Here is a 72,089-nt window from a genome sequence, read left to right as displayed (position 1 = left end):
TACATCTTGACCCAAAATTTTGTAATTAATAAAAAAATCATCTCTTTAAAATGTTTCAAAGTCTTCCCTTTTCATCCCCTCTTCACTATGTAAAATTCCATATAGATTGATAGGGAACGGAAACAGGACATTAGCTAGTGACTTAAGAGGAATCAGTGAAAAAAATATTCTTGAGTAACCACGGGTGTATATGTATGGTCTGGATCTTCTTTGATTTCCAGCATTGCGAGATCAGTTGAGTACCAAAATTATGGAGATCTTTAATATCACCTAGAGGAAAGATGAAATGCTTTATAAAAAAATAAGGGAAACCAGATTATCACTGGATAATCCAGTTTGCAAAGAAAAGACTGCTGGCTATAACATTGCGTAGTACAAAACGTGGAGATTGAAAACCTTTTCCTGAATAGCAATAGGAAATAAAATTTTAGTCAGATTAGTTTGACAGTTTTGACCCAATGGATAAATCTGCCTTCAAAGCCTTTGTACCATAATGAAATGTAATTATAGGGAAGAAAGAAATAGATACAAATACTTTATCCTTGTCCCAAATAGCCTAGATCAAAACAACAGCCTGAAACTGTGAGCCTGGCAGGCACCTAAATGGCTTCTCCGGTGAGGAGAGCCTATATGATACCTCCATCAGAGTGACTCTGCCTTCTTCAGAGAAAACATATATTCTTCACTTAGAATTTTTTTTTGCCACTTACACTTCTTGAGACTTAATCAGGCTGCTGCTTCTGACAGCCAGAAAGGCAGAGTTCTCAGGCCAAAACTATGCAGAAATAATTACTCCTAATTATGGGAACATTAAAGGGCAGTTCTGATCCACTATTAGGATTTTCCCAAGAGCCTCATTTTACTCAATTTTTTTTCCCTTTGGAGAAAGAGCAATCAGGGAGTCAGCCATCAGCAAACCATGAAGAACATATAGTCCCCAAAGAAGTGCTAGTCACACTGGAGTAGAGGAAAAAAATTCTTATTCTGTACTCCTCGCAAAATGAGGCATGTATTGTCAGGATATTTTACTTAATTAGGAGAGTGAAACCATCCAGAGTATAGTTCTCTGCCCTCGCTCCCTTTGTCTTTTATTCTTTTCACCTTCTCACAGATTGAGATGAAAGGTCACCTTTCTCTTCTCAGAGGAGCCCCCACTGGCCTGCACCTTGGATTTCACCATTCCTCAGCTATATGGCTATTTGGTGGTCATGCTTTTCTGTGCTGCCTTCATTATTTTCATATTGCCTAACTTTCATTTCTGTGTTTATTCTTGCATATGTCTTCATCTTGAAGAAAACAGGTTTTCTGACTCTGTGGTTTCCTTTCTTGTCTTCCATTAGTACAGTTTTCCAGTGACCATGTTGCTGGACCCTGCTGCCACCAACCTGGCAGGAAAGTCTAATCACCGCCTACTTTTGATGAATGGGGGATGGGAAGTCAGTTCCCGGCTCAGACCACCAATACTTCCCTGAGAGAGAGTCAGAGTTGCCTGCGTTCACCAAGCAGGGCATGGGTGAGCTCTGTCCTCTGTCCTCAGCTCTCTCCTCAGCTCTGTCCTCTTTACTCAGGTTGTGGACACCATCCAGGCAGAGAACTGGAGCACAGACTGGTTCTTCCAGACAGAGGATGGAAGCTTAGCTCTCTGCTCAGACACTGGGCTGGGGAATCAGGGCATGTTGCTTGCTTCTGTGGGTCAGGAGGATGGAGTGGAAGCTAAGTTCCCTGATCACAGCACTGGGACAGCATGATTTTTTCCATTGTGTTGGCTGGATTTGGGCAAGAATTTCCAAGAAGTTCTTCTGTTGTTAGGTTCATCCTTTCCCAGGTCCTTTAGCTAGGGAAGCAGGCTTTTCTTGAAGTTTGGTTGGTTTGTTTGTTTCGTTTTGATTTGTGCCTGGTACTCTGTCACAGATATATGGGACGTAATAAGGAAACCAAGAGGCTCACTGCCATGTTGATTCTTCACATCCTGAGGTTACTAGGCTGTTTGTCTTCTTTCTGCCTTTCAGAGTCTTTCTATGTTTGTTTGGTCTGTTGTATCTATGGGCTTTTGGTTTTAAGAGAGAATACCTAGGAGAAGTGGAACTATTCTATCTTTGCAGGAAACAGAAGTGTCCATCCACTTTAATTCTACTGAAGTTAGAATTACTGTATGTCCCAGTTTTTCAGGGACACTCTGATTTATTTCTGTTTTCCTGGTATAGTTTTTGAGAGCCTCACTTTACCTTCAAAAGTACCCTAGTTTGAAAATAAATTATGCTATAACCCTATTATACTGCTCATCTCTCTCCACATTTCCTGCCAGGAATATAAACATAATCTTTGCTTCAAACATCACTTCAAATATACCCTTCATAAATGACTTTTAACAAAGCTGCAGTGCTACACGTATATCTTTCATGTAGATGTTTCCAATCAGACATTTTATTTTCCTATCATACTTTACCTTTTCCCCTAATATGTCTTCCTTTTTGACCTCCCTGTTTCTGTGAATGCTGTACTATTCTCTCTGTCATTAAAGTTTGGAATCATCTTTGAGTCCTCCCTCTCCACCACCTCCAGTTACAATCAGCCGGCAAAGTAACTGTTGATTCCTTCCTGAATATAGCTTAAGCATCCTTGTTGATTTCTTCCTCTTCAATTATTTTTACACACTGTTATTAGGCTGTGTTATTAAAATGATCCTTTAATTCTGTTAAATTTTCAGTGGGTCCAAACTCTTTAAGGATAATTTCTTAATACCTCTGTTTGCTGTCTGCCTTTCCAAGGTTAATTTCCTTTTTTCTCTAACACAAACCTGTTCCAGCCAGACCCATTTCCTTCTCTTCCTTAGACTAATATGATAGTAAGTTATCAGAACTTTTCAGTATCAAAAACCAGACTTTCCAATTTAAATTTTACATAGGGGAAAACAAGGAACTGTAATAGATCATATGATGAAAAAAAATCAAGGGTAGATTTTCAGGCACAGATGGATCTAGGTCTTCAAGTGATATAAAAAATCTTCTGTTGTGTTTTGGCTCTGCTTTTTTCTTTGTAGGCTTTGTTTATAGGCCAATTCCCTCTTCACATAGGAAAACTGGCCACCAGGAATTTATATCCTCCCAACTGAGCAATTCCTGTAGGAGAGTTCTTTCTTTTCAATGTTTTAACAACAATCCCATGATTTATAATGAAAATTCTTGACTTGGTCATGGTTATCCCAGGAATTAGAGGTGAAGGGATCTCAAACCAGCTTGAATCACATGATCTGAAAGCAGCAGAAAATGGATCCTTCCCCAAAACTGAGGTTCTATACTCAGAAAAGGCAGAAGGTAAAAATATCAGATTTTCACTACTAATAGATTATAGGTTCCTAAGGAGCAAGAACTTTGTCTTAATGATTCCTGTTTTTCTGCCTTGTAAGTACAGTGCTTGTCACATAATAGGTTCTCAATAGATGTTTGATGATGGACAGTTTTTTCCGTACCCAGGCTTTTATTTTTGTGCTTCTCTCTTAGAATGCTTCTCCACTTGTCTCTATTTCAAATCTACACTTGAGTCTTTTCTTTCTTATGTTACATTTTCTAATCACTGTAGCTATCGTCAAACTCTTAAGACTTTTTTCTGTTTTAACACTCTTGTAATTTTGTACTATTTTTATATGTTTCACATATATGCATCTATTTATGGCAATTAACTTTAAAAACTTAAAGGTAGAAAATGATCTTATAGTCAAATGATATTTTGCATGGTATTTAGTGTTTTATTTTTCAATTTGGATGAAATCAAACATTATGAAAAGTGAAGTCATTACATGAAGTCGACAAAATGAAGTTTATTTTAGAGTGATAAAAGATAAAGAAATATTGCATTGCTGTTAAACTATTTATACAATTATTATAACATCAAAATCATAAAGCAAAATCAATATAAGACTATTAGAAGTGGACAAGTGCAAAATTGCTGTTGGAAGTTTTGACACTTCTGTTAAAATCCCAAGTAAATTTCTGTATTACAATAAAGTTGATTAGTTGATAAATTCCTAATATTTGCCCTGCGTAGAATATATTTCTTTTCATACTCTGTGGAATAGCTATCATATCTTTGACTCTGATGTATTTATCAGACATCGTTTTAGGAACACATCTGAATGTTGTATCACCATACTCTGACTTCCATATCTGTTGTCTTTCATGCCATAATTTTTTGGAAATGTATTCTGAATGCAAAATAGTTCTTTTTCTACACCCTGAGCACTATGTCCTCTGTTATTTACTGTGTAGGTCCTTTTTTTCTTGTTCCCCCTCCCCCCCAAAATAAGAATATGGATATTCATGCAAACATTTGAACTGTATAGATGATGTCCCTTACAACGAATAAAATAGGAATAAATCCACAATAAAGCAATTAGTAAATATGTTTTTATAATGAAAATTCTTGAAGTATAGCTTTGAACATATATACAAGAGTAGCACACTGTAAAACAAATTGAGATTATGTATTTTTTCCCTTTAAATCTTAGAATTGCTGTTTTGGTATATGAATATTTCATTATAAACATTTATATTGTATGTTAAATATTTAAAAATTCATATTCACACGCAGTGTTGCTGTAGTGTCTACTACCTTAGTGCTTCATGCTGGCCAATCATGAATTTTAGAGTTGGCTAAATTATTGAAACAAGTGGCATTTTCTACTGGTAGTTGATAACAGAGAAAAGGGCGCAGATGAAAAGACCCATAAGAAGGGACCTCTAGGAGTCATTGTGTTCCTCAAAGAGTATATGGTATGTTACACATACATCTTCTTGTATAGTGGATTTATTCTCCTTAAGTGTAAATATTCATGTGATTTTGTGAGAAGAGTAGTCATTGTAATGAGCAGAGTATTCAAATATACTTTCACAGTCTCAGAATTTGTCTTCAGAAACTTAAATCTTGCTTCAGTAAAAGAGTGCTAAATTGGGCCTATTTCTTATGATAAAACTTACTTACCTTTTAATTAGCTGTGCTTCAATCCATGATGTGTATTCATGTCCACAGGGAATTAACAAAATCTAGAATAATGTTTTGTTCTTCTGGTTCTCCAATTCTAATTAGAATGTCCTCATCCTTCAAGGAAATTTTTTTTCTCTTCACTTTTCTTTCAGAATGTAGCATATAAACTTGAAGCTACAGACTATTAATAACTTACTGCTGTTATTCTCACAGCCCATATGCATCAAACTGGGAGTAAATCAGGAGCTTTGCTGAACTTAGATTTTTCTTTATTAGTTTTCTCTTCACTCTATTGGTCTGTTTTAAAACTGCAAGTTGACTCAGGTCTCTGCTCCATTGCTCAAAAGCTGCTTTTAGTTCTTTAAGTTTATGGAGCAGCCTTGACCATGTAACTGGGAGCTGAGATAGCTCTATAGTGTTTCCAGCTTGGTTCTGATATGTTTCTCAGAGACCACTTTAAAAGTGCTTTCTTAAAGTGAGATCTCCAAGACTCACCCAAAGCACCCCTGGGGCAATTTTTAAAAAAATATCTGTGTCTAGAGAACACATAAAGAAAATATTCAAATTTTATCATTGTCATGGTTTAAACTGCTGCGTTAGATATCCAGTTACCATGGTTTCACCAAAAAGAAATCAGCCAAAGGCTCTATTTTTAGGCTTTTAAATTTTAATAGGAAAATCAGAACAAGGTAACAGTGTGCAGACTTGGAATCTTGTCAAGCTTATTCATAAGTTTTTCTAAATGGCAAACCAACAAGTTTATTTTGGGATTTGTGATGACAAATTGTTCCTAGCATGTCTCTCATCCATAGGATTATACTTAAGTTTCAATCAGCAGAAGGTCATTTTTTATCTTTTTAATTGACACACACTAAACAGTGCTAGAAAAAGTATATCAGGAATGCGTTACCAAGGGTATAGATTATGGAAAGATATTTCATTTCTTTAGAACAATTTATATTGGCCTCTTTTGTGGGACGGTTTGCTTTTTACTAACAATTTGATTCAACGATTTGTAAATGTTAAGCATCTGTTATAGCAAGGAACAATACTAGTGGCAGCATTAAGATTCTCAAAAAAAACCCCAAAAAACCTTGAAATGTTTATTTTCCAGCCAATGTAAAATCTCCCGTTACAACAAATGATGTTTAATAAAAGTAGGCTAAGGGTTATGCTATGTAACTTATTTTGAAGGGCAGTAGTTGGCCAATGCCAGGGAAATTTACTATTTAATGAAATGCTTTTCACTAGTCCTTGAAAATTGAGAAAAATACATACAAGGTAGCAAGTAAATGAAGGACTTTTATTTATTACTATGAGATTATTCTTACTTTTTTGTTTTACATATCCTCTGTTATGAAGTAATAGTAGTAGCATAATATTGGTTGGCCAAAAAGTTCATTTGGGTTTTTCTGTAACATCTGTCTTACAAAAAAACCTGAATGAACTTTCTGGCCAACCCAATAGTTATTTTCTTTTCATACCTTTATTTGATAAAATAAAAAGTTGGTAATCTTATGCTGTTTTTCTAAGTTATTTCAAACAGCTTTATTGATGTTTAATTTACATACAATACGAGCAGAAGTTTTTAATTTCATTGAAGTCAGATTTAATTTTTATCTTATAAACTGTGTTTTTATTTTATGAATTGTGTTTTTGGTGTCATATCTATGAAACCTTTGTTGAACCCATGCTCATAGATTTTTCTTGTATATTTTTTCTAGAACTTTCATAGTTTTAGATTTTTCATTTAGCTCTATGCTCTATTTTGTGTTAATTTAGGGGCATGGTGTGAGGTATGGTTCAAAGTTCATGCATTTGCATATGAATATCCAATTGTTTCAGCAACTTTTGTTGAAAAAGACCATCCTTTCTCTGCTGAATTGCCTCTGCACCCTTGTTGAAAATCAGTTGTCTATACAAGTGTGAGTGTATTTCTTGAATCTATATTCTATGTCATTGATAGGTTTTTTTCTGTTTTTGCTCATACTACACTGTCTTGATTAATGTAGTTTTACAGTAAGACTTGAAGTCAGGTGGTGTTTGTCCTCCAACTTTGTTCTTTACAAAGTTGTTTAGATTACTCTTAGTCTTTACATTTCTATATTCAATTTAGGATCAGCTAGTAATTTTTAAAAAGCAGGCTGAGATTTTGATTTAGCATTTATTGAGTCTGTAGATCAATTTGAGGAAAATTGACATCTTCACAGTTTTAAGTCTTCGGATCCATGAACACAGTATATCTCTCTATTATTTTTAAGTCTTCCTTTGTTTTTTGTTCTATATCCAGTATACAAGTAATTCACATATTTTGTCAGATTTATCCTTAGTATTTCATAGTTTTGATGCTATTATAAATGGTATTGTATTATTAATTATCATTTTCCAATTCTAAATTGCTATTGTATAGAAATACAATTTATTTTTGCATATTGATCTTATATCCTTCAACCTTGCTAAACTTATTTATTAGTTCTGGTTAACTTTTTGTATATTAATCAGATTTTACACAAAAATGATCATGTTTTCAGTGATTGAAAGCAATTGCAATATGGATGGTTTTTATTCCATTTTCCTGCTGTATTGCATTGGCTAGAATTTCCAGTACAATGTTGAATAGAAGTGTTTAGAACAAACATTCCTACTTGTTCCTGGTCTTAAAGAGTCAGCAATGGTTAAGTTTAAACCAATGAATTTGTTCTGGGTATCTATCTTTCTCTTCTGTTTTTTGTTTCTTTTTTCTTCTTTTTCTGCTTTATTTTGTACTGAGTATTTTTTAATGCTTCAATTTTATCTCTGTATTTGACTTTATTACTTATAATTACTTTCTGCTATATCACTAGTTGTTTTATATTTTATAGTATAGTCTATCTTTGAGTGATATTATACAATTTCACATATAAAATAAGAGTCTTATGTATTATGCATGTAGAGGTCTGGGTCCAATTGGAAGATAGAAACCACACAGTAAGTTTAGCAGGGGAAGTTTGTTTGTTTATGACATTTTAATGAAGTATAGTTGATGTACAACATCATGTTATTTTCCGGCATACTACATAGTGATTTGACATTAAAATACATTATGAAATGATCACCACAATAGGTCTAGTAATCATCTGTCCTCATACAAAGTTATTATAATATTATTGATCATGTTCCTTATGCTATATATTACATCCTCATGGCGTTTATAAGTGAAAGTTTGTACCTCTTAATCACCTTCCCCTATTTTTGCCCAACTCTCTCCATCCCTCTCCTCTGGCAATCACCCAATTGTTCTCTGTATCTATGGGTCTGTTTTCATCTGTTTTGTTTCTTAGATTTCACATATAAGCGAGATCATACAGTATTTGTCTGTCTTTGTCTGGCTTACTTCACTTAGCCTAATATCTTCTGGATCCATCCATGTTGCCACAAATGACAAAATTTATATTATTTTTCATGGATGAGTAATATATATATATATATATATATATATATATATATATATACCACATTTTCTTAATTCATTCATCTATCAATAGACACTTAGGTTGCTTCCATATCTCGACTATTGAAAATGATGTTGCAGTGAACATAGATATGTGTATGGCTGTTAGCATAACTGACACCATCTTGGTCCCTTACAATTTCTCCTATCCTTTCGCTGGCTCTATCTAGGACTGTACTGTACAGTAAATCACTTATCTTTTGTCAGGGGCTTTGTAGTTAATAGATATTGTTTAATAATCATTAGGACCAGATATTCTCTATGCTCTGTTAGTCCCCAAACAATGATGAAGACCTTCCTTGATGTGTTCCTGGAGTCCACAAGACTAGTTACCCATTTATAAATCTTGACTTAGGAATGCATGTCCTAAGCATGTTTCCAAGTACTTACCCCCTACCCTAGGTTAACAATAAAATTGTCCCAGTGGCCCCTCGGTGGTGTGGAGTACAGCTGTTAATGCTTCCAGATTATTGTCCACCCGATCCCACCCTGTGGGTAAGTTATCCTATGATAAACTGATCCATTGATTATATGGAGCTGTCTGCCTTGTTTTTCAGTCTCCAGGTGCTTTCTCAGTTTGGTGGATACGTTTCATTCCTAATGTCCTCCAATAGAGTGTATATATCTCTTCAAATTAGTGTTTTTGCTTTCTTCTGAAAAATACCCAGAAGTGGAATTCCTGCATCATAAGGCAGTTCTAGTTTTTTTTTTTTTAGAAACCTCCATACAGTTTTCCATAGTGGCTGTACCACTTTACAATCCCACTAACGGTTTTGAGGGATCCCTTTTCTTTATATCCTCACCAACAATTGTTCTTTGTTGTCTTTCTGATAATAGCCATTTGACAATGGTGAGGTGATATCTCGTGGCTTCAATTTGTGTTTCCCTGATGATCAGTGATATTGAGGATCTTTTCATTTGCTTGTTGGCCATCTGTATGTCTTCTTTGGAAAAATATCTATTCAGGTCTTCTGCTCATTTTTTAATCAGGTTTTTTTTTTTTATATTGAGTTGTATGTACTGTTTATATATTTTGGATATTAACCCCTTATCAATCATATTGTTTTCAAGGTCCCTCAAGAACCTTCTATATGAGCTTAACATCATGCTCACTTTGAAGGAGAAATGCTTAGAGGAATCCCATTGCTTATCACAGAGAATATAATGAAGAGTGCATTCAGAGCAGAGAGGCAATTAATCGATACCTGACACACTGCTGCCACATGGTGATACGATGTTGAATAAGACAGGAATTTGGATGAGACTTTGTGGTTGAAAACAGACCTGAAGAGACATATAGTCATCTGTATGAGTTGCTGCAGTTCTTTACTGCTATGGGGAAAAGACAAAGAAAATGAAAATAATATCAAAATAAAGAGAATTTTCTTAGTAGGACATTTTTTAAATTCTAGAAAGTCAGGCTAATTCTTGAAGTGCAGATGTTTTTGAAAGAGCTCTTATTTTTTCTCTTTTTAAAAATAACTTTCCAAATCATGGTTAAAAAACAATTTCTTACTCTGGATGGAAGAAAAAATTAGTTTTTCCTGTATACTAAATTTCTATATTTTTAAAAGGGCATGAACCTGATTAGATTTTAATCACGATAGACCTGTTTTCTCCCTGGATGAATCTTGTACTTCTGTCCACTCCTGCATCATAAATCTAGGGCTGCTTTTTAATCTTTAGGTCATATCCTATATTAAGATGTGGAAGTAAAAATTATACTTTAAAATTGATGAGGTATGCTTGTTTAGATGTTATCTTTGCAGTTACAAAAATTAGGCTTTAGAACATTTCTGAGAAAGGTAGTAGTTCCAGGCTTATTGAACAAGTCAACTGAACACAGACCTGGTTTACAACCAGACTTCAAGTCTGAGTAAAGCCCTTGCTATTTTTAGGGTCCTTCTCTCCACTTAAGTGACAGGAATGGAAGCTGAAGGAGAGGAGAGTCAGGAGCTGCTCCACACAGAGGTGAGCTCCCAGAAGGTTGAACCAACTCGAATAATTTTGTTACAAATGTAAGGACATGTTTGGGAGCATGCTAGAGAGCTATTTATTCCAACTTCAGGCACAGATCTTAAATCTTGAAGAATGAGTTCTTTTTTCTGGTATAGGTTATGAATGGTTTACAAATGCTAGGTATGACATAATGTAGCTAATAAAGTAGAGCATCTTCTTAGGCTATGGTTCATATCTCTATGTTCTCTGGATATTGCTCCAACAGAGATGCAGGCAATTATTTTTGTCTTGCCGACAATATTGTGGCTGATTAAGAAAGCTGAAAGCTTATGCCCCTGCGAACTCCAGAACTCAAATTGGATTAAGTCTTGATGCTATCATCGACATACATGCAATTAAAAATAATATAGGGGGGCTTCCCTGGTGGCACAGTGGTTGAGAATCTGCCTGCTAATGCAGGGGACACAGGTTCGTGCCCTGGTCTGGGAAGATCCCACATGCCGCGGAGCAACTAGGCCCGTGAGCCACAGCTACTGAGCCTGCGCGTCTAGAGCCTGTGCTCCGCAACAAGAGAGGCCATGATAGTGAGAGGCCCGCGCACCGCGATGAAGAGTGGCCCCCACTTGCCACAACTAGAGAAAGCCCTCGCACAGAAACAAAGACCCAACACAGCAAAAATAAATAAATAGAAATACATTAAAAAAAATAATAATAATATAGGAAAAACCCTGATATAAGGAACAGGAGGTTTTTTTATTACTCATTTATGTTTGAATCCCAACAGCATGAGAATCCAAGAGTGCAGGAACAGCACTCTGGTACATAGTCAACTCACCTCACTGCTGATTTTGCAGCCTGGCATTTTTACTCTGGAGTGCACATTTGTAAATCCTCGTTTTTAAAAAATTAACCTGAATTATGGTTTTGTGAGAAAAACTCTTCCTAGATTCTTGTTCAAATGTTATTAGCCTTGATCTTGTGCCTTTTGACCTACTGATACTGTACCCATGGTTTACTTCATTATAATTGTCATATTGACGTTGCCTTCATTTCTCCTGGCCAGTCACACACCCAGGCATCTCAGCAGATAACCCAGTATCCTTCATGCCCCCAAATATCAGCAGCAGCTCTATTTTGGTCTTAGACTCAAGGGAATGAATAGAAATAAATGAAATTTGTCTCGCTGGTCTATTATCAAGGCATAAGCTGCCCTTTCCGATTATTTCAAACCTCAGGAGAAAAAAATCTTTCCTTTTCAAAAGAAAAAAGGAATAGGTAGATAATAGAAAGTGCAGATAAAAGAGAATTCCTAACCTCAGGCTTCTGAGTGTTGACCTCCTCTTCAGCTGTTGCTTCAATAGCTGGTTACATTGTTAGAGCCATCTCTCCTTGAATATGAATCCCCTATTCAAGGACATGTTGCTCTATCTAGCAAAGCACCAAGGACAGGACAGACATTGAACAAATTCTAAAATATACTGATGCTAAGGTTCATTAAAATACATATAATTGCTTTTAAAGTTTTGCTTTCAATTCCAGAGTAATAAGAGTTGCTGCAAGGATGATGGCTCAGTCCCCAAAAGCCAGGCAAATTATTTTTGGTCCACATACTGCCATAAAGATCAAGATAGATATCAGATACATTTTCACATCAGATTTTGGGGGAAAGTCTTGATTTCTGCTAAAGAGCTTTTCCTGCAGTTCCTGAAGGTGCAAAACTTTGGAGTACTCTTAAGAGCTGAAGGGTACTCATGTAGATTGACAACAGTGAGTCTCCTTAGTAAATATTTGAATGAAATTCTATATGCAAAACAATCCATTTTCTTTTCCACATACTCTTTTATTTGATATGTATTCAGGAAATTTCTGCCTGTCCATCAGAAGTTAAATATGGATTTGTAAATAGTGCATGCTTAGTATTTTCCTGTCAGGTATAGCAGAATGGCAAAATGCCTTTTCTTTTTAAAGAATCTGCAAATTTATTAAACCAAAAATTGATATAGGAAAATAGTAAAAAATAGTAGCCAAACAATAACCATTCACTGTTAGCAACTTCAGTTTCATTCTTTGTTTTTTTAAATTATATACATCCATTCATACATACATACATACATTCAAACATATATATTATATACACACATACACACATATGTATGCTATGTTTAGTTTTGTTTATTTCTTAGCTTTATAAAAAGGTTTTATCATGCACAGTCTTCTGAGACTTGCCTGAGTGCCTGAGATTCATCCACAATGTTGCATGTGGCTAGTTATTCCATTTTGCTAAGTTATATATCTACTCTTCTGGCAATGGACATGTGAGTTGTTTCTGTTTTTTTCCTCCTATGTCCACAAACATCACTACTATGTACATTCTATGTGTAGAAATTTTGTCTTTGATACATACCTAGGAATGGAATTGCTGGGATTTTATGCACTCATAAGCTGGCTACTATTCCTCCAGTAAAACTCTTCTCACTAAAGTTGCTCATGAGTTTCTAATTACAATATGCAATGGGCATTTTTTTTCTATGTCTCATATTACTGATATTATTGACCCTCTCTCCTTCTTGATATTCTTTACTTTCTTGACTTTGGTATCATTTATTCTTGATTTTCCTTTGACCTCTCTTGCCTGTTTTATCTCAGAATCTCAGATATCTTAAAAGGCTTTCTTAATTTAGAGAGCTGTCCTGCTATTTAGTGGTCAGCATCTACTCTGGTTATTTATTGTTGTGTAACAAATTTTTCCAAAAACTGAATGGAGATATATATATACATACAAACACATATATATTTGTAGTAACTTGGAGATATATTTTCTATCTCCAGTTGTATATTTTATATATAAATATGTATATGTGTGAATATATCTATATATGAAGCTATATAGATTTTTCATTTTATTTTTTATTGAAATATAGTTAACATACAGTATTAGGTTAGTTTCAGATGTACTACATAGTGATTTGACATTTGCATACATTATGAAATGATCACCATGATAAGCCTAGTAACCATCTGTCCCCATACAAAATTATTGCAAAGTTATTGACCATACTTCTTATGTGGTATACTGTATCCCTGGGACTTACTTATATAACTGGAGGTTTGTACGTCTTAATCCCCTTCACCAACACCCCCACCCTCCTTCCTTCTGGTAACCACCTGTTTGTTCTCTGTATCTGTGAGTTTGTTTTTATTCTGTTTTGTTTGTTTTGTTTTGTTTTAGATTCCACATATAAGTGAGATCATGCAGTAGTTGTCTTTCTCTGTCTGACTTATTTCACTCAGCCCTCAAGATCCATCCATATTGTCACAAATGGCAAGACTTCATTGTTTTATGGCTCAGTATTATTCCATTGTATATATAGATTTGTTTTGTGGGTCAAAATTTTTAGGCAGTGCTTGACTGGGTAATTTTTCTGCTGCACATTGGCTGGGGTCACTTGGTAGTGACTGACTGAGTCTGGCGGGCCTTCTTTACTCAAATGCCTGACTTTTTGGTGGGAATGGCAGAAGGCTGACTCAGTCAGGTCTTTCCCCTTCAGGGCTTCCCCATCAAGCCCTGATCTCTCAAGCAGAGGGATGGACTTCTTATCTGATGGCTCAGGGTTCAAAGCGACTAAGGTATAATCTGCCCATCATTGATGGTTAATTTTATGTGTCAACTTGACTGGGCTAAGGGGTGCCCAGGTAAGGGGTAAAACATGATTTCTGGGTACGTCTGTAAGAGTGTTTCTGGAAGAAACTAGCATTTGCATCAGTAGACTGAGTAACGGCCACCATGACCTATTCACCCTCCACTTCCCTGTGCTCTGTAACAAGAGAAGCTACCACAGTGAGAAGCCCGCGCACCGCAATGAAGAGTAGCCCTTGCTCACTGCAATGAAGAGTAGCCCCTGCTCACTGCAACTAGAGAAAGCCCGTGCACAGCAACGAAGACCCAATGCAGCTACAATAAATAAATGAATAAATAAAATTTATTAAAAAAAAAATAGAGCACGGGCTTTAGGCTTCAGTAGTTGTGACACGCAGGCTCAGTAGTTGTGGCTCGCGGACTCTAGAGCACAGGCTCAGTAGTTGCACAGGCATAGTTGCTCCGCGACATGTGGGATCCTCTCGGACCAGGGCTTGAACCCATGTCCCCTGCATTGGCAGGCGGATTCTTAACCACTGCACCACCAGGGATGCCCATCCACCCTCACGGTGTGGGTGGGCATCATCTAATCCGCTGAGGGCCTGAGTAGAACAAAAAAGATGAAGGAAGGGTAAATTGCTCTCTCTGGTTGAGATGGGACATCCGTCTTCTCCTGTCCTTGGGCATTGATGCTCCAGGTTCATTAACCTTTGGCTTCAGACTAGGACTTACTCCATTGGCTCCTCTGGTTCTCAGGCTTTCAGGTTTGGACTGGATCTGTATCACCAGCCTTGGCGTATTGTGGGACTTCTTTGTTTCTATAATCATGAGTCGATCCCTCATAATAAATCTCTTTATATTTGAGGATATCTTATTGGTTCTGTTTCTCTGGATAACCCTGACTAATACACCATCCTCTTACAGACTAGGCTAGAAATTGGCTTTGTGTTTCTTCTACTGTACTCTGTTGGTCAAAACTACTTAATGGGTAAAACATGTCTTCTCACTGTTATTTTAATTTGTATGTTCTTAACTATTTTTCTGAGTTTCCTTTAATATGCCTATTTACCATTTGCTTTTCTTCTTCAGAGATTTAGCTGTTTTAATTCTTTGTCTATTTTTTGATTGAGTTTTTAAAAATTTGTCAGATATCCTTGCCTATTAGGGACATTAATTGTTATTATATGTTTTATGAATATTTTCTTCCTACTTGTAACAACTTTCATTTGGTTTATGGTATATTTTGATGTACAGAATATAAAAAATATTAGTATAGTCAGATTTGTTCATTTCCCCCCTTTATAGATTTTGAGTTCTCTCTTTTTTTTTTTTATTTTTTTTTACAGCATATTCTTATTTGTTATCTATTTCAACCTATTGGTGTATATATGTGAATCCCAATCTCCCAATTCATCACACCCCCTCCACCCCCACTTTCCCCCCTTGCTGTCCATACGTTTGTTCTCTACATCTGTGTCTCTATTTCTGCCTTGCAAACCGGTTCATCTGTACCATTTTTCTAGATTCCACTTATATTCCATTAATATACGATATTTGTTTTTCTCTTTCTGACTTACCTCACCCTGTATGACAGTCTCTAGGTCCATCCACATCTCTACAAATGACCCAATATAGTTCCTTTTTATGGCTGAGTAATATTCCATTGTACATATGTACCACATCTTCTTTATCCATTTGTCTGTTGATGGGCATTTAGGTTGCTTCCATGACCTGGCTATTGTAAATAGTACTGCAGTGAACATTGGGGTGCATGTGTCTTTTTGAATTATAGTTTTCTCTGGGTGTATGCCCAGTGGTGGGATTGCTGTGTCATATGGTAATTCTATTTTTAGTTTTTTAAGGCAGAGCTCAGTAAAACTTTAACCAGCTTGTTTGCTGATGGGTGGGTCTGAGTTCCCTCCCTGTTGGTTGTTTGGCCTAAGGCGACCCAGCACTGGAGGCTACAGGCTCTTTGGTGGGGCTAATGGTGGACTCTGGGAGGGCTCATGCCAAGGAGTACTTCCTAGAACTTATGCTGCCAGTGTCCTTGTCCTCTTGGCGAGCCACAGCCGCCCCCGCCTCTGGAGGAGACCCTCCAACACTAGCAGGTAGGTCTGGTTCAGTCTCCTATAGGTCACTGCTCCTTCGCCTTGGATCCTGATGTGCACACTACTTTGTGTGTGCCCTTTGAGAGTGGAGTCTCTGTTTCCCCCAGTCCTGTCAAAGTCCTGCCATCAAATCCCACTAGCCTTCAAAGTGTGATTCTCTGGGAATTCCTCCTCTTGTTGCCAACCCCCAGGTCAGGAAGCCTGACCTGGGGCTCAGAACCTTCACTGCAGTGGGTGGACTTCTGTGGTATAATTGTTCTCCAGTATGTGAGTCATCCACCCAGCGGTTATGGGATTTGATTTTATTGTGATTGCACCCCTCCTGCCATCTCACTGTGGCTTCTCCTTTGTCTTTGGATGTGGGGTATCTTTGTTGGTGAGTTCCAGTGTCTTGCTGTCGATGATTGTTCAGCAGTTAGTTGTGATTCTGGGGCTCTCACAAGAGGGAGTGAGAGCACGTCCTTCTACTCCACCGTCTTGAACCGGTCCTTCCAGTGAGTTCCCTGACTTGCTTAGAAAGAATTATCTAAAGATTTGTGGCAGTACAGTTTGCTAATAGCAGTATAAAATAAACACACCTTCCATAATGTTCTTTAAAGTAAATTATCATAAACATGTCACCATATTGAATTCAGTTTAGAAAAGCTCTATTATAATGATATATGGACACTAACTTGAAGGATTGATTAGCACAACAAGAAGCAGAAGCCTTTCATGAACCGAGCTTTGAAAGAGATGTTATCCCCTGGGACTTTTATTTAAACCCGACTCCCAGCAGCCATTTGTCGTTCTCCCTGTGTTTAGGTGATGTGTAGCCAGGAGGAAAAGCCCCTTTCTTTAATTCTCAGCTTAGTTAACGTAGGCAGATCTTTGCCTCCAGTGCTCTGGGAGCTGCACTGTCTTTGCAGAGAAATCCATTCAAAGGTCTATGCACCCCTCCTCCTCTGTGCTAATTTCACACTAGTTTTAGATATTCTTGGTTTCATCTCTACTGAACTCTAACCCCTCCCCAACCTGCCTCTGCTTCAGGTCAGCAACTGTAGCCTTCTGTTTGTGTCACTCCTGAGTTTGTGTCAATACCTTGGGCTAGAGTCAGTCTTTCTGCGTCTAGGCTGTAGCTCCTGTAGATGGTGGTCACTGCTGGCAGCTCAAGACTTTGGCTTCCTTGAAGTCCACTCTGATTGAGAATCCTTTATCTGAGGGAGCACAAAAAGTGAAAGAGAGGCCAGCTTAAGGTTAACGACAAATGCAGTTAACACAGTTACCTCTTCTTCTGTTAAGGAACTAGGCGAGTTCTCAGGAGTCTGAAATGGAGACTAATTCAATGGGAAGTGACATTTTTACAGAACAGTCTTCCTGGCCATGACTCAGTGAACATGCTCACTGACCATCCCCTTCCTGCAATCTCTCTCCCTTGTCTTGGACATGATTACTTTTTTTTCTTCCAAGTGGTCCCAATGAGGCCAGCAGTAGAGATCTCTCATGGTATGATGGCTGGAGTCAAATCAACCTGGGACCCAGTCTTACTCTGCTGCTTATTGAAGTTAGGTCATTTAACCTATTTTGGTGCCTGTGAAATATTAACATGGATCTTATGTGGCAGGATTGTCATCAGAATTACTGATAATGTATGAAAATCATCCAGAACAATACTTGACTCACTGTCAATTCTTCAGTAAAATGGTCAGTTTAGTTTACTATATTTTTTAGAGTATCTTACTCCATATATAGGAACTTGGCTATACTTTTTAGTAGTTTTTCTCAAAGGCTCTGCCCAGTGACAAAAGACCTCTAGGGTGTATCGGCACCATCTCAGGACTCCCAGAGAGGAAACATGTAAAAAAATGTTCAAACAGTATTCCAGGACTACATTGACTTCTATATTTTGCGTCTCATATTCTTCTCATTGGTGTGCATCACTAAAGCTTCGTATGCTTTATATTAGTGAAGATAAATAAGTTTTAGCTTATTTCACTATAGAACTTGTACATTTGCCTGAATCTAGAAATAGTAGAAATGAGTATCCCAAGATTTTTATAGGCTATCTTGTGACTTCAATCTTATATTTATGGGTGAGATTTTAGGAGGGGCAGAAATAATCAGTTGAACTTCAAATTATAAGTGAAGGGCCTTAGCTCTGAAGCCTGAAATTCCTAGTCAAATTTTAATACAGAATCCTTTACCCAAACTGGTATTAGACCAAATGTGAGGAGAGAAAATAAATTATCAAAAGGTAATTTATTAAAACATATATAATATGTCTCATTTCTTTGTAAGATGCTTACAGCCCTTTGTCCAAGATCAATTCCCAAATGTTGCATCCCCAAAAAGTTCAAAAATCAAATAAACAATATTTTATGAATCACTTCTCTGAGCCCTCAACAGAAGCATGCCTAGATCCTACCTCTATTCTTCACAAGAAACACTCTCAAATGTTACAGCAAAGATACTTTGCTCATTTCCTGTTATCCTTACACTCTGGCCTCTACAAGTCTGATCATTTTTTAAAATTAATTAATTAATTAATTAATTTTTGGCTGCGTTGTGTCTTCGTTGCTGGGCGTGGGCTTTCTCTATTTGCGATGAGGGGGGGCTACTCTTTGTTGCGGTGTGCGGGCTTCTCATTGCGGTGGCTTCTCTTGTTGTGGAGCATGAGCTCTAGGTGTGCGGGCTTCAGTAGGTGCGCCACGTGGGCTCAGTAGTTGTGGTTCGCGAGCTCTAGAGCGCAGGCTCAGTAATTGTGGCGTATGGGCTTAGTTGCTCCACGGCATGTGGGATCTTCCCCGACCAGAGGTCGAACCCGTGTCCCCTGCGTTGGCAGGCGGATTCTTAACCACTGCGCCCCCGGGAAGTCCCTGATCATTTAATTTTAATTGTTTGATCCTTAACTGTAATTAGTACTACCAGCTGTGCCCTCTCCTGGGGTTTCTTGGCAGAGTTAAGCCCATATGAACACTAATTAGAGATACTGGGATAGATCCCATTATCTCTCCTACACAGTTTCTGCTATTGACATGATCAGTTGCTGCATATAAATGTCCCGTTTCACATAAAGGGTAGAGGGAGAGGACTGATGATTATGGCTTGCTCCACTATTTGTTGTTACTGGAGGCAAATTCCTGGATTGAATGATTTGACAAATCTAATGGGCTTAATGAAGAACATGACCTGGGACTGATCTGTCTCATTTTATGTTTCCTAGCATTTATGCACAATTGATGCCATTATTTTCTCCCAATGTGCGTGAATGCTATATATCCTTACTAATTTTTTGAATTTTTTAGGGATTACACTACAGTTTTTTTGTTTTGGTTTCCCAGTATCCAAGGTAGCCACCTTAATGTTTTAATGTTGAAGGTTTCAAATAGATTTATAGTGAAATATACAAATATTCTTTCATGATTCTGAATTGTTTTCTGTTTTTATTTTGTCACTCATTTCTAAGTTTATCTTTTACTATTTCTTGCTTCTGCTTCCTAAGGTTTATTTTGCTCTGATTCTAACTTTTAAATTATTATTTAACTGATATTTCATTTCCTGTCTAGTAAGTAATGCATTTAAGGCACATTACTTCTCCTCTGAGTACATATATTAAAGGGCTTTTAATTCTGGCACTTTCCTGCTGTTGTCAGAAGATACAGTCCCTGTTTTTCTCATTTGGAATTTGCTCAGATCCTCATGGCTTTTAACATATTATAATTTTTATAAATGTCCCATGTGCAATTGAAAAAAATATTCTTCTCCTGAAGTTTGCAATATAGATATTTTTAATTATTTATATAAACCTAATTAATTACATTTCTCTGTTTAATCTATTAAATATTAACAATTTCACTATAGTTATGCCTCTTTTTTCTTGTACATTTCACATTGTAACTTTCAAATCTATTCTTTTTTTCTATATGCTTCAGTGAATAATTTATAAGAATAAGAAATTTTCTTATGTAATCGCAGTACAATTACCAAAATCAAGAATTGTAGGGCTTCCCTGGTGGCGCAGTGGTTGACAATCTGCCTGCTAATGCAGGGGACACGGGTTCGAGCCCTGTTCTGGGAGGATCCCGCATGCCGCGGAGCAACTAGGCCCGTGAGCAACAACTACTGAGCCTGCGCGTCTGGAGCCTGTGCTCAGCAACAAGAGAGGCCGCGATAGTGAGAGGCCCGCGCACCGCGATGAAGAGTGGCCCCCGCTTGCCGCAACTAGAGGAAGCCCTTGCACAGAAACAAAGACCCAACACAGCCAAAAATAAATAAGTAAATAAATAAATTAATTAATTAAAAAAAAAAAAAGAATTGTAACAGTGACACAATACTATCATCTAATCTGAAGTTCATGTTCAAATTTTGTCAGTTGCCTCAGTCATGTCCTTTATAACTACATTTTTCCTGGTTCTACTTGTAGTTCAGGATCACATCTTACATTTATTTGTTGTCTCTCCTTAGTCTCCTTTAGTCTGAAACAGTTTCTCAACCTTTCTTAGTCTTTCTCCATCTTAACATTTTTGAAGAATACAGACCTGTGTGCATGTGTGTGTGTTTGTATCTTTATGTTTTCTCATGATTAAATTCAGATTCTGCATTTTTTGTAGGGATATCAAAAACAGTACTGTATCCTTCTCAGTTTATCATATTCAGGAGCCACATCATATTGAGTTATCCTAAAATTGGTTATGTCAGCTTTGTTCACTTGGTTAAGATGGTAACTGCCAGATTTCTCCATTGTAGCTTTACAGTATTTCTCTTTGTAGCTAATAAATAACTTGTGGAGAGATTCTTTGAGAGTATGCAAATGTCCTCTTACTCATCAAACTTTTTCCCGTTAGTTTTTCTAGACACTGATAAATTTCCCCCTCCACTATTTCTTTTTTTGGGGGGGAGAGGGGAGGGTTAAATTTTTTTTTTTTTTATTGAAGGATCGTTGATTTACAATGTTGTGTTGGTTTCAGGTATACAACAAAGAGATTCAGTTATACATATATATATATATATTCTTTTTCAGATTTTTTCCATTATAGGTTATTATAAGACATTAAATATGGTTCCCTGTGCTGTACAGTAGGTCCTTGTTGTTTATCTATGTTATACATAGTAGTGTGTATCTGTTAATACCAAACTCCTAATTTATCCCTCCTCCCTTCTCCCACTTTCCCCTCTGGTAACCATAGTTTTTTTTCTGTGTCTGTGAGTCTATTTCTGTTTTGTAAATAAGTTCATTTGCATCATTTTCTTTTCAGATTCTACATATAAGTGATATCATATGATATTTGTCTTTCTCTGTCTGACTAACTTCACTCAGTATGATAACGTCTAGGTCCATCCATGTTGCTGCAGATGGCATTATTTCCTTCTTTTTATGGCTGAGTAATATTCCATTGTGTAGATCCATATACCACATCTTCTTTATCCATTTATCTGTCAGTGGACATTTAGGTTGCTTCCATGTCTTGGCTGTTGTAAGTAGTGCTGCTATGAACATTGGGATGCATGTATCTTTTTGATTTGAATTTTCATCTTTTCCGAATGTATGCCCAGGAGTGGGATTGCTGGATCATATGGTAACTTTATTTTTAGTTTTTTAAGGAACCTCCATACTGTTCTCCATAGTGGCTACACCAGTTTGCATTCCCACCAATAGTGTAGGAGGTTTCCCCTTTCTCCATAACCTCTCCAGCATTAATTATTTGTAGACTGTTTGCTGATGGACATTCTGATATGAGGTGATGCCTCATTGTAGTTTTGATTTGCATTTCTCTAATAATTAGTGATGTTCAGCATCTTTTCATGTGCCTATTGGCCATCTGTATGTCTTCTTTGGAGAAATGTCTATTTAGGTCTGTTGCCCATTTTTTGATTGGGTTGTTTATTTGATATTGAGCTGTATGAGCTTTTTGTATATTTTGGAAATCAATCCCTTTTTGGTTGCATCATTTGCACATATTTTCTCCCATTCTTTAGGTTGTCTTTTCATTTTGTTTATGGTTTCATTTGCTGTGCAAACACTATTTCTTCTTTTTTTTGTTTTTTTGTTTTTTAATTATTTATTTATTTTTGGCTGTGTTGGGTCTTCGTTGCTGCGCGTGGGCTTTCTTTTTTTAGTTGTGGTGAGTGGGGACTACTCTTCATTGCCGTGCACGGGCCTCTCATTGCAGTGGCCTCTCTCGTCGCGGAGCACCGGCTCTAGGCGTGCGGGCTCTAGAGCGCAGGCTCAGTAGTTGTGGCGCACGGGCCTAGCTGCTCTGCAGCATGTGGGATCTTCCTGAACCAGGGCTCGAACCCGTGTCCCCTGCATTGGCAGGCGGATTCCTAGCCACTGCACCACCAGGGAAGCCCCCTCTTTTTTTTTTTTTTTTTTTAACATCTTTTTTGGAGTATAATTGCTTTACAATGGTGTGTTAGTTTCTGCTTTATAACAAAGTGAATCAGTTACACATATACATATATCCCCATATCTCTTACCTCTTACGTCTCCCTCCCTCCCACCCTCTAGGTGGTCACAAAGCACCAAGCTGATCTCCCTGTGCTATGTGGCTGCTTCCCACTAGCTATCGATTTTACATTTGGTAGAAACACTATTTCTTTTATACTTATTACCTGGCATTCTACTGTAAGGAAGAGCTTTATCTTCCCCAGTTAATTAATATTTTTGTGGACTGATGGGTTATTATTTTATTCAGTGGGTTATAATCCACTGCTATTATTACTTGTTTTGATGCTGAAAGTATTTGAATAGTGGGAGCTGCTTTAAAGTTCATTTTGTATCCTTTCAATATGTTCCCATCACTCTTTGGAAAATAGAGTTATTTTTATAGTTGCCAATAATAGTACTCTCCTCCTTGAAGTTGTGGCTTTTTTGGTTTCTACAGTAATATTATTAAGGCAAGCACTATTCAGGGTAGCAGAATCTAAGGAAATCTAATGCCTTGTGACATTATCGAAGCTGGTTCTAGTCAGTATAGAAGATAATTCAGTGAAGGAAATTTTCTTATGTTTCAAAACTAAAACTTAGGACACCATAAGCCTGAAAAATTGTCTAATAAAAGAACATTAGTTGATTCAGTCAGTAATTTGGTCAGTACAGTTTATTCAGAAAGACCATAGGTAAAGTAGTAAAGAATATAGATGTTAAAATAAAATGGATTTGGATTTGACTATCACTTCTGCCACTTTGACACTTTATTTAAAATATTCAACCCTCAGTTGCTTCATTTGTAAAAATGAGTATAAAACCTATGACCTCATAGGTTTGTTTGAAGATTAAATAAAATGATGTCTCTAAAATGGCTAAAACAATGCTTAACACATGGTGAGTATTCAAAAATATCCACTCTTTTAATCACTTTATTATTATTATTTTATTATTAATATCAAATTGAAAAGCTTAGTTTTGCATTCATTCATTCATTCATTTAGTAATCAAATGTGTTTGAGCTCCTTCCCTTTGCAGGCTATGTGCTCAGTACTGGCAGTAACATCAGTGAGCAAAACAGACATGATTCCTGCTCTCACAGAATTCACAGGGCAGTATGGAGGAGAGGCAGTCATTTGAATTGTTCTTCCTTTGTTGAGTTGTAACAACTTATTGTGAAATTAAAACAACATTTACACAAGTGCATTAAACATGAGCATACAATAATTATTGTAACAATTCTAATGTAAATGCCTTCCAAATTAAGGTACAGCACATTGCTAGAACCCAGAAACTCTGTATGTACATTTTTGATCTACCTTACCTCTTTCCTCTTGTCTGGATATAGCTACTATTCTGAATTTTATGATGAAAATATATTTTCTTTTTTGTTTGTTTGCATTATCACTTACCTATATCTCCCTAAATAGTACAGTTTAACTCTATATATTTTTGAACTTTAATAATTAATGAAATCGTACTATATGTATTCTTGTCTTGCTTTATATGTGTGCATCTATAATCTTTTTTTCCCCTAAACATAATGTTTGTAAGAGTCATCCATATTGTAACTTCTTCTCCTGGTTACTCTAGTTGATGGACATTTGGAATGTTTCTCAGTTTTGGTTACTATAAATTATGCTCTGAACATTTCAGTACATGCCTCTTGGACACACATGTGCATGCATTCCCGTTGTGTATACCTTGAATTGGAATTGTTGGACCATATGATAAACATATTTTCATATTTAGAGGATAATGGAAAATACTTTTTTGAAGTAGTTGTAACATTATATTCACATTAGTGGTTTATGAAAAAAAATTTAAAAGAACAGAATTGAAACCTACCAAAATAAGCCAGCTAGGGAACCAGATAGGAATTTTTATGATTTATGTGAATGCTTGCTCCCCTGATCACTGCTTTTGTCCAGTATTTAAATATATCAGTACCTTGTATATTTCCGGAGGCTCTTCTCTTTCCTAGACTGGCTGTGACAAAGGAAAAGATGTACTCAGTGCCTTCCTTCCCAGCTGTACTGTTTGTTCAATTATCTCAATTCTTTGAATAAAATATACAGAAGAGATGTTAAAAAAGGAGGAATGGGGTAAGGAAGAGACATGAGGACGGAATTCTTTTTGGTTTCAAAGGTTTTCCTGCTAATCATAACTAGATAATAAGATATAAGCATGTCCAAAGTTTTCAGTTTTGACAGTTATCTTACCAGGTCTATGGTGTCTTACTTTTTCCACTATAGAAACTTGGAGCCCCATTTGACTTTTAGTCTCACTTATGCCTAAGAGTAAAGCCACTGCTGTAACAAACCAAGCTTCACATTTTAGTGTCTCAGTTATGTGGCTTGCATTTCTGAGAACCTGCAACTGGGTGACATCCGTGTCACTAAGTATTTACCCCATTTGAGAAGTCCCCAACTTTAATTTCTCACAATTTTCTCCAGTATTTTGAGGTCTCTCTTGTATTTAGACCCACTTTTAGAAAATCCAGAAAATTCTAACTTGAGATCTAAGCTTCCAGGCTGCAAAGGTTGTTTATTCTATTCATTGTAATGTACCCTCTGTATACTGAGCAACTTACTCATGCACTGGTTGAAACATGATTGTGTAGCTCCTTCACATGTGTATCACCAAGTTCTAGACACTTGGTATATAGAGGGTAAGTTATAATGAATAGAATCAACATCCGCTATTGGCTGAAAGCTCCCACCCCAAACTATAGCAATAGAGTGGTTTTTCTTTTTCTTTTCAAAAGAAAGAAAAGTGTACAGAAATTCAGGCAATAAAAGGTTAATCAAGGCTTCCCTGGTGGCGCAATGGTTAAGAATCTGCTGCCAATGCAGGGGACATGGGTTCGATCCCTGGTCCGGGAAGATCCCACATGCCGTGGAGCAACTAAGCCCGTGTGCCACAACTACTGAGCCTGTGCTCTAGAGCCTGCGAACCACAGCTGCGAAGCCAGAGAGCCACAAATACTGAAGCCCGCACGCCTAGAGCCCGTGCTCCACAACAAGAGAAGCCACCACAATGAGAAGCCTGCACGCAGCAACGAAGACCCAATGCAGCCATAAATAAATAAATAAATAAATAAATAAATAAATTTATAAAAAAAGAGGTTAATCAAAGAGCACTGAAGCATTAAATTATTATAAATATAACCACAGTGTCCTCATATTCCTAAAGTGACACTGAAAACTAAATACACATAAATGTCAAAAACGGGATTGATTTTACCATTATAATATCATTTATTTATCAGAGGCTGATCTTTATTATCCAGTAATACTCAAGATGTCCTTTACTCAGCAGGACATCAGCAGATTTGTAGTTATGATTTAGGACGCTTAAGATACCTGGAAGCAAAATGCTTTGTGTGTGTGTGTATGTGTGTGTGTGTAAGTGCTTAGGCACAGCATGTGTATGAATGTGTATACACATTGATATTTCATTTTAAAAATTCTTTTATATGTTGATTCAGGCAGTAAGAACAGAAATAACCTTGAAAATGTCCTCTCATACAATGGGACTATGAACATAGTTTAATTACATTATCTCAGGGCTTACTTTCTGCTATCATAATTAGGGTTCAGCAACTGAGACAAGGTAAATGAATTTGCAGTCTCAAAAAGTGGCAGAAAACAGTATATTGGTTATTACTGGTTTTCATAAAATGGTAAAAGAGGAAGAAAATTTGCTTTTATAGTTAAACTTTACACTATAGCTGTGTAGCGCCAACTATGAATTAAAGGCTTCACGCCTGTAGTTTTCATTGGACTCCAGTAGATGGCAGATTTATTTACTTTATCATTAGGCCAGCTGTATTCTGTTTCTTTTCTAGTGAACAGGGAATTTTTAAATCTTGGATCTATCATCTGTTGAACGCTTTGTGACAAATTATAGAGTTATCAGCTATAAAATTCACTCACAGTAGTTTTCACAAGTGAATAGTTGGCATATGATGATTAGCTTCTGCTTGGGAAATTGAAATGTCAGGTTTGTGCTTATAAGATACCTCTTGTAGGGGTGTTTTTGGGGGCAAGGTTCAGAAGGGATTTTTTCAAACAAACAGTAATTTATGTAAGTTTCAGACAAGGAAAAAAATAAAATTGAAATCAGCAGAATGGATGAAGCCAAAGGGTGAGAAAAATTGGACCAAGTGTCCAGATGGAAGATGGGTGATCAAGAGGATTTTAGAAGTCAAGAACATTACAGACTAGAGCCTAAATGAGGTCAAATCTGGGGTCAAGATAGTTTAGGCTCTAAGTCTGTGTACACTGTATTGGTCTCCTACTGCCACTGTAACAAATGACCATACGTGGAGTTCCTTAAAACTACACAAATTTATTATCTTACGTTCTGGAGGTCAGAAGTTCAAAATAGATCTCACTGTGTCAGCAAGGCTGTGATCCTTTCTGGAGGCTCTAGGGGTGAGTCCATTTTCTTGGTTTTTTTGTTCTTTTTTTTCTCAGTTTTTAGAGGCTTCTGAAATTCCTTGGATCGTGGCCCCTTCCATCTTCAAAGCCAGTAGTGATCTGTTGAATCTTCCTCAAAGTACAGCACTGTGACTCTGACCTCCTGCCTTCCTCTTTCTCTTACAAGGACCCTTGTGATACCATTATACTCACCTGGATAACAGAATAATCTCCCCATTGCATGCCAGCTGATTAGCAACCATAATTACTTTAATTCCATCTGAGACCTTAATTACCCTTTGTATTTAACAAAATGTATCTGTAGATTCTGGGGATTAGGATATGGACATCTGTGGGGCCATTATTCTGCCCACCGTAGACATGGAGCATGTTTCTCACATTGCTGGCAGGATAGACGATGATAAAATAGTGTTAATGGACTGTATATGTGTATCCCTGCAAAATTCAAATGTTGATATCCAGCTCCCAATGTGATGGTATTAGGAGGTGGGGCCTTTGGAAGGTAATTTGGTCATGAGGGTGGAGGCCTCATAAATGGGATTAGTTCTCCTTTAAAAGAGACTCCAGAGAGCTCTCTGGCTCTTTTCTAGCCATGTGAGGAGGACACAGGTAGAGGAAAGCAGTCTGAAGCCTGAAAGAGGACCCTCTCCAGATCCTAACCATGCTGGCACCCTGATCTCAGACTTCCAGCCTCCAAAACTGTGAGAAATAGATGTCTGTTGTTTATAATTTACCCAATCTATAGTACTTCGCTAAAGTAGCTGAAAATGACAAAGACAAATAGTAAAAGTAAACCAGGTTGGACCAAATAAATATACAGTTCTGTGGTTACCCCTGGCTTACATAACTTAGAGTCTAATTCTCTGAACAATGATAACAACGGGAGGTGAAGAAAGACTGGGTTGGGATCACTTTCCTTGTTGTGAGTTGTTTAAATGGCAGGCACAAACTTTGTGTGATTCTCTTTCATTCTTTTGAATACAAAGCATCTTTTCAACAGTTTTTATACTATTTTGGTATCCTGGCCATATCTGTTTCCCTTGAAGCCAAAGAGAGTAAGAATCACAGCTTTGCTCATAATTTATTTATTTACCTATTCAAATTAAGTGAAAGGTTCTTTGTGCCATTTACAGTGTTGACATTTAGAGCCTCAACCCTGATTTTGCTAATGTATTCACTCAGATCACTGTGGCATTCATAAAATTCTAATAGCTAAGAAATATTATCAAGTAATATTCTTGTAAATTAATAGACAGTCAATCAAGATTTATCTCAGGGCTTATGCACATCCTGTATTTCTAATGGTTTTCAAACCTGCCTCTACATCAGAATTATCTGGGGAGTTATAAGAAATACTACTGCACGTATGGAGTCCACACCAACTCGGTTAAGTTAAAATCCCTGGAGATGGGGCCTAACTATTAGTATTATCTGAAAGCTCCCCAGGTATTCTGACTGTGGCTCCCCAGCCACAGTTAAGAACTATGCTGTCTAGTTTTTTTTCCCCTATTTTTATTCTTCTCTGGTCTGCTTTCCCCCTACTCTGGGCTTGGCTGAAGATTACCTTTTCCATGTAATAGAGGGAGTTAATTGGAAGCCTCTGTTTTTATTGAAGCTGCCAGGCTATATTTCCTCTAAAAAACCAAATTGGCTTGTTCCTGACAGCAACTACTTTATCTGTTTCTCTGAATCAACAGATAAGTAAAGGTACAAACATATTCACACAGTTAACAGTAGAGGTTTCTCCACAGGCACCAAGTGGTTTTAAGTTACTCGACTGTTATATATTTATTGATGATAATATTTTTAACAAAGAGTTGCTGAGTTATGATTACCATAAACCTCTGGCAAGTTTGCTATTTCAAGTCAAAAGTATATGTTCAATTTGAGTCATTTGCATTTATCTCTTTATCACCAGATTTAAACTACTTAGAACTGACTTCATAACAGATTACTATCATGTACAATGTTTGGACATGAATAATGTTAAAGGCATCATGAAATGTCACAAAAATTAAGTACCTCTTGTGTTGTGGCAACTCGGAATGCTATTTTATTTGCAGAGCTTTGTGTTCCACAAGTATCTGGTGGATCCTGTACGGTGATGTTATAGTATTTTATTACAGACAATTCTGAATGGGGATAACATCATATTTCAGGCTTGGAAGAAAAGGAAGTTAATTTATTTACCTCATATGTGTGTAGCCAACAATGTAATTGTGCTTTTTAATGCCAGTAGATTTTTGCCTGTCCTTCTTTGTATGATAATGGATTTGGTCATTTAAAAAAAAAATATTTTGAATATATTACTATACCAAACATCGTATACAAGGCTTCCTGCTTTAAGGCTTATTGAATCTCCTGCTCATGGAGAGTTTCTCTCTAATTCTGTAACAGTGTTCCCCGAGTGAGAGTACAGGCTGCATACATATGACAAATCTGTCCACGTCTAGGCTTGTCCTGAGTGCTCACTGCATCAGCCAACTGAGAGCTGATTTACATGTTGAACTACATAGTTCTACAGGAAAGACACCTGACTGGAGTCTGAAGTGCATGTGGACCTCCAGGACTAAGACATCAAACCTACAGTGAAAGAAGGGTCTCCCCTTCATTGTAATGTCCTCAGAGGGGAAGGGTTTCATCCTGAGGAAAGAGAGGGTTGAGGTGCATTATGGTAGATGGAGGAACCAAGATCTGATACATCCTATTCTAAGACACTGAGACTGTCTCCCAACCTGCACATTGGTGTCAAAGCAAAAATTGCCCTGATAAATTTAAACAGTCAAGGAAGACTTTATTCAAGACTCTTGCAACAGGGGCAAGAGACTAAACTCAACTACACTGAAACAAAAGGTGAAAGGGTTTTTGAGCTCTGGGATGAGCTAGTAGAAAAGTACTGATGGACATTGGGGAATAGGTTGATCAGTGAGATGTTGAGCACATTGAGTTTTCTGAGTTTGCAAGTATTTTTCTCTGTATTATACCATATGTGTTTGTTAACTGGCAGCCATCAAAGTTAGGCTCCTACTCCCCCACAGAGACTGGGAGATTGGGATGCTATATCCTTCAATGTTTACATTTCAAAGAGATGTTTCCCAAGTCCTTGAGAAAGACATTTCCTGGGTTGTAAAACTGGCAAGAGTCTGGGAGAAGAATTACATACATTTGAAAGCAGAAGAGAAAGAATTTACAATTTCAAGTTTTCTAAAGTAGATGCACTAAGAAAAGTGAGGTCAGGGGCTTATAGTCAGGAAGAAACCTGTGTAAAGTTTAGTCAGGCTGAGGGTAATGTTAGTCCATTTTTGCCACTGGACAAGTGCTAAAGTCCCAAGGGCAGGTAACCGCAATAAAGACTGATTCAAATAAAAAGTGATGCCACGAAAGTTTCTGTAATAAAATAGAGACAGAGAGCAGAGCTAAGAGAGGAAGAAGCATTTCTCAGTGTCATGTTTGCACAGTAATCGTTGAGGCAGAAAGAAGAAAAGTCTCTATCAGGGTCCGTGAAAAATCAATAGGAAGTAATGGCAGAGCTGACAACAGGAAGCATTCCTGTAGTAGCACCTATGGGGGAGTAGCTTGGAAGTTTAGTTCTCCATTTGCGTAGAGTGACAACCTTGGTGACAAGCACAGAAAAACCACTGGGCATAATGGAAGATGGCATCTACTTCTCATGGGCACATATAAGCACACCATAAACTACTGTGGATCAAAGGAAAGTATTTGGAAATGGTTATGGTTTCAGTGACATTGTGAGAGAAGTGATGCTAGGAACTTACCTTATTTTTCTTCTTCTGTAACTTTCAGATTGATGTAAATTTTAGAGCAGTATACTACACTGAAAAATAATATACTTACATATATCATTCAAATAAAAATGCCAATTTCAGTTTTGCCACTTACCTACGTGAACTTGAACAAGTTACTTAAATTCCCTGTGCTTGAATTTTATTTTTTCTTGTGTGAAATAAAAATGAAATAGTTATTGTACATTATTAGTGTAAATATTAAATGTATAAAAGCATAAAGCCCAGTACCTGGTACATGAAAAGCCCCCTACAAATGTAAGTTCCCTTCCTCTATTACATTCCCATGAATGTACAGAGATGACGTATCAAACATATCAAATTATCTAATTACTCAAGATTTTAATTAATATCAAAAACTTGCCTATATTATTTGCTTTCCTTAGATAGTCTCTATGCACAGAAATTTTAGCATCTTGAGAATACCTCCAAATTAAGATACCTGAAACCCTTGGCCTCAATTAGTTGGATAATTCAGATGAAAAAGATACAGTATTTTCTTAGCATAATGGACTCAATTTTCCTATCTGCAGGTGTATATGTGTATGTGGGGCTGAGGGCTATGAATGCAAACAATTTTATTGACCTTCTTGGATCTCTGTACTAGGTATTTGAATTTTTTCCCCTATCCCTGACTTTGTATAGCACCTGTATCAGTGCAACTATTTTTGTGAATTTCTCTAGGTAGTTGGCTTCATGTGCTTATACCTTTCCCTAGCATCCCTAGATACATCTTAAATACTGTTATATCTTTTATCACACAGATATAGGAAGATTGATTATCAAAAATGACTATGTTGAATCCTTGTGTAGGTGTGCTACTGTGACTTGAGCATTTCTTCCTTCTAACCTCTGTCTCTGAAAACCCGTTTGCTTCCTTTGTATATACTGATACTCTATCCTTGTGCTGTAGGCAGAATAATGGCTCCCAAAGACATCCACATTCCAATTTGTGGGAACTGTGATAATGTTAACTTACATGGCAAAAGGGATTTGCAGATATAATTAAGGATAAGAACCTTGAGTTAGGGATATTATACTGGATTATCAGGTGTAGCCAATCTAATCATACAAATTTTTAACATGAGAAGCTTTTCTGGGCTGTGGTCAGAGAGAGGGGATGACCACTGAAGAACAATCAGGGAGATGTAACGTTTCTGGCTTTGGAGACAGGAGAAGGGAATGTGGAAGATGGTGCTAAGGAATGTAGGCATCCTCTAGAAGTCGAAAAAGGCAAGGGAACAGATTTTCTCCTAGAGCCTCCAGAAGGAAAGGTAGACCTGCTGACATTTGATTTTAGCCCTTAGAGACCATGTTAGACTTCTGACCTACAGAACTATAAAATAATGAATTTGCATTGTTTTAAACCTCTAAGTTTGTAGTAATTTTGACAGTTGCAATAGAAAACTTGTATCTTGGGCTTCCCTGGTGGCGCAGTGGTTGAGAAGCTGCCTGCTAATGCAGGGGACGCGGGTTCGAGCCCTGGTCTGGGAGGATCCCACATGCCGCGGAGCAACTAGGCCCATGAGCCACAACTACTGAGCCTGCGCGTCTGGAGCCTATGCTCCGCAACAGGAGAGGCCGCGATAGTGAGAGGCCCGCGCACCGTGATGAAGAGTGGCCCCCGCTTGCTGCAACTAGAGAAAGCCCTCGCACAGAAAGGAAGACCCAACACAGCCAAAAATAAATAAATAAATAAATAAATTTTAAAAAAGAAAAAGAAAACTTAAAAAAAAAAAATCACAGGAGGCAGTCAACAATGTAAAAAAAAAAGAAAAAAAGAAAACTTGTATCTACACATACAACCTTGGTGCAAGCTGGATGATAGGAATGAAATGGGAGGAGGCATTCTGCTTTACAATTCAAGTTTAAGGCCTGCCACTTTGCTGGAATTCCACTGAAGAGACTGAAGACCCATTCTTGGCACATCTTCATTTCCCCAGAACTATTCTTTGTACACAACATGCCTTACATTTGGGGACTGTGTGTAAAACCTTTCCAATCATACTGCTGTCTTTACACCTTGCTAAGAATCTACAGATCATGTGGTTAACACCAGCTACTTAACCTGCTCACTCAACCTGTGATTTCTCATCACTAAATTCTTCTTAATTTAGCTGAGGGAGAGGAGATCTTAATTGTTCCTTCTCTCTCTACTCTTAGGGACTTTAATATTTCTCTGGGCTACTTCCTCCAGATCAGCTCACAAACCTCTTCTGCTAAGTACTAACTCCACAAGGACTAGAGGAAAGGAGGTGTCTGTTACTGGTTTACTATAGAAGTGTGTGTTTCTTATTTTCTTTCATTGGTGATATGGATATTTATTTGTTTCTTTCCCCCTCTAGTTTACCTTCCCAGTTTCGGTTACATGAATCCTTGCCTTAACATGTTTACAGTATAGAACTAAAGAATGAATTTATGTTCATGTATGTATGTACATGTATATTTGTACCCACATGTGTTTATTTAATAATAATTTAGATAGACATGGCCATTCAATTTCACATGCATACACACATATGTTAACCTGAAACAAAACAAATTAAAAATAAAATAATTAACATTAGTTAATTTTACTTTTGATTTTTCTGGGTAGGCCTATAATAGGTCTTGATGTCTTGATGGTATAATGAGTCTATAAACTACTAACATTCTGAAGGTCTTTTGTTGGTCAAGGTGATAGTTGTCACCTCCTACTGTAATTACACCATATATTCTGATTGCCAGTGTTTGTATTTGGTTTATATTAAGAGTGATGATGAGTCATTTATTTGACTAAAGTCTACACTATCTTCCACCCATTAAAAAGGTTTATTGAACCTTTTTACTATCTAAAAAAATCTGAGCCTCCCCAGTCTCTACCATCTCCCACTCTGTTCCAACCTCTCTAATATTTCTCCTCTATTATCTTTCTAACACATATACTAAAATAAATAAAAAACTTACTATAGATAAACTCAAATATTGGTTTAGAACAAAAGCAAAATATTCTTGTAGCCATTTTACTCCATGTGACGCAGAGTGAGCATCTCTCACCACTCAGGGCACTGGAAGGTGACTTGCAACAGGTTGGATGCGGACAGACACTTATAGAAGTTACTTTGGGGACAACACTTGAACTATAGTGGGGAATTTGGAGCAAGCAAAAAGAAGTTAGAAGGAGCTGTTGTAGAGAGCAGATGGTAGACCAGGGGGTTTTGTGACTTTTAACATAAATAATTCTATGAGGCAAGCATCCAAAGTAACCAAGCCCAATTTCTTTTGAATTGCACTCCAGGAACAGAAAAATATAGGAGTGATAATAGTCGATGTTAGAGACAATTCAAAAATAGCTATTCTTTCTCATCCTTAGTTGATTAAAATATGAACATAGAATAGGAAAGGGCAAAACATGGCCATTAAAATCTCTTCTTGTGGTACTTATGTTGTATTTTCTGCATCATAATCCCATGGCACCAGCTGTATTTAATTTCTTGCTATATATTCCAGTTAAATAAATGGTGCTTTCTTGAGTGCTAACTACTCATGGACATGTTCTGATGACTCTGGGGTGAATTCACCCACTTCAGTGAACACTGTAATAAGCCAGACTCTATGCAGTGTTCTAGTGGAATTAAGATACCAAATGCAAAAAAAAAAAAAAAAAAAATACCAGATGCATGGCATTCCAAATCATTGGAAGAAGCAAAATATAGTCAACCAAATGCCAGCCTCTGATTGGAAGATAACCTAAAAGAGTAAGGATTTTTTTTTTTTTTTGGGATCATTTCACATGCATACAAAATCACTGTGTGGAGGACCTTCAAGATGGCGGAGGAGTAAGACGTGGAGATCACCTTCCTCCCCACAAATACATCAAAAATACATCTACACGTGGAACAACTCCTACAGAACACGTACTGAATGCTGGCAGAAGACCTCAGACTTCCCAAAAGGCAAGAAAATCCCCACGTACCTGGGTAGGGCAAAAGAAGAAAGAAAAAACAGAGACAAAAGAATAGGGATGGGACCTGCACCTCAAGGAGGGGGCTGTTAAGGAGGAAAAGTTTCCACACACTAGGAAGACCCTTCACTGGCAGAGACGCAGGGTGGCGGAGGGGGAAGCTTTGGAGCCATGGAGGAGAGCGCAGCAACAGGGGTGTAGAGGGCAAAGCGGAGAGATTCCCGCACAGAGGATCGGTGCCAACCAGCACTCACCAGACCGAGAGGCTTGTCTGCTCACCTGCCAGGGTGGGGGCTGGGAGCTGAGGCTCGGGCTTTGGAGATCAGATCCCAGGGAGAGGACTGGGGTTGGCTGTGTGAACACAGCCTGAAGGGGGCTAGTGTGCCACAGCTACTGGGAAGGGGTCTGGGAAAAAGTCTGGAACTGCCTAAGAGGCAAGAGACCATTGTTTCGGGGTGCGCGAGGAGAGGGGATTCAGAGAAACACCTAAATGAGCTCCAGAGATGGGCGCGAGCCACGGCTATCAGCACAGACACCAGAGATGGGCATGAGATGCTAAGGCTGCTGCTGCTGCCACCAAGAAGCCTGTGTGCAAGCACAGGTGACTATCCACACCTCCCTCCCGGGAGCCTGTGCAGCCCGCCACTGCCAGGGTCCCGTGATCCAGGGACAGCTTCCTCAGGACAACACACGGCACGCCTCAGGCTGTTACAGAGTCACACTGGCCTCTGCCGCCACAGGCTTGCCCCGCATCCAGTAGCCCTCCCTCCGCCCCGCCTGAGTGAGCCAGAGACCCCTAATCAGCTGCTACTTTAACCCCGTCCTGTCAGGTTGGGGAACAAACGCCCACAGGTGACCTACACACAGAGGGCCAAATCCAAAGCTGAACCCCAAGAGCTGTGTACACAAAGAAAAGAAAGGGAAATTTCTCCATGCAACCTCAGGAGCAGTGGATTAAATCTCCACAATCAACTTGATGTACCCTGCATCTGTGGAATACCTGAATAGACAACAAATCATCCCATAATTGAGGCGGTGGACTTTGGGAGGAACTGTAGACTTGGGGTTTGCTTTCTGCCTCTAATTTGTTTCTGGTTTCATGTTAATCTTAGTTTAGTATTCAGAGCTTATTATCATTGGTAGATTTGTTTACTGATTTGGTTGCTCTCTTTTTTTTAATATATATATATATTTTTTTACTTTTTTCTTTTTGTGAGTGTGTGTGTGTATGCTTCTTTGTGTGATTTTGTCTGTATAGCTTTGCATGTACCATTTATCCTAGGGTTCTGTCTGCCCTTTTTTTTTTTTTTTTTAATACTTTTTAGTGCTTGTTATCATTGGTGGATTTGTTTCTTGGTTTGGTACCTCTCTCTTTCTTTTTATTTTTTGTTTTTTTATTTTTAATAATTTTTTTAAATTATTGGTTTTAATAACTTTATTTTATCTTATTTTTTTCTTTCTTTCTTTTTTTTTTTTCCTCTCTTTTCTTCTGAGCCATGTGGCTGACAGGGTCTTGGTGCTCTGGCCGGGTGTCCGGCCTGAGCCTCATAGGTGGGAGAGCCGAGTTCAGGACATTGGACCACCAGAGACCTCCTGGCCCCACGTAATATCAAACGGTGAAAGTTCTCCCAGAGATCTCCATCTCAACGCTAAGACCCAGCTCCACTCAATGCCCAGCAAGCTACAGTGCTGGACACCCCATGCCAAACAACTGCAAGACAGGAACACAACCCCACCCATTAGCAGAGAGACTGCCTAAAATCATAATAAGGTCACAGACATCCCCAAAACACACCACCAGACATGGTCCTGCCCACCAGAAAGACAAGATCCAACCTCATCCACCAGAACACAGGCACCAGTCCCCTCCACCAGGAATCCCACAGAACACACTAAACCAACCTTACTCACTGGGGGCAGGCACAAAAACAACAGGGACTGTGAACCTGCACCCTGCAAAAAGGAGACCCCAAACACATTAAGTTAACCAAAATGAGAAGACAGAGAAACACACAGCAGATGAAGGAGCAAGGTAAAAACCCACCAGACCAAACAAATGAAGAGGGAATAGGCAGTCTACCTGAAAAAGAATTCAGAGTAATGATAGTAAACGTGATCCAAAATCTTGGAAATAGAATGGAGAAGATACAAGAAATGTTCAACAAGGACCTAGAAGAACTAAAGAGCAAACAAACAGTGATGAACAACACAATAAATGAAATGAAAAATTCTCTAGAAGGAATCAATAGCAGAATAACTGAGGCGGAAGAACAGATAAGTGACCTGGAAGATAAAATAGTGGAAAAAACTACCGCAGAGCAGGTTAAAGAAAAAAGAACGAAAAGAATTGAGGACAGTCCCAGAGACTTCTGGGACAACATTAAAAGCACCAATTCGAATTATAGGGGTCCCAGAAGAAGAGGAGAAAAAGAAAGGGACTGAGAAAATATTTGAAGAGATTATAGTTGAAAACTTCCCTAATATGGGAAAGGAAATAGTCAATCAAGTCCAGGAAGTGCAGAGAGTCCCATACAGGATAAATACAAGGAGAAACACGCCAGGATACATATTAATCAAACTATAAAAAATTAAGTACAAAGAAAAAATATTAAAAGCAACAAGGGAAAAGCAACAAATCACATACAAGGGAATCCTCATAAGGGTAACAGCTGATCTTTCAGCAGACACACTGCAAGCCAGAAGGGTGTGACAGGACACATTTACAGTGATGAACGGGAAAAACCTACAATGAAGATTACCCAGCAAGGATCTCATTCAGATCTGATGGAGAAATTAAAACCTTTACAGAAAAGCAAAACTTAAGAGAATTCAGCACCACCAAACCAGCTTTACAACAAATGCTAAAGGAACTTCTCTAAGCAGGAAACACAAAAGAAGGAAAAGACCTACAATAAGAAACCGAAAACAATTAAGAAAATGGTAATAGGAACATATATATTGATAATTACCTTAAATGTAAATGGATTAAATTCTCCAACCAAAAGACATAGACTGGCTGAATGGATACAAAAACAAGACCCATATATATGCTGTCTACAAGAGACCCACTTCAGACCTAGGGACACATACACACTGAAAGTGAGGGGATGGAAAAAGATATTCCATGCAAATGGAAATCAAAAGAAACCTGGAGTAGCAAGTCTCATATCAGACAAAATAGACTTTAAAATACAGACTATTACAAGAGACAAAGAAGAACACTACAGAATGATCAAGGAATCAATCCAAGAAGAAGATATAACAATTGTAAATATTTATGCACCCAGCATAGGAGCACCTCAGTACATAAGGCAAATGCTAACAGCCATAAATGGGGAAATCGACAGTACCACAATCATAGTAGGGGACTTTAACACACCACTTTCACCAATGTACAGATCATCCAAAATGAAAATAAATAAGGAAACACAAGCTTTAAATGACACATAAAACAAGATGGACTTAATTGATATTTATAGGACATTCCATCCAAAAACAACAGAATACACTTTCTTCTCAAGTGTTCATGGAACATTGTCCAGGATAGATCATATCTTGGGTCACAAATCAAGCCGTGGTAAATTTAAGAAAATTGAAGTCATATCAAGTATCTTTCTGACCACAACGCTATGAGACTAGGTATCAATTACAGGAAAAAAATCTGTAAAAAATACAAACACATGGAGGCTAAACAGTACACTACTAAATAACCAAGAGACCACTGAATAAACCAAAGTGGAAATCAAAAAGTATCTAGAAAGAAATGACAATGAAAACACAACAACTCAAAACCTATAGGATGCAGGAAAAGCAGCTTTAACAGGGAAGTTTATAGCAATACAATCCTACCTCAAGAAACAAGAAACATCTCAAATAAACAATCTAACCTTGCACCTAAAACAATTAGAGAAAGAAGAACAAAAAAACCCCGAAGTTAGCAAAAGGAAAGAATTCATAAAGATAAGATCGGAAATAAATGAAAAAGGAAGAAAACAATAGCAAAGATCAACAAAACTAAAAGCTGGTTCTTTGAGAAGATAAACGAAATTGATAAACCATTAGCCAGACTCATCAAGAAAAAAAGGGAAAAAACTCAAATCAGTAGAATTAGAAATGAAAAAATAGAGGTAACAGCTGACACTGCAGAAATACAAAGAATCATTGGAGATTAGTACAAGCAACTATATGCCAATAAAATGGACAACCTGGAAGAAATGGACAAATTCTTAGAAAAGCACAACCTTCCTAGACTGAACCAGGAAGAAATAGAAAATATAAACAGAGCAATCACAAGCACTGAAATTGAAACTGTGATTAAAATTCTTGCAACAAACAAAGCCCAGGACCAGGTGGCTTCACAGGTGACTTCTATCAAACATTCAGAGAAGAGCTAACACCTATCCTTCTCAAACTCTTACAAAATATAGCAGAGGGAGGAACACTCCCAAACTCCTTCCACGAGGCCACCATCACCCTGATACCAAAACCAAACAAAGATGTCACAACAAAAGAAAACTACAGGCCAATATCACTGATGAACATAGATGCAAAATCCTCAATAAAATACTAGCAAATGGAATCCAACAACACATTAAAAGAATAATACACCATGTTCAAGTGGGGTTTATCTCAGGAATGCAAGGACTCTTCAATATACACAAATCAATGAATGTGCTAAACCATATTAACAAATTGAAGGAGAAAATCCGTATGATAATAGATGCAGAAAAAGCTCTCGACAGAATTCAAAACCCATTTATGATAAAAACTTTCCAGAAAGTAAGCATAGAGGGAAGTTACCTCAACATAATAATGGCCATATATGACAAACCCACAGCCAACATCATTCTCAATAGTGAAAAACTGAAGTCATTTCCTCTAAGACCAGGAACAAGACAAGGATGTCCACTCTCGCCAGTATTATTCAACGTAGTTTTGTAAGTCCTAGCCACGGCACTCAGAGAAGAAAAAGAAATGAAAGGAATACAAATTGCAAAAGAGGAAGTAAAACTGTCACTGTTTGCCGATGACATGATACTATACATAGAGAATCCTCAAGATGCCACCAGAAAACTACTAGAGCTAATCAATGAATCTGGTAAAGTAGAAGGATACAAAATTAATGCACAGAAATCTCTTGCATTCCTGTATACTAATGATGAAAAATCTGAAAGAGAAATTAAGGAAACACTCCCATTTACCATTGCAACAAAAAGAATAAAATATCTAGGAATAAACCTACCTAAGAAGACAAAAGACCTGTGTGCAGAAAACTATAACACACCAATGAAGGCAATTAAAGATGATAGAAACAGATGGACAGATATACCATGTTCTTAGATTGGAAAAATCAACATTGTGAAAATGACTCTACTACCCATAGCAATCTACAGAGTCAGTGAAATCCCTAACCAACTACCAATGACATTTTTCACAGAACTAGAGCAAAAAATTTCACACCTTATATGGAAACACAAAAGACCCTGATTATCCAAAGCAATCTTGAGAAAGAAAAATGGAGCTGGATGGATCAGGCTCCCTGACTTCAGACTCTACTACAAAGCTACAATAATCAAGACAGTCTGATACTGGCACAAAAACAGAAATATAGATCAATGGAACAGGATAGAAAGCCCAGAGATAAATCCATGAACATATGGTCACCTTATCTTTGATAAAGGCAAGAATATACAATGGTGAAAAGACAGCCTCTTCAATAAGTGGTGCTGGGAAGACTGGACAGCTACATGTAAAAGAATGAAATTAGAACACTCCCTAACACCATACACAAAAATAAACTCAAAATGGATTAAAGACCTAAATGTAAGGCCAGACACCATGAAACTCTTAGAGGAAAACATAGGCAGAACATTCTATGACATAAATCACAGCAAGATCCTTTTTGACCCACCTCCTAGAGAAATGGAAATAAAAACAAAAATAAACAAATGGGATCTAATGAAACTTAAAAGCTTTTGCACAGCAAAGGAAAACATAAACAAGATGAAAAGACAACCCTCAGAATGGGAGAAAATATTTGCAAATGAAGCAACTGACAAAGGTTTAAGTTCCAAAATATACAAGTAGCTCATGCAGCTCAATACCAAAAAAACAAACAACCCAATCCAAAAATGGGCAGAAGACCTAAATATACATTTCTCCAACGAAGATATACAGGTTGCCAACAAACACATGAAAGGATGCTCAACATCACTAATCATTAGAGAAATGCAAATCAAAACTACAATGAGGTGTCACCTCACACCAGTCAGAATGGCCATCATCAAAGAATCTACAAACGATAAATGCTGGAAAGGGTGTGGAGAAAAGGGAACCCTCTTGCACTGTTGGTGGGAATGTCAATTGCTACAGCCACTATGGAGAACAGTATAGAGGTTACTTAAAAAACTAAAAATAGAACTACCGTATGACCCTGCAATCCCACTACTGGGTATATATCCTAAGAAAACCATAATTCAAAAAGAGTCATGTACCACAGTGTTCATTGCAGCTCTATTTACAATAGCCAGGACATGGAAGCAACCTAAGTGTCCATCGACAGATGAATGGATAAAGAAGATGTGGCACATATATACAATGGAATATTACTCAGCCATAAAAAGAAACGAAATTGAGTTATTTGTAGTGAGGTGGATGGAGTTAGAGTCTGTCATACAGAGTGAAGTAAGTTAGAAGGAGAAAAGCACCATATGCTTACACATATATATGGAATGTAAAAAAAAAAAAAAGAGGTTCTGAAGAACCTCGGGGCAGGACAGGACTAAAGACGCAGATGTAGATAATGGACTTGAGGACACAGGGAGGGGGAAGGGTATGCTGGGATGTAGTGAGTGAGTAGCACTGACAAATATACACTACCAAATGTAAAATAGATAGCTAGTGGGAAGCAGCTGCATAGCACAGGGAGATCAGCTCGGTGCTTTGTGACCACCTAGAGGGGTGGGATAGGGAGTGTGGGAGGGAGATGCAGGAGGGAGGGGATATGGGGATATACATATGCATATAGCTGATTCACTTTGTTATACAGCAGAAGCTATCACAGCATAGTAAAGCAATTATACTCCAATAAAGATGTTAAAAAAAAAATCACCGTGTGTGTGTGTGTGTGTGTGTGTGTGTGTGTGTGTGTGTATAAAGTGTTTATTTAAATATATATATCTAAATATATATGGGTTTGTAATGACCCAAGGCTTTATAGTTGTCTTATTTTTTTAAAGCTCTACTAAGGATCACAAGTCTGGAAGATAGACTTTAGAATTATTCCAGTGTTGAGGTTTTGTTAGGCTTATGCACTACTCCATTTAAGATTTATGAAATATTTTTTCAGATGATCAAGCAAAAAGTCTCAGTCAACAATGGAAGATAACCCAAGATGGATGTGGCATAATGGTAGAAAATGAGAAGAAAACTTTCTTAGAAATCAGTGAGGTCAAAGTAAGATCAGGCGTGAAAGCAATAGGTTAGACAAAGTACCAAAGATTCGATAGGATCAGAATCATTATGGAAGTTCAATAATTCAATGGTGGAACCACTTTAGTTAATGACAAGAATGGATGACCAAACTGAAGAGATTTAGATCATTAGAGTTGAGGTCAAACAATGATCAGGTCAGTTTATACTCTTAAGGGCTTTGAATCAGAATTGTGACAGAATTGGGATGGATACATGGAATGAATCATGGCATGTAAGTCTTTAAAGAATATGGAGCGTCCATGAGATTTGTAAATATCAGGGACAAGGAGAGCCCAGTATTGCTTGATTAAACTCCAGGAAACTGGGATTTTAATGTGTAGAGTAATAATCATAGCTAGGGTTGGGAAAAGAGGGGAATCCTATCTCATTTTCTGACTTGGAGGTCCACAGAGAGGGCAATAATGGTTGTTTTATTGGAGATATCTCCTGGAAAAATAGGGGTGTTTCAGGAATAGCCTCATTTTAGTTACGGTCAACAAATGAATAAATTGAAGAAGGATAAGGATTCCACAGTGTTAAGAATAAAGGAGGGCTAGCATTGAATAGTGTGGGGATGCGAATATGGGAGAGGAGAGATGTAGAGAGGGGTTTGTATTCTGGGAAGTTATTATAGTTAATAGAGATATAAAGAATTGGGTTATTGATTGTCTTGCTTTTTTTTTTTTTAATTAATTTATTTATTTATTTTTGGCTGTGTTGGGTCTTCGTTTCTGTGCGAGGGCTTTCTCTAGTTGCGGCGAGCGGGGGCCACTCTTCATCGTGGTGCGCGGGCCTCTCACTATCGTGGCCTCTCTTGTTGCGGAGCACAGGCTCCAGACGCGCAGGCTCAGTGGTTGTGGCTCACGGGCCCAGTTGCTCCGTGGCATGTGGGATCTTCCCAGACCAGGGCTCGAACCCGTGTCCCCTGCATTGGCAGGCGGATTCTCAACCACTGCGCCACCAGGGAAGCCCTGTCTTGCTTTTTTAAACATATCTCTGAAAAAGTGTTTCAGTGTTGATGCAACCTGAGGCCACAGGTATCATCTGAAGCCTGGTGAATCACTGCTGGCAGATAGCTCTGGATTGCAGGAGCAATAGGGCAGAGCTGGAACAGACCTTAGGTGGCTAAAGCCTCTGTAGGCCTTGAAGTTGTTAGAGAAACAGATGTCAAGTAGCCAGAGAGGTAATAAGAAAATACAGTAATAACCCCAGGTGGTAAGAGACCTTATATATTTTACTATAGGTATATACTCTTCACAGATATACACAGGGCAGTAAATTGACTCTGAATTACCTTATTACTTCACTAAATGTACGTATATACAACTTCACTTTAGCTATCTAATTTTCACACTATAAAGGTAGAATATATTCTGATGTCTCAGAGGCTGCGTATAGTGGTTAACAAAAAAAAAAAAATCGGAAAAGTGAAAATACCACTGGTGGTTTAATCCATGTTACATTAAAAGCCTGCTATGCATGAACTCTTTTTCTGTTGAATAGAGTAATCTGTTTTTTTATTTTACTTTTTATATATAACCAAAGAACTTCTAAAATAGAATTAATACTCACTGCATAAGGAGTTTAACTGCCTCTTTCAAATAGGGAACTGACCTGCCCTGACTTTCTAAACAGGGTGTAGCGATAATTGGTAGAATGGTGTGGTGGCATGTTTACCCAGCTGGTCACCTGCACGGAGAACAGCTTTCTTATTAAAGTGAATCCACCCATGAAGGACCTTTGAATATGCTGCTTTTGCAGAGTGGGTGCTCTGCTGATGCATTCTGCTCAAACCCCAAATGAAGAAACGCTTGAATTATTTTTGATTCTAAGCAAGCAAGGGGGTGATAAGCAACTGCCTGTTCATTTGGAGCATATGCTTACTGAGTTCTAATTCTCTTTTGTTTTGGGACCAGATGCTGCATCCTAGTAATTCCCAAACCTGGCTGATCTTCAGAATCATCTAGGGAGCTTTTAAAAATATCGGTATCCAGGCTTTCCACTCAGAAATTTTGATTTATTATACCTTGACTGGGGTATAGAAATCTGCATTTGAATAAGCCCCAGATAATTATTTCAGATTTAGGGATCAGTGCTCTATATCAATGGTTTATAACCTTGGTGTGGGATTGGGGTGGAGAGGAAAATTCTGCGTGTAATTCATGAACATCCCCTGCTCCAAAGTCCTCTATCCCCAAATGAAAATCATTGCTCTAGACTACTTATTAGACACATATTTATTTACCTAATGAACATATTTTGAGAGGGCATTGCCTACGACAAATTAAATGGTAAATTGCTTGACTCTTTGAAAAGATGCAGAACTGGGGCTACTGCCTCCTTGGCCACATACACTCTCCTTAGGATAAGGGAACTGCATGCTTTCCGAGTTACTTGCTCTCAAGTCACATGCACTAGGCTTAAAGTTTAATTTTCTTCATCAGGAAATAATTCTAAATACTTTTAGCTGGTATCAGTGCCTGATCTTACCCCAAAAGATCCTGAGCACATCAGGCCAGGAGAGAGAACATAAGTTGGGGCATGGAGATAAAACACATGATCAAGGTCTTGGAGCAAAGATAAAGAGTGGAGTGGCTGGGTTTCATTCCAGTAATTGATAGTAGATGTACCAAGGGTGAGAGAGAGTCAGTAACAGAATGACCAGAAATGAACCTGGATACCACAGAGTGAGGACACTTCAAGAACTAATTCTGCTTGCATATTAAGCAGAATTATTTTTACACACTGATCAGTAGATTTCTTGGTTGAGGTTGGGGGACTTGTGAATGACTGGACAGTGTATTATAGATGGTGAAAAGCCCTGCCATGCACCCTAATTATGTATTTTGCCACTTGTTCCTTTCCCCATAAAATGATCTCATGGAAATATCAGGTATCCTCTACAATGAATATCTGTTGTTTTTGTCCGCTCAACACAGATCATTCCTTAGTAATGGTATTCTGATGTTCTTTGAGAAATTACCCTCTCCCTGGAGATATTTATACTCTAATGGTTAAAACAGTGGGCATGTTACTAGTTAGATACAATGAAACTCAATTTTGGACCAATTATTGGAATATTTTTGAGGGATACTCATTCTTTCCTGGAGTGATACTGGAGTGTCTGGGGGAATTGGATGAAAGCCTGGGATATCTGGCAGCCATCTTGCTTTAAGACAGATGCCTGCCAAAAAGGGAGCCACCGTAAGGAAAAGAGAGCCAGTAAGTTTAGCTCCTCAGTCCAGTTATTCCTCAAGCTTATATAACCTGAACTTTTTAGAGACATGAGACAATAACTCCTCTCTCTCTCTCTTTCTTAGTCTCTCTATCAACTTCAATTGGGTTTTCCAATGCATTCAAACAAAAAATAGTCATGTTTAATATTTCCTGGAGAAGCTGTTTACTTGTTGAAAACTATGTTTGTTTTTGGTTCAAATTTGGTGTGTAAGAAAATAAGCCTTTAGAAAAATTGCTGATAATAATCATTTGTTGAAAGAAGTGAATCCAAGTAAAGCCAAAATAGTTGTGAGAGGTAGTGCCAAAATATGCTTGAAGTTTCTCAAGTAGTAAGAGAACAGAGGATAATAGTGGGAAGAGGGAGAGGGAAAGAGAGAGAGAGTCTTAGAATGAACTGATAGGAAAAAGCTAAACACATCCATAGATGATCGAAACCATGAGACTGAAGAGATAACTTATTCCTCTACAATTTAATGGCTATTTCTTTCAGTTCTTTCTCTCATATTTAGAGAAAAAGAAAGAGTCAGGGATGTATATAATATTCTCTAAGTAGTAGCGACTATCAGCTAAAAGAAACAGGTAGATGAGAAAAAGTGAAAATGTCTTGGGGGATACTGGTAGGTAGCAGATTATCAAAAATCATTGTTGAAGTAGCATGAAAAATTTTATTCATTTTATTACTAGTTCAATCTGGTAATAGTTGTTTTAATTCTTCCTCAGATGCTGGAGTAAGCTCCATAGGATTACTAAGTGAGAAAATTCCTGGGCTACTCTGAACTTGGAGAGGTGTTTGCACAAGGCCAAGATAACACAGTGGGAAGGAGAGACTGACTGGCAGATGATAAGGTATGTGAGTCGGTTAAACTCAATTAATCCATTCTTCATCCTACCTGAGCTGGAGCTAAGTTAATAACTTGTAGCAGGGGTCTCAGCTTGAGGCCATGCTGTGTTCATTTCTGGGCTTCACACATAATCTGGACAAGTCTGGAGAATTAGTAAGAAGCATAAAATATGCTTATTGGTATGCAAGACTGATAACTCTTTTGGGAGAAAATTCATCTTAAAGTATGACTCAGTGAACTTGGTGGTTTGGGGAAGAAAGATTCTGAGTCAACTCTGGTAAGGTCCCTAGATCTATTCTTCACTTTCTGACTATGGCTGTATGTGAGAAGGATATAAGAATGCATGCACAAGCTAGAAGGCCTGTTATACAAAATAATCAATAAAAGAATAAGCTACAAGCAGCACCACTTTAGTGTTATTTTTCTCAAGAAGTGTAACACAAACAAGAGAGACATTCGCACCCACTTCACCAGAACCTATAGAGCACCATGAAGTTTCAGTGGTATAAGGAGTACATTGCTTCTGTGGCAGTGATGCCTTGCAGGGGACAACAGTGGCATCATTAACATGGCACATGGCAGAGACATCTTGACATGGTACAGAGTATGGCACTCAGCAATAGTAGTTGTGTTTAGCAAAAGTAGAGTAACTTACTGCAAGAGCTATCTGTGCCCAGAGTAGTGGTGGTGTCTAGTGGGCGTGGCTGAACCTAGCAGGAGACAAAGCAGTGTCCACCATAGGCACTCAAGCTGAAGAGAAATGGCAGGACATGGAGGACATGGAAGTAGTTTTCAGTGGATGGATTGGAACCCAACTGGAATGACGGTGATGCTCCCATTGTCAGAGCAGACAGGGAAGAGCGGAGTATAGCGATTTTGGTGTTGCCAGAAGAAGTATCAGTGATGCTCAGGGAATGCTACATGGTAGGTGATTAGAAACTACCATGCGACTTCCTGCGACCTCGGAGTGTTGGGGTCATGCATTACAAGGTAGGGACACGAGCCAGTAAAACACTGTTCATGGCCATAAACAGAAAAAATATACACACTCACACACTTACTAATATTTATAGAGTTAATTTTTATCTGCTCCTCACCTGCACTCCCATCACAAAGTAAATTTTAGTTTCTATGAGAATTGAAAGGCAAAATCCCTCTCCCCTATAAAACTTAAGAGCTGGTTTTAAAACCATGTAGGCAACCAGTTGTCAGCAATATGGGTGTTAGGCTTCAGCAACAATGAAAAAAGCTGTTTCATTCCCTAGTTTCCTAGAGCAATGAATTCACATAATGCCATTTTGACATTGTAGAGACAAGTCTATTAAAATATGAATTTATGGTTACTTTGACTCTTATGTTGGTCCATTTAGCATAATAGTTGCAATTGACCTAAATAGCAGAAAGTACATTTTATTCTGTGTTTGAAATTAAAATGGATTGAATGATTTTCTTGTATATATCATTGTTGAAGTTTTTGTTACACTCTGAATTAACACAAATAGCAGTAATAACACAACTGGATGCACCTGGCATGGGTTATTGGATTTATCCCAAGCTGCTTTTTCATAATTGGCCATTTCTATCCATGTTACTGAAACCCAGTAATGTTTTTAATGTTTTAAAATCAGAATGTTTTAAAAATCAAGCTTGCAGAAATATAATTAATAAAGAAAGCAAGGCAAGAGGCTATGGCAGCCTGTGAAATAATAATTTACCACCTTTTTTGAGGTGTGTCTTGGCAATGTATAATAAAAGCCATAAAATGTGCAAACCCTTTGACCCAACATCCCCTTTTTAAGATTTACTCTAAAGATATAATTAAAGATGTACATAAAGATTTGGCTAACTTCTGTTCATTACAACATACTTTGTATAGTAAAAAAGTAGAAATAACTTAAATATCTAATAATAAGGACTTGGAATTATAAAATACTATACATCCAAATAATAGAAGATTAGGTAAATTTTGAATTAGCTTTTTATATTTTTTAATTTTACAATGAAATATACACCTAGAAAACCACACAAAATATGTATAGCTTATTCAGTTATTTTAAGTTACTATGAACAGTAACCCCAGGGATTCCCCATGTGTCCCATCTCAATCACAACCCCTTCATTTCCGTAAATAACCACTATCCTGACATTTATTTTATCTTTATTGGTTTTATCATCAATGTGTTCATTTTAAATTTATAGTGTTCATTTTCAGACACTATAATTCAGTCTTACCCAAACAAACAAAAATACAAAGCAATTTTAATGTCTTTTAAGTCTCTTATAATCAGTAGGTTTTCTGCTTGTGTCTTACATTTTTTTTTTCTTTTCCTTAAAGACCCTGAGGGCATTTTGACCTGTAGAGTTTTCTGGTGTGGATTTTGTAGGTTGCTTATTCTTGGTACACTTCAACTTGCTCTTCTGTCCTCTGTATTTTCTGCAAACTGGCAGCTGGATCCAGAGACTTAAGATCCATGTCCAATCCTTTTGGCAAGTCTATCGGGAGTGCTCTTTCATTAAAATGTGCATAGTGTCAGACAGTTTCACATTTTATGATGCTTGCAACTGTAGATGATCACATTTAGATCTAGTAATTATTTGATATTGTAAACTAGTCGTATTCTAATTCTGTCAATTCTTTTAAAATTTATTAATTGGAAAAGTTATTATAAAGACATGATTTACCTTATCTACTATTTGATAAGCAAACGATCCTAATCATAGGATTATTTCCCTGTATTTGCCAGTTTTCAAGATTACCATATTATTACTATATTCTCCTTTATACCTTGTTTAATCCTACTTCTAAAAAGAGCTATCAATCTTTATGTCAGTGTCTCTCCAGTCATTTTGATTATTCGAGGCTCTTCTTCTAGTACATTCCTCAGGAAGATCTGATATCAAAAATAATCTACTAGTTCCTGCATATTGATAACAGTTTGTGTCCTTTATAGAAAGTTAGTTTTGTTGGATATAAATCCTTCATTCACATTTCCATTCCTTGAGTTTCTTAAATATGTTTTTTCATTCTTTTCTGACATAAAACATCGTATTAAAAAGTCAGATGGTAATTTAATTCTCTGTCCTAATATGTCATGTACTGTGTTTTCCTAGATGCCCAAGAAATTTATTGTTTCTTTTTTTTAAACCAAGAAATTTTATTAGAATATACTATTCATTATTATTTATTGATTTATTAGAATATTGCTATTCATCATTCTGGGTTGATATTCTGAAACACATAGTAAGTTCATCAAATCATTTTTTATTTTAGAAACTTTTCTGGAATTATAGTTTGTAGTATTTGCTATTTCTTTGCATTAAATTGATTTTCTTCTTGAGGAAATCTTATCTTAAATAGTTGTTACTTTCTCTCAAAACATTTCTCTCTCTCTCTCTTTTTTTTTTTTTTTTGATTTAAAAGATTTCATCCTTTATACCTTAGGTTTTTTTCCCTTAAATCACAAGGGTATTTATTCAGTCCTGTGTTTCTTTTTGTTAGAAGTCATTTTCTGAAAAAAAAATTATTTTCTTTTTTTTAAAAATTATTTTATTTCTAATTCTATTTTGAATTCTGAACATTTCTGAGATTTTTTCCAATTCTGATTTTTGTTGTTCTTTTATCTTTTGTATTTTCTTAATGTCATGAAAGAGGAGGTTCAGTTTTTATCTACTTCGTAGTAATGTCTTTTATGGTCTGTAGGGATGTTATTCTGCTCCTAATTTTCCTTTTCCTTACATTAATTTTGCATTGGATTTGGCCTTGATACCATTTCTTCATTTTTATGTGAATTTAGTTTTCCTGAACATTACCCTGAGGTTCAGGGTAATGTTTTTAACTTCACAGATCTTCCTCTTCTGCTGTTTTTGTATATTGTTACAAACTATGGACATTTTGTCATTTTTCTGCTCAATTCTAATTCTACTCCCATCAGTTTCTCCTCACTGTGAGCTTTCACCTTGGGAGGGAACCCTGGAAGTTTAGACACCAAAGGAGTTCAAATGCTATTTTTGGGTTGTGGGATTAAAGTGCCTCATGTTTCAATCTCAATCTCTCTCTCTCTCTGTCTCCCTCTCTCGTGTTTCAATCTCAGTCTCTCTCTTTCTCTCTCTGTCTTAGTGTGTCACCATGAACTCACATATTTGTTTTTATTGAATGTGTTATAATCTATCACCATTATTATTATTATTTTTTGATGCACAAATTGTCCCTACTTTGACCAGTAGGAGCCTCTTCAAGCCAGTTTCTGTGACCCGTTGACTTGACCCTATTAATCTTTGAGCATATTTTTGTTTTCTGGCGGATTTTTCACGCTTTGTCCTTCACTACATCAGATCTATAATCAACCATTTCTCTAAGGATCCCTGGGCTCCTTTTATATTGGGAAATGGTATATAGAATCTAAGATGTGTGATGTAGTTTTACTTATTGCTACTAAAATGCCATTGCTTTTAAGCCTTTTCTGTGGACAGAGCTGGAAAAAAAGTTATATTATAAATACATGATAAAATGGACATATATATTTATTGTTTATATACATATGTGTTATATAGTATATGTATAATGTTATGTATATTTTTTAAAATCATGAACTAATACTATTTCCCAATATAATAAAAATGACAGGGTTCCTCTTTACCTTTCACCATTCCATTTTTCTGCCTACCTTGTTCAAGAATGGAAACCTTGATTCACACTAACTCTGTTTTGAATAATACCATGTTGCAGAATACACATTATCCTGAAATGACTTAAGTGAGTGCTTGTCTTGTATGTATATAGAGCTTCCCTAGTGGAATAGGTTAAAATTTTTTTAAAAGATCCAAGGAAAAAAATGTTCTAATGGTATGTGAATTAATGCTTATGGCTTAGGATACATTTTATGTTGGCAGGAGCATCATATATGGCCTCACAAATATCTCAAACTACTTAGAAGTGAAAATAATGTGCCCTAGTTAAGTAGTCCTGGTTACGAGGAAGAAATTGATATTGTAGATACATGTGAAAAGTCTACATAAAAATATTTCATGAAAATGAATTAAAACATCTATATTTCTGAATAATATATTTAAATGTATTATATACTATGAATTAAAATATTTTATATGCTATAAGATTTCAAAAATATAGGTACATATATAGATGTTTATTTATAGTTAATAATGCATTAAGTAGGTATATTACCCTATCGTCCATATCCCTTAAGTTTATATATTCAAGTTAGTGAAAGTAAAAGTTGTTTGACTTTTGTCATTGGTGAAATGAGGATATAAGTAATCATAAATATGATTTATCATTTTTATTGCCTATACTATTTATTTTTCTTTATTCTTCCTAAAGATTGATTAGAAGTTTCTATGGCAGTGATCATGTCTTAAATATCTTCATCATCCTCACAACACCTGGACACAGTAAATAATTCAATATAACAAGTTGATAAGAATTACACATTGGAGACTGTGTGAAAGTTGTCTTTTTCATTGTGTGGTCTGACTAGTAAGCTTGAGATTTTTTTTTTGCATATGATGATTAAGTAACTGTGGATTTGATTTGTCTATTTTCTTCTACAGTCCCTTCAGGCACATATTACTCGGTGCCCTTTGATGGATTTTTCCTCATTTCAGACTCTTCTGAAATAGCCTCCCTCACTTTTCAGGCTCTGTTAATATTTCTTATTTAATTTTAAGTTTAACTCCTTAAAGTTATTTGGGGAATAGTTTTCAGAGAAGCAGATTTTTCTAAAGAATGTTGTTTCATTTTTCTACAAGGAAAGTTTATATTTTTACACTGGTCTTAAACTACAGTATTAAACTCCATTTTTAATTGTTCTTTTTAAAAGCCCTACATACTGATTGTCTGGAATCTAGAATATTTATTCTGTAATAAACTGGATAAATTCTTATGCTCTAAGCTATGTTCTGTAGAGACTCAATTTTTTTTTACAAAATATAACATAAAACAATACTTTCTGTTTGAAGAATCAGATGTATAGCTTATCTGAGTAATTATAAAATAGTGCATGAAACGAAGATGATCTTGTAAAACTAACATAAGGCCATGAATTTTCCTTTATGGTGAAAATTCTTTTTCACAGATTAGAAGAGACAGACCAGCAACTATAATAAATCACTTTATCCACTTTACATCTTGACTTTAAAACTGACAAAAGATGAAAACAAACTTGGGTGTGGAAGATGTTCTGCTAGTTCACAACTGAGAGATGGTTTTGCAAACCAAATAATGTTTAACCTGGAAAAATCTACAGTGAGCTAGAGTCAACTAGGAATCAATTGGAAAAAAATGAGACAGTGATGAATAGTTAGATATTTAGAACTAATCTTTAGTTATTTATAGTAATACTGCGATCACAGAGTAAAAACAATCAGCTATTGATTTTCCATGTAAAGAGTTAAAAGATATTTCTGCAACCTCTGTATATCCAAAAATGATTTCTTTTGTTGCATTTACCTAACAAATGTAAGTTTCTGGTCTAAAGCACCCATTTTTCTGGCTAACCCTGAAACCAAGGTATATATTCTGCAGCTTACTTAAAATGTTTCTTTCCCTTGACAAACTTGATCTCATAGAATGTATTCTTCTATATTTTCTTACCATAGGCCATCTACTTCTGAGAATGAATAATAGAACATTTACCTTATTCCTTGTCCTTAGGACATCTAACTCCTGGTAACATATAAACTCCCTCTTAACTTCAGTGAATCAAGTTTTCTTTTCTTTCTTTTCTTTTTTTTTTTTTTAAGCTTTTTTCTTGTGGTATCTTATTAGGTCCTTCTATATTCAGAATCTATTTATGTATTGAGTGCCATTTTTCTAGGCATATATAGAAAATCTAAAATGAAAATCTAAATCTGAAATAAAGTAAAATAAAGAAATTAAACAGAAAACATCACCCAATTAAAAAAAAAATGGGAAAAGACAGTTCACCAAAGGAGGCTATATGGGAGGCAGTTTAACACATGAGAGAGTTCATTGTCATTAGCCTTTAGAGAAGTGCAAATTAAAGCTATGCCATGATGAACACAACTACACATCTATTAGAATGGCTAAAATAAGAAGTCATGACAATGCCAAGTGCTAGCAGGTTTGTAGAGCAAATAGAAGTCTCATGCATTGTTGGTGAGTGCTCAAAATGGTGTAGATACTCTGCAAGCTTTTTGGCATTTTCTTATAAAATTAAATGTATACTTAGCATATGTCCTAGAAACCCTACTCCTAGGTATTTTCTCTAGAAAGATAAAAACAGGTTCACACAAAAAATCTGTACACAAATATGTTTAACAACCCCATTAATTTTCAAAAACTGGAAACAATCCAAATGTGCTTCAATAGGTGCGTTAATAAACTGTGGCACGTCTGTAAAATACTCAGCAATATAAAGGAATGAAATATGACATACAAAAATTTGAATGAATCTCAAAGACATTAAGCTATATGAAAGAAACAAGTCTCAAAAAGTTACATTCCTTTTGTATAACTTATGGAAAAGGCAAAATTACAGAGAACAGATCAGTGGTTACCAGGGTTGGGAAGTTGGTACTACTACAAAGGGTTGGTATGAGAGTTTTTTGGGCTTTTGGAATCATCCTGTATCTTGATTGTCGTGGTAGTTACACGACTCTGTACATGTATTAAAATTCATAGAACTGTATATAAAAAATCAATTATATGATAATTTTAAAAAATCAAATTAAAGAATGAAACATGAACCCTTAGGCCTCAAGTTATGTGAATCAACTATTTCCTTAGAATATGTATGAACCTTCCTAAAAGTGTCCTGTAGCAATTTACCAGGGTGACTTTATACTTGGAAAAGGACCTTGGTCCAGGACACCTGGACCTTCTGGGGATTATTGGTTGCCAAATCTCAATATACTCTTATTACTAGACATCCAGAAGTCCTCTATGGTTCACCAGTCATAGCAGGACTCTATGGAGCTCAGAGGATGGATGGAGTTTGGGTCTAATTGTGTCTCACAGGGCTGTGTGGGGCCAAGGACCACACAGTGGTTATCTCCCCATTTTCAAAATATAGAGTAGAAATATGTGTATTTAGAACCGCAGAATTCATACATTGATTTCTGACTGATGGAGCAAGTGCTATTTTCTCCACCATGCCATTATCTTCACTGATCATGATGTAACAAGGCTAACTTCTTGGGGCTCTACAATTTCAATTTTCAATCTCCTCAGCTGAGATGAAACCTGAGACAGCTACAAGTTCTAGTGCTTTGCTTTCTCTTTGGTCTCTATGCCATATCTCTAGTTGGTATATGACCTTATGGAAATTACTGATAGAGAAGGTTGGGCTCACTGCCCCAAGGTGTTTCCTTTTTTTTCCCCTCTGGATCTTGGATCATCAAGTCCTCAAGGTCATGGTTGCTCTCCCATGCAATGCCTTCAAAGAGCTGTCTTGTTGGTAGTGGTAGTGGTAGTACTTCTTATTTTTAATTAAAAAAAAATCTAATTCTTATAACTATTCCTGGAAAGTTGGTTGAGGAATTTTTAAATGCCAGTAAATTTGCTTTTGTTACAAAAGAAAGTAGTAGTGCACCTGTTCTCATCTGTAGATTAGCAGAAGTTGCTGTATGAGTATCACATGGATGCCCTAAATCCACTGAGCATTGGCTGGGTTGCCTCGCCGCACTGTGACTGCCATCTCACCTGCTCTGTAGGCTCCTCTGGCTCTTGCCAACATTTGCTTGCAGGCTGTCAGTTTTGAGTGGGACAAGAGCAAGAAAGCTCTTATATCAGGTCCAGGCTGTGCTACAAGCTGCCCTACTACCTGGGTCCTTCTGAGTCAGCACACCCAAGTATATTGGAAAGGTCTGTGGCAAACAGAGATGCTGTATGGAGCCTCCGGCAGTCATTAATAATATCCCCAGGGCTTTGGAATAAATCACATCATCTTATGCAGACAATATATTCTCCATTTGAAAGCAGCTTCTATGGATGAAAACACCAAAGACTGAACATGTGATTATTGGACACCAAATAACAATTTGAGTCAAACTAATTATCATGAAATATATCTTAATAATGCACTTACATGCACTGAACCCTGATTTTGCATTTCACTGTAAAAGAGAAATGCTTTATAGGAGTCAGTGCTCAAGCCAGTTGAGAAAATTCCAGGAAATGACACAAACAGATGCATTTTCTTATGATACCTGCTCCCATTGCCTTACTGCCTCTCCCTGGACCCATTTTTATATAACAGGGAATTCCCTATTATATGTTAATGGGGAGGAAAAAGTGATGAATTTGTATGCTTTGCAAGCTCCTGCCAGAAGTGGTTGGTTGCTGCTTTATATCCTTGAGAATCGTCCCCAAAGAGTTGATTCCTATTGAGCATATCTCTGGATGTTATATTTGGTTGTCTACGTCTTGTGGAAAACTATTGCTTGAGGTGTGCATTATCCTGCTTCATGAGCAATTGCTAATGGCTTGGCTGACTGATGAGGAATTTATAAAGATCAAGATAGGAAAACTGATGACAAGGAGGTTTCAAGGAGAAGTATGTCAATGGACCTCTCCGATTAGGCATTTTTATGACCTACATAAACGCTACCAGAGTGCATGTATTATTAGAGGAGGTTCTTAATAACATAAGTTGTTTTTGGATGGCATCTTTCTCCTGGCCTCCCCCAAGCCTTCTGATGTTTGCTCACTGAGTCTATGTACAAAGTGGTCATAGTCTCAGAGATTACGGCTATAGCAGTCAGTGTGAGTGCCTTGCCAATATGCCTTGGATCCTACCTCTTCAGTGTGTTTAGATGACTTCAAACTGCCAACATCTGCATCTGTGCCTAAACATTTTTTCTGGCCTTTCTTTTCATATATGCATCAGACCAAAATTTCTTGGGAATTAATACCACCAAGAGTAGATTTCAACGAATGATTGATGGGAATTGTATAAACACTTCAGCTCCCTCATAGTAAGATGGATCAGTTCGAAGGTGTGTGTTTTATAATTTTTCTCAGAGTTTTCCCTTGAATTAAGCTCCATTTGCCCATTGTGGTAGCTGCCTTAATAACTCAGACCTCATTGGCTTTTTTTCCCTGCATCACTTTACCATTCCATGGCTGTTTTTCCTGTGTCTCCTAAACAAGCCACCTGTATTGCTGCCATTTTATTAGTCTCTTTTTCCAGGGGCACCAAAGCTGTTTTGGCTACTACTACTACTGAGTGCCTGATTTTCCAACGATAGAGGTCAAGGCTAAATCTACAGCATGTCACCATTTCCTGTGGATTCCAGGAATGATGATTACATTAGACAGTGTTCATTATGGAGGGGATAGTGATGTTATACAGAATAAAAACATATTCCTGGTAAATATTTGCTATCTAAACAAAAAGCTCTTTTGCCAGCACCATATTTAGGGCTTTACAGAATGTTTTATCCATTGACATGGTTTCTCACACAAAAAATCTCTGCTAAGGGCATAGTCTGGAATTATGGCAGTGGTTTACAACCATAGAATTCATTAGTCCTACTATGTATTCCACTAATAAGAAGAAATTACATTGATATTAGAGTGAAATGGCTTGCTTAAGACTTGGTTATGGTATCAGCTGGAAGATAATATCATGAGAGATATGTATGCTATCCTAAAAGACTCAGTAATGTCTTACACCAGAGACCAGTTATCTCATAGCGAGAACACACAGGTTCGAAACCAAGGGATGAAAACATGTGTGACCACTCTAAATAAAGTACTTAATAACCCACTTCAGGATTTTTGCTACCTGCCTCAATACCTTTTGGCACTGGTCAGTTTGAAGGTCCTTGTGTTCAAGGGAGTAATTTTCCCATCAGTGGACATAGTTATGGTTCTACATAACTATTGATAGAAGCTGAGAATGCTGCCTGCTTTTTTGGGCTCCTCATTCTTCTGAACCAATGGATAAAGAAGGAGTCAGTGTGACTGACTCCAGTTACCAAATGGAAATGTAGCTTCTGGTATATAGTGGGAACAAGGAAGACTATTTCTAGCACACAGAGGATTCACTGAGACATCTTTCAGTATTCTCTTGCTGATTTACCTTGATCACTGGAAAACTAGAGCAAGATACTGGAAGAGATTGATGATTACATGGAATGGGCAGTAAAAGTAGAGAGTTGTGATTAACTTAGGCTTCATGATCAGCTACAGAAGCAGTGACTTAAACATATTTGTTTTATGCTCATTATTGTTTCTTCCTTCTACAAGTTTTTCCTGAATTACTTTATATAAAGAGCATTGCTGGCAGCTAAAATTTTTGGTTTCTTATGGGAATCTGTCCAAACTGAAATAATCTCACAATTATAGAGTAGTTGATAGGAATTTTTGTGCCTCCTATTTTGAGAATACAAAATTTTATTTGGAAAAAGGACAGTAAATCTTAGGGGCAAAAATAGTAATGATACACTGGATCCTACCTGTTGTTTTCCCTAAACCACCACACATTTGTAATTAATTTTTAAAAACTCTTCTCATATATCCAGTTTGAGTGTGCATCTGTTTTCTGCTTGGACCCTAATGGATATACTGTTTGAAGTCATACTTTCAGAGGAAGAATATGTATAGATTATGCAAAATGTTAAACTCTCGTTGAGACATAATACATTTTATTATACTAGCTCAATATTTTTCAAAATGTTTATTTTTCAAAATTTTTACCACCACAGTTTTGAACTCTCCCTTTTCTATAGAAAATTGTTTCTGAGTTCTATCACATCTGAGATTGTTTTGGTTTTATATGAGTTCCTTCTGTGTCTTTTATCTTCTGCTAGATTACAGCTATATTAAGGGCAGATTTTACATCCTGTATAGTTGTTCATAAAAGCATATAATCTACTTGATAAGCATTAATAAACGTTTAAGCCATAAGTGGAATTATCCCCAAAACATAATCAGTAGAATGAGGTATATTAGGAGGAACAAACTTTGGAATAATGAGATTGACAGTGCCTCCCTTCAATGTAGAATGTTTTGGTTTTGAATAAAAGAACCCATCTTAGGAAACATCTCCATTGTTTAGAAACAATGGAGTATCTTTGTCAGGTGATGTGGCCATTTATAGCCTCCAGTAGTCATGAAGAGGTCTGAAAGAAGATGATTGTATTTTACTCATAAAGCTTATTTAAATATTAAAATACTTCCTTAGTACAGGAGGAACTTTGCATGGTTTGATGAATTTCTTTATCATTATTTAGTCATTTCTTTTTCTTCCAGGCCCCAGAGTATGATAAATACACCCAAGTAGATTGAATTGTCATAAGCCACTTCAAGCTTGGTTCTGTTTCATTTTGACATAAACCCCAATTAGGGTGTACAGTAAGAGTATAAATGTGTGTTACTATGTTGTGCTAACTTTTATACCAATGTAATAACTTACTATGTTGTATGGTTATCAATTTGATAACAGTTAGGCTTATTTTTTCTATTTGTATTCTAAAAAATTTAGGGTTAGTTCTTTTAATCCTTTTGACTTCGTTTTTAGGATTTGTGAAACATTAACATGTTTGGAAAAGTCAAAATTATACAAAAGACTATACCTAGAGAAGTGTCACCCCTATTTCTTTCTCCTCCACCCTCCCCTCACTCATCTCCTGCAGGTGACAATTGCCCTACGTTTCTAACCCTTTATATGTTTCTTTAGTTAAAAGAAAGAAACTGGGCATATACAATTTTCCCCTTTTTAAACAAATTGAGGTATAATTGACGTATAATATTATAATAGTTTAAGGGGTACAACATAATGATTCAATATTGGTATAAAAGCATGCATATTATTTATTTCTTTTAAAATCTGTGCCACGTTGGTATTATGTACCCATTTAATTTTTAATACTCTCCGTATGTTGTTTTTCCTTCTCCAGAAACTACCTTGTGCTTTTATTGATCCTATTTATACCTGTTATTTTTTCATTCATCCTGCTTTTTATGAGATGTTGTGCCCAGGTTTTTTGCATCTTTGGGGTTGAAAATATACTGTTGTTTCTTTAATCTTTCATCTTATTGAAAACATTAATGTATATTGTAATGTGAAATCTCTGGAATCTTGTAACAAACTTTATTGGTCATGAGTATTTTTTCAAAAACCATTTCTGAGTTGTTAGTATTGTAAACATTCAGAAATGAGATTCAACTATATTTGTTTTGTGTTATCTCATTTGGTTAGGAAATCAAGGCACTAATAACCTCATAAAATTAGTTTGGCATCTTCTTTTTCTTTATATTTCTGGAACATTTGGAATAACAAATAGGTTATCTGTCTCTTGGAGGTTTGCTAAGATTTATATCTAAGATTGTGGGAAGATGTTTAAATTTCTCTTTAAGATACTTTAATCACTATAGGTTAATTCACAGTCTATTTCTAGGCAATTAAAATTTTATATTAAATTATCTATTTTATCTGATTTCAAACTTTTTGAATTACAGTTTAAATACTATTGTCATATAAACAATTTCCTACTATATTTATAGTTAGGTTTTCTTTCTCTAATTGTGGCATCTCTATTTCCACCGAATTAATCTTGCTAAAGTTTTCTCTATTTCATTTAACTTAAAAAAAAATATTCCCTAAGTTTCATTCGTTTCCGTTTCATTAGTTTCTACTATTTTATTGTTTTCTACCTTCTTTTTCCTTGGGGGCTTACCTGTTATTTTTCTAACTTTCTGAGTGAAATATTTGTTTATTTCTAATATCTGGTTCTAGTATTGAAATATTAGGCTATTGATTTCCCTTCATCTTGCCATTTTACTTTCATCCTCAGCTTATGATATATATTGGTTATAATGTGATTTAATTCTAGACATTATTAAGTTTCCATTATGATTTCTTTTCTGACACTTTAATTAATTAGGGTTAATTAAAATGCATATGTGTGTATTTGTTTTCTCCCAAATGCAAGAGTTAGTTTTTCCCATAATTTTTGTTATTGATTTGTAGTTTTATTGCATTGTGATCAAAGAAAATGTTCTTTAATATCAGCTGCCACTTTCTAATTCTGGCTTTTTGTTCATTTTCATTTGATGATTTTTATTTCAAGATTAGCTTTGTGTTAAAAATTAATTATATAATTTTTACAGAATTTCTATGTTGGGGGTATGGGGTACTCATAATTATAACTTGTCATGCCTCAATGATGTGATCATAGTATTTTATGACTAGAAGAAAATGCCACATTTGTTATAAAACTAAATTGGAAGTGAGGAATTATCTGGTATTTTACATTTCAAATACTATGTACATTACCTCATTAATCTGTATGACAGTCTCTAAATCCATTCACTTCTCTACAAATGACCCAATTTCATTCCTTTTTATGGCTGAGTAATATTCCATTGTATGTATATACCACAGGTTCTTTATACATTCATCTGTCGATGAGCATTTAGGTTGCTTCCATGACCTGGATATTGTAAATAGTGCTGCAGTAAACATTGGGGTGCATGTGTCTTTTTCAATTATGGTTTTCTCTGGGTATATGCCCAGTAGTGGGATTGCTGGATCATATGGTAATTCTATTTTTAGTTTTTTAAGGAACCTCCATACTGTTCTCCATAGTGGCTGTATCAATTTACATTCCCACCAACAGTGCAAGAGGGTTCCCTTTTCTCCACACCCTCTCCAGCATTTGTTGTTTGTAGATTTTCTGATGATGCCCATTCTAACTGGTGTGAGGTGATACCTCATTGTAGTTTTGATTTGCATTTCTCTAATAATTAGTGATGTTGAGCAGCTTTTCATGTGCTTCTTGGCCATCTGTATGTCTTCTTTGGAGAAATGTCTATTTAGGTCTTCTGCCCATTTTTGGCTTGGGTTGTTTGTTTCTTTAATATTGAGCTGCATGAGCTGTTTATATATTTTGGAGATTAATCCTTTGTCCGTTGATTCGTTTGCAAATATTTTCTCTCATTCTGAGGGTTGTCTTTTCGTCTTGTTTATGGTTTCCTTTGCTGTGCAAAAGCTTTGTAGTTTCATTAGGTCCTATTTGTTTATTTTTGTTTTTATTTCCATTACTCTAGGAGGTGGATCAAAAAAGATCTTGCTGTGATTTATGTCAGAGTGTTCTTCCTATTTTTTCCTCTAAGAGTTTTATAGTGTCCATTCTTACATTTAGGTCTTTAATCCATTTTGAGTTTATTTTTGTGTATGGTGTTAGGGAGTGTTCTAATTTCATTCTTTTACATGTAGCTGTCCAGTTTTCCCAGCACCACTTATTGAAGAGACTGTCTTTTCTCCATTGTATAAGCTTGCCTCCTTTGTCATAGATTAGTTGACCATAGGTGCGTGGGTATATCTCTGGGCAGTACCATGGCTCTTGACTTCTTTGTCTTTCTTCCTGTTCCCTTTACTTTTTGGAACTGACAGGGGTGAACTTGGACTTTTTTCTCCCATATCATCGTCTCCTATGTTGAGATAATCAATATGATCAAGTTTTCTTAACTATGAAGAAATCCTTATGATATTAGTCTTCCATGATTTATTTACATAGGTATATGGAATTAAGGAAAATCTCTCTCTCTGATTCTCTCTCTCTCTCTCTCGTGTGTGTGTGTGTGTGTGTGTGTGTGTTTGAAGTCTGAAGCTGTTTATTATTTACTTTTACATCACTTTGAATTTCTGTTGTACCAACCCTAGTCCCTTATCACAAGAAAAATAGGTGCCATCTTCACATTAAAGAGAGGATTACAAGTATCAAATTGATTAGGAGAAAAGCACATAGACATTTTAAAATAATATTACAGTTTACAGTATTTTTTATGCTGCATATGGTATTGATATCTCATATTATTTTAAGTTCATGGTCTGAAGTCTTATTTAAGCAATATTTTATGCTTTGTTTTTTTTAACATTTTTGTTGGAGTAAAATTGCTTTACAATGGTGCATTAGTTTCTGCTGTATAACAAAGTGAATCAGCTATACATATACATATATCCCCATATCCCCTCCCTCTTGCATCTCCCTCCCACCCTCCCTATCCCACCCCTCTAGGTGGTCACAAAACACGGAGCTGATCTCCCTGTGCTATGTGACTGCTTCCCACTAGCTATCTATTTTACATTTGGTAGTGTATATATGTCCATGCCACTCTCTCACTTCAACCCAGCTTACCCTTCCCCCTCCCCGTGTCCTCAAGTCCATTCCCTATGTCTGCATTTTTATTCCTGTCCTGCCCCTAGGTTCTTCAGAACCTTTTTTTTTTTTTTTATTTTTAGATTTCCATATATATGTGTCAGCATACAGTATTTGTTATTCTCTTTTCTGACTTACTTCACACTGTATGACAGACTCTGGGTCCATCCACCTCACTACAAATAATTCAATTTCGTTTCTTTTTATGGCTGAGTAATATTCCATTGTATATATGTGCCACATCTTCTGTATCCATTCATCTGTTGATGGCCACTTAGGTTGCTTCCATGTCCTGGCTATGCTGCAATGAACATTGTGGTACATGACTCTTTTTGAATTACGGTTTTCTCTGGGTATATGCCCAGTAGTGGGATTGCTGGGTTATATGGTAATTCTATTTTTAGGTTTTCAAGCAACCTCCATACTGTTCTCCATAGTGGCTGTATCAATTTACATTCCCACCAACAGTGCAAGAGGGTTCCCTTTTCTCCACACCCTCTCCAGCATTTATTGTTTGTAGACGTTTTGATGATGGCCATTCTGACCTGTGTGAGGTGACACCTCACTGTAGTTTTGATTTGCATTTCTCTAATGATTAGTGATGTTGAGAATCCTTTCATGTGTTTGTTGGCAATCTGTATATCTTCTTTGGAGAAATGTCTATTTAGGTCTTCTGCCCATTTTTGGATTGGGTTGTTTGATTTTTTGGTATTGAATGACATGAGCTGCTTGTATATTTTGGAGATTAATCCTTTGTCAGTTGCTTCATTTGCAAATATTTTCTCCCTTTTGAGGGTTGTCTTTTTGTCTTGTTTAAGGTTTCCTTTTCTGTGTAAAAGCTTTTAAGTTTCATTTGGTCTCCTTTGTATATTTTTGTTTTTATTTCCCTTTCTCTAGGACGTGGGTCAATAAGGATGTTGCTGTGAGTTATGTCATAGAGTGTTCTGCCGATGTTTTCCTCTAAGAGTTTTATAGTGCCTGGCCTTACATTTAGCTCTTTAATCCATTTTGAGTTTATTTTTGTGTATGGTGTTAGGGAGTGTTCTAATTTCATTCTTCTACATGTAGCTGTCCAGTTTTCCCAGCACCACTTATTGAAGAGGCTATCATTCCTCCATTGTATATTATTGCCTCCTTTATCAAAGATGAGGTGACCATATGTGCATGGGTTTATCTCTGGGCTTTCTTTCCTGTTCCATTGATCTATAATTCTGTTTTTGTACCAGAACCATACTGTCTTGTTTACTGTAGCTTTGTAGTTTAGTCTGAAGTCAGGGAGCCTGATTCCTCCAGCTCCGTTTTTCTTTCTCAAGATTGCTTTGGCCATTCGGGGTCTTTTGTGTTTCCATACAAATTGTGAAATTTTTTGTTCTGCTTCTGTGAAAAATGCCAGTGGTAGTTTGATAGGGATTGCATTGAATCTGTCGATTGCTTTGGGTAGTATAGTCATTTTCACAATGTTGATTCTTCCAATCCAAGAACATGGTATATCTCTCCAACTATTTGTATCATCTTTAATTTCTTTCATCAGTGTCTTATAGTTTTCTGCATACAGGTCTTTTGTCTCCTTAGGTAGGTTTATTCCTAGGTATTTTATTCTTTTTGTTGCAATGGTGAATGGGAGTATTTCCTTAATTTCTCTTTCAGATTTATCATCATTAGTGTATAGGTATGCAGGAGATTTCTGTGCATTAATTTTGTATCCTGCAACTTTACCAAATTCATTGATTAGCACTAGTAGTTTTCTGGTAGCATCTTTAGGATTCTTTAAGTATAGTATCATGTCATCTGGAAACAGTGACAGTCTTAATTCTTCTTTTCCGAATTGGATTCCTTTTATTTCTTTTTCTTCTCTGATTGCTGTGGCTAAACCTTCCAAAGCTATGTTGAATAGTAGTGGTGACTGTGAGTAACCTTGTCTTGTTTCTGATCTTAGAGGAAATGATTTCAGTTTTACACCATTGCGAGTGATGTTGGCTGTGGGTTTGTCATATATGGTCTTTATTATGTTGAAATAAGTTCCCTGTATGCCTACTTTCTGGAGGGTTTGTATCATAAATTGGTGTTGAATTCTGTCAAAAGCTTTTTCTGCATCTATTGAGATGATCATATGGTTTTTATCCTTCAATTTGTTAATATGGTGTATCATATTGATTGATTTGTGTATAATGAAGAATCCTTGCATTCTTGGGATAAACCCCACTTGATCACGGTGTATGATCCTTTTAATATGCTGCTGGATTCTGTCTGCTAGTATTTTGTTGAGGATTTTTGCATCTGTGTTCATCAGTAATATTGGCCTGTAGTTTTCTTTTGTTGTGACATCTTTGTCTGGTTTTGGTATCCAGGTGATAGTGGCCTGGTAGAATGAGTTTGGGAGTGTTTCTCCCTCTGCTATATTTTGGAAGAGTTTGAGAAGGATAGGTGTCAGCTCTTCTCTAAATGTTTGATAGAATTCGCCTGTGAAGCCACCTGGTCCTGGGCGTTTTTTTGTTGGAAGATTTTTAATCACAGTTTCAATTTCAGTGCTTGTGATTGGTCTGTTTATATTTTCTATTTCTTCCTGGTTCAGTCTCAGAAGGTGGTGCTTTTCTTAGAATTTGTCCATTTCTTCCAGGTTGTCCATTTTATTGGCATATAGTTGCTTGTAGTAATCTCTCATCAGCCTTTGTATTTTTGCACTCTCAGTTGTTTCTTCTCCTTTTTCATTTCTAATTCTATTGATTTGAGTTTTTTCCCTTTTTTTCTTGATGAGTCTAGCTAATGGTTTATCAGTTTTGTTTATCTTCTCAAAGAAGCAGCTTTTAGTTTTATTGTTCTTAGCTATCATTTCCTTCATTTCTTTTTCATTTGTTTCTGATCTGATCTTTATGATTCCTTTCCCTCTGCTAAATTTGGGGGTTTTTTGTTCTTCTTTCTCTAATTGCTTTAGGTGTAAGGTTAGGTTGTTTATTTGAGATGTTTCTTGTTTCTTGAGGTATGATTGTATTGCTATAAACTTCCCTCTTAGAACTGCTTTTGCTGCATCCCATAGGTTTTGGGTCACCGTGTTTTCATTGTCATTTGTTTCTAGGTAGTTTTTTATTTCCTCTTTGATTTCTCCAGTGATCTCTTGCTTATTTAGTAGTGTATTGTTTAGCCTCCATGTGTTTGTATTTTTTACAGTTTCTTTTCCCTGTAATTGATATCTAGTCTTACAGCGTTGTGGTCAGAAAAGATACTTGATACAATTTCAGTTTTCTTAAATTTACCAAGGCTTCATTTGTGACCCAAGATATAATCTATCCTGGAGCATGTTCCATGAGCAGTTGAGAAGAAAGTGTATTCTGTCGTTTTTGGATGGAATGTCCTATAAATATCAATTAAGTCCATCTTGTTTAATGTATCATTTAAAGCTTGTGTTTCCTTATTTATTTTCATTGTGGGTGATCTGTCCATTGGTGAAAGTGGGGTGTTAAAGTCCCCTACTATTATTGTGTTTACTGTCGATTTCCCCTTTTATGGCTGTTAGCATTTGCCTTATGTATTGAGGTGCTCGTATGCTGGGTGCATAAATATTTACAATTGTTATATCTTCTTCTTGGATTGATCCCTTGATCATTCTGTAGTGTCCTTCTTTGTCTCTTGTAGTAGTCTTTATTTTAAAGTCTATTATGTCTGATATGAGAATTGCTACTCCAGCTTTTTTTGATTTCCATTTGCATGGAATATCTTTTTCCATCCCCTCACTTTCAGTCTGTATGAGTCCCTAGGTCTGAAGTGTGTCTCTTGTAGACTGCGTATGTACGGGTCTTGTTTTTGTATCCATTCAGCCAGCCTGTGTCTTTTGGTTGGAGCATTTAATCCATTTACATTTAAGGTTGTTATCCATATGTATGTTCCTGTTACCATTTTCTTAATTGTATTGGGTTTGTTATTGTAGGTCTTTTCCTTCTCTTGTGTTTCCTGCCTAGAGAAGTTCCTTTAGCATTTGTTGTAAAGCTGGTTTGGTGGTGCTGAATTCTCTTAGCTTTTGCTTGTCTGTAAAGGTTTTAATTTCTCCATCAAATCTGAATGAGATCCTTGCTGGGTAGAGTAATCTTTGTTATACGTTTTTCCCATTCATCACTTTAAATATGTCCTGCTACTCCCTTCTGGCTTACAGAGTTTCTGCTGAAGGATCAGCTGTTACCCTTATGGGGATTCCCTTGTATGTTATTTGTTGCTTTTCTGTTGTTGCTTTTAATATTTTTTCTTTGTATTTAATTTTTGATAGTTTGAGTAATATGTGTCTTAGCGTATTTCTCCTTGGATTTATCCTGTATGGGACTCTGCACTTCTTGGACTTGATTGACTATTTCCTTTCCCATATTAGGGACGTTTTCCACTATAATCTCTTCAAATATTTTGTTAGTCCCTTTCTCTTTCTCTTCTTCTTCTGAGACCCCTATAATTCGAATGTTGGTCTGTTTAATGTTGTCCCAGAGGTCTCTGAGATTTTCCTCAATTCTTTTCATTATTTTTTCTTTATTCTGCTCTGTGTTAGTTATTTCCACTCTTTTATCTTCCAGGTCACTTATCTGTTCTTCTGCCTCAGTTATTCTGGTATTGATTCCATCTAGAGAATTTTTAATTTCGTTTATTGTGTTGTTCATCATTGTTTGTTTGCACTTTAGTTCTTCTAGGTCTTTGTTAAATGTTTCTTGTATTTTCTCCATTCTATTTCTAAGATTTTGGATCATCTTTACCATCATTACTCTGAATTCTTTTTCAGGTAGACTGCCTATTTCCTCTTCATTTGTTTGTTCTGGTGGGTTTTTACCTTGCTCCTTCATCTGCTGTGTATTTCTCTGTCTTTCCATTTTGCTTATCTTACTATGTTTTGGGTCTCCTTTTGACAGGCTATAGGTTCATAGTTCCCATTGTTTTTGTTGTCTGCCCCCAGTGGGTAAGGTTGGTTCAGTGGGTTGTGTAGGTTTTCTGCTGGAGGGGACTTGTGCCTGTGTTCTGGTGGATAAGGCTGATTCGTGTCTTTCTGGTGGACAGGACCACATCTGGTGGTGTGTTTTGGGGTGTCTGTGTACTTAGTATGATTTTAGGCAGCCCCTCTGCTCTTGTGTGGGGTTGTGTTCCTGTCTTGCTAGTTGTTTAGCGTGGGTTGTACAGCACTGGAGCTTGCTGTTTGTTGAGTGGAGCTAGGTCTTAGCATTGAGATAGAGATCTCTGGGAGGGCTCTTGCTGATTGATATTATGAGGGGCCGGGAGGTCTCTCGTGGACCAATGTCCTGAACTCAGCTCTCCTTAGAGGCTCAGGCCTGACACCCGGCCGGAGTACCGAGACCCTGTTAGCCACCCGGCTCTCGGCCCCCGTTCATGTGCTTCCCATCACTCTGCCAGCTCCTGCCTCCGTGCCTCCCTCCCTTTCGGTTTCATCTTTACTTCCCATGTCGGGTGGGAGGTGGAGGGTAGTGCCAAAGATGCCATCGGCCAGCTGTCCCGCTGCGTCCTCGTCCGCACCCCACGCTGGGCTTCCCGGGTCCCTCCCAGTCATGGGCAGGTCTGCAAAGACAGCCTGACTGCTGGACAGACCCACAGACCCTGCAAGGAGGGAGCGGGTGCAGCAGGCGTGGGCCTACACGTCACCTATGCTTTCTTGAAGAAAAAAATAACATGCAATTGTAGCATTTCTCTCACACTCTCAGACACCAAATAAAGCAAAGGCTTTCTTTTTAGTCCAACCTCAACCTAGATTTGAAGAAGTCAGTTAAACTAATTTTGATATATGGTAAAACTGTTTTGTCACCATGAGACTGGCAATTATGAAAATTTAAATTCACCTCACTTTTTGTCAAAAAGAAGTCTATTCTGAAAAAGAAATTGGCCCTCTCACTGTCTCTTTATACAGTCTCATACTGCAACCTCATGGCCTCATATGCACCATTAATATCTATAAATGGGGTTGGTGAAAAGAATCATGACCTGCAGGTAGGCCAGGCAAGACATGCAGTTGAATGTAAAGAGATATCTATTAGGTGGTGCCCTCTGGTGAATATCACTGGCTATACTCCTTGTCCACTTGACCATTTATATTGTGTGACTTTGGGTAAGACTGCAAATCTCCCTTTACCTAAGTTGATGTATTTGTAAAATTTCAGGATTATTATAGTATTAATACTTTTGTAGTAAAGGATAAAAAAGGCAGTGTTTATAAAATCATTTCCTAATTTTTATATACATTATATTTATTATTGATATAAATATATATGAGTAATGAATTGGGCTTTAGGTTAAAATGTCAAATGAATTGGGATTTTACTATACATTCTAATAACAATCTTCAACTTCCTAATATCCTTCCCTCTCAAACGTTGAAACCACCTTATTAACAAAAAACAAATTTAAACTCATAATCTATCTACCCTCCAAATTTTTTAAAATTTTCTAAAATACCCACGCAGGGTATAGAAAGAAGACTGATATGAAGAGTATATGCCCCTACTTTCTCTATTTCATGCTGTTTATGTGTAATGTACAACAAAAGGCATTTTGCATGCTTTATCTTATTTAATCCTTGCAGAAACTTGTGGGCTTAAGAATAAAATCTCCAGTTTTAGAAGTGAAGCAAATTATGGCCCAACAGGTTAAATAATGACCAGGATCACTCAATTTATAAATGACAGGGCCAATTATTGGTCCCAGTGTTGTGTGACTTTAAAACTTATGTGTGTCAGATGATAGTTTCCTCCTAATATCTATTTTCCTCTTTTTTCTTAATAGTTTAATCTCTGGTTTTAGTTGGGCACATGGCTGCCCTATTTAAAGAGTACATCTTCCAGCTGGTCTTATTACCAAGATCTGGTGTGTGGGATGTCAACAAAAGTGTCACATGCAACTACATTGTAGTGCACTTTAAGAGAAAGTATATCTCCTACTTCTGTCCTTCTTTCTTCCTATTGGCTAAAATATGGGCATTACAGCTATAGTTTAAATAATGATTATATACATGATGTAAACATCATATTGAACATGGAGGGACACTCCTGGTTGTCATGGAACTACCCTACCATTCTTGGAGTATTTGCTGGACTTTGCATGAGGAATAATAAACTTCTATCTTATTTAGTCTTCCTATTTGGGATTTTCCATAACTTATGTTTAACTTAATCCAAACTGATAGACAAGACTCATTCCATTTCATCAAACTACTGACTTAAAGCACTGAATCCACTTGCAAATTCTTTATAGAAATTCTAGGAATTAACTTTATTTCATCTCTGAATACTGAAGACTTGAGAAGGTAACATTTGGTACATACATCATTAAAATCAAATTCCATTTCAACAACAACTATATATACAAAACTTTAGGGATTTAATTACAATTAAGTTTCAACCTTTCTCTGCTCTTGTTTATTGTGTTAATGAAGATGGATATCATTGTAGCTGATACATAACACGCCAAGATTTTATGCCTCAATCTATTTCAGAACGCTTAACAGATTCTAATCCTGCCATGTTAGGAGGTGAAGAGCAGTGCAATAGGTGTTGTGAGTTGGAATTAAGCCAGAGCACAAGTAATAAGAGTAGGGCAAAACCCAAACCACCAGGAGAACTCCCTCAAAGGATGAAGTTCTTCCTTTAAAATGTAACCTGAGAGGTACTATCAGGCACTACCAGTCTTTGAAGATTATTGTAGACAAACTCTATTGGCTATCCCTCTTCATAAGAATTGTTATTAAAATTTCTTGGGGAGAAATATACATTACTGAAAATATAATTTAAGACTTGAATATGGTAGAAAGAATCATATAGATGAATCAGATCTGGATTTGAAAGTCAGCTTTCTTAATTAACACTGAGTCACCAGATATTTCCCTTAATCTACCTGAAAAAGATGATGATAATCTCCCAGGTTTACTACAATAATTAATTGATACATAATATTTACAAGTATGCAACATATGGTTTGTATTCTAAAAATATTAGTGGTCTAAATATATTAGTTCCCTTATAGAATTTCCTGAATCCCTAGAGCATACAAAGGTAGTTGTCATGGTTTGGGTTGTCTTGAAATGAGAGCTTGAAATGACTTGGGTGCAACTTATTTGGGAGGTGATTCCCAGAGATGAAAGTGAGAGAGTGGGGAAAGTGAGACAAAAAATGGAAGAAAGCCAAATAAATGTGATACTGAGCTGACTATCACTGGGATTGACGGGGACTCAGCCCCTCTGGGGATCCACTGACAACTAAGATAGAATTTGCCTCCAAATGATCCAAAACAAAAACATGGAACCTGAGAAATTATCCAGTGACTCTTATCCCTCATTGGTTGCTTCTTGCCTTTGGAGGAAATAAGTGTCCTATACCCTGGGTTGTAACTACATAAAAACTAAGCGGCTTTTTATGACTTTAGAGAAAGCGCCAAGGCAGTTAAGCAGAGGGCACTGTGAGGTGCTTCTGAAGTGGAATGCTGGTAAAGTGCCTGGGACTTTTTAGCTCAGTTAGATTGAAATCTGATGAGCCCAGAGGATTTGGCCAGGGCACTTTAAGGATCTGTAGAGGAGGCGGGGAGAGAGAGAGAGATTATGTGTGAGTGTGTGGTGGAGGTGTCTGTGTGTTACTCTCAGCAACTGCAAAGCCTAAATGTGACGTTGAACAGAAAAAAAAAAAAAGACAGGTCAACAAAAATGTCAGATTTTTTTGAGTTCGGCTGCACTTATACCATCTCAGTGTATTAACACTTCTTTTTTCTTTTTTTTCCACACACACTGTATTTTATTTTTACAAGAGATAAACGGACACCAAGCATTGTAAATGGATGACCACAACAAAAGCAACAATGATTGCAGTTACCAAACATGAAACACACTCATACTATGTCATAATATTGACATTCAGTCCAGTAATCCTCCACTGTAACAGCTCCTTTACTTTGCAGTGAAAATTCATTTGTATATTTTTTGCCTCTGAGTCCTTGTGGGATTTTTTTTTTTATTCAGACAGAAAGTCACAAAAATTATAATCATCCTCATCAGTTCATTCAGTCCCATGTAATTAATTTTTTTATCTTGATCTTTTGTTAGCACTTTTATGAATTCATCAATTTTCCATTAGAGTTCTGAAAATGCTTATTCATTCAGTTCAGCAGTATAGTCAGTTACCAGAAACCTGTACTTGTCGGAGTCTTTTCCATGAATTCCTTGAAGATGAAACCCTTTTATAGGAACATTTTTGCAAAAGCATCAGAGTACACCCAGAACTGTCTGTAAATGACAAAAGACTTAAAAATGACCACAGTTAAAGGTTTGATGAAAGTTCATAATAATGCAGTTGACAAGGAAATTTAGTTATTTCTGAGATATACATTTTAAAGTAATAACTAGAATTATGACTTATAACATTATACCAGAACATATAAGATTTTTAGAAATTTCATGTAATGTCTGAAACATTTATATTAACATATTTCCATACAAATAACCCAAAGAAAGGTTAGTATTACTTGTTTTATTTTTTTTGTTTGTATTTTTATACTGCAGGTTCTTACTAGTCATCAATTTTATACACATCAGTGTATACATGTCAATCCCAATCTCCCAATTCAGCACACCGCCATCCCCACCCCACCGCGGTTTTCCCCCC

This window comes from Eschrichtius robustus, chromosome 10 (genome assembly GCF_028021215.1).
Source record: "Eschrichtius robustus isolate mEscRob2 chromosome 10, mEscRob2.pri, whole genome shotgun sequence".
Lineage (NCBI taxonomy): Eukaryota > Metazoa > Chordata > Mammalia > Artiodactyla > Eschrichtiidae > Eschrichtius > Eschrichtius robustus.
The sequence above is the reverse complement of the archived record's forward strand: the minus strand, read 5'-3'. Positions refer to the sequence as shown.